General features: G+C 44.7%; 2 protein-coding genes across 2 annotated transcripts in view; both read left to right on the top strand.

Moving 5' to 3' along the window:
* Positions 1 to 6,455, top strand: part of LOC137536860 (gastrula zinc finger protein XlCGF57.1-like) — a 7,164-nt gene extending 709 nt beyond the window's left edge. The window contains exons 3-6 of the mRNA XM_068259045.1: positions 2,694 to 2,772; positions 3,063 to 3,160; positions 3,265 to 3,538; positions 4,930 to 6,455. Coding sequence (XP_068115146.1) covers positions 2,694 to 2,772; positions 3,063 to 3,160; positions 3,265 to 3,538; positions 4,930 to 5,996 — 1,518 coding nt within the window. The 3' untranslated portion in view covers positions 5,997 to 6,455. The remainder of the gene's footprint in view (positions 1 to 2,693; positions 2,773 to 3,062; positions 3,161 to 3,264; positions 3,539 to 4,929) is intronic.
* A 10,406-nt stretch (positions 6,456 to 16,861) lies between these two features.
* LOC137536859 (zinc finger protein 271-like) lies at positions 16,862 to 48,159 on the top strand. The gene is made up of 14 exons (XM_068259044.1): positions 16,862 to 16,903; positions 22,577 to 22,696; positions 22,828 to 22,998; positions 24,161 to 24,239; positions 26,492 to 26,577; positions 26,660 to 26,795; positions 30,238 to 30,822; positions 35,185 to 35,297; positions 42,686 to 42,764; positions 42,894 to 42,991; positions 43,153 to 43,294; positions 43,494 to 43,591; positions 43,692 to 43,794; positions 46,113 to 48,159. Exons 2-14 carry the CDS (start codon positions 22,601 to 22,603, stop codon positions 47,459 to 47,461), a joined length of 3,135 nt encoding a protein of 1,044 aa, XP_068115145.1. The 5' UTR covers positions 16,862 to 16,903; positions 22,577 to 22,600; the 3' UTR covers positions 47,462 to 48,159.
* Positions 48,160 to 72,089: the final 23,930 nt, after the last annotated feature.

Below are 72,089 nucleotides of genomic sequence, written 5' to 3'. Positions count from 1 at the left end.
TGCAACCTGCCATTACAGATTATTGCATTCCTCCAGAATCTCTGCATATTGTGTGTTAGTGCTGCTCTCATTGTAGCTCCCATCATTGCTGCCCTCATTAAAGAGTTTCTTATGGGTGTCATCATTGTTAAGGCACCTCTCATTAGTGTCCCCTCCATTATAACTTCCCTCATTAGTGTCCCTTCATTGTAAGGTTACTCATAACTAGGGATGAGCAAGAATGATTTCACAAAAAGCATAACTGTCCCAAAGTGTGGGTGGGGCCTGGGTTGTGTTTCCAGGATTAATTTACCTAAACCGCCACCTCTCTTCTTATGTGCTCCATGACGCGTTCCATCTTCTTACACTTCCAGCTTCTAAACCGGAACTTCTGCTCTGCAGGTGGAAGTGGAAGAAGATGAAGCGGGCATGAATTGCATCACAAGGGAGGCGACGGCTTAGGGGAGATAATCACCGCATACACAGTCCGTGCCCCCTTCTAAACCATTCTCACTCATCCTTACACATTACTCCTCCCATAATTAAGGCTCATACACACATTAGATTAAACTAAAGCTAATCTATGGCTGCCTCAATACACTTAAACCATGCAGCTATTAATCAATATACGGTAATATATATATATATGCACAAAACTTTATATATATATAGCCACCCAAAGCCTCTCCAATAAACCAGCTATGATTAGAGCACTCTATAATAGTCGTTCATCACCATCCATACATCCACGCACAATGTGACCATCACAAGTCTGCAAGAAAGGATGAAAAGGACATCTCTCTTTACACTAGTGGCCACCGGTCTGACTTCTAGAGATGACAGCAACCAGTAAGGTTGTAGTAGAACCATCAAACAATGGATCTTGACATATAAATTGCAGAATATATATTATTGCTGTAACTTTATCTGGAACGTTCATTATTTATGCTGTCTAGTTGCTCCTTTTTTTTTTTTTTACTTTATCTGGTTTTAATTGCATTGATTTTTGTGTATTTATATGTATTCAGGAGGTGTCGACTCAAGGGGGTGTGGCACCTGCTCCTCTTTTGTCCCCTCTCTTTGGGTGGGTTGCTCTATGCCCCCCCCCCCCCCCCCCTCGATTGCCACTCTCCTTTTAAACCAGATGCTGAGAGCTGTAAGAATTGCTATGATTAAGGACCGACAAGTCCAAAACATGTCAGCGTTGTGCTTCCTAAACTGTACTGGGATATGTCCTGAATAAACTTAGTTCTATTGTGACATCAGTGCGGACTATTTGCTCCTTATTTGTCCTATTTGGGCCTGGCTGCCTGTGATCCAGCACTGTCTCATCCTGTAGATTGAGCGGTATCCATTTGCTTTTTATTGGATCTTGACATATGATGAGCAGAAATGTCCTTTCCTCCTGATCTTCCTGGTGGGGCAGCCCCATAGGCCGTGAACTTGTGGCTATTTGCAGAAAAGTAGTCAGTCGACTGTGTGGCGGCCCACCCGAAAGAAAATGCCCTAACATGAAAATATACCTCATTATGGAGAGAAGTTGAGGCTAATAAATCACTGAACAGTTAACACAGTGGCACGCTAACTGCATCAACTGTGAAAAGCTGTGATTTGCTAATCCCCAATTCTGCTTCCTGAGTGGATATAATTAGTACATTCACCATTTTTTCCCCCTCTGATTATTACTGTTCAGCACTCGAAGTGTGTACACACATCCAATTTCTATTGACCAATTGTACCACTCCCATGTAGTGTGAGAGCTTAGCAACACAATCTATTCATAGTATTACAAATCTGTTTGTCTTCATACTACATGGAAGTGGTACAATTGGCTAATCATTAGCCCACCAAAAATTAGATGTCTGCAACCTAATGTCCAACTAACCAGATTGGATTCATTAGATCCAACTGATTTAAAATGGCCTGCTTTAAAGTGGAACTTAAAGGTGCTTAAAAAAGCTTCAACCCCTGAAGCCGACCTGTGCCCACATCGTTACATACTGATCCTCCGTTCCCCCTCAGCTCACTTTTCTTCTCGTAGTAGAAGCCGACTTCTAAGTTGACCTCCACCGCGCCCTAGCCCCGTGTATCTTCATATGCGTTCCCATGGCCAGGAGTGTCCTGCGCAGTACGAGAACACACTGTATCTACTGCACCTGCACTGTACGCTCCCGGAGACGAGATCGTGAATGAAGACGTGCGCGGCCAGGGCCGCACAGGCGCAGTGGACGTCCACTGCGCGAAATGAAAGTGGGCCACGGCGTGGGAACGGCAAATCAGTATGTCACGTTGTGGGCACAGGTCGGCTGCAGGGGGCTGGCAGAAGCCCCAGGTAAGTGAAACTTTAATTTTTTTTTTGGACCTTTCATTTCCACTGTAACTGGATTCAGCCATGCTTAACCTAAACATAAGTATGTATTACATCACATAGTTCACAAGAACATCTTGACAAGATCAAAGGAAACTCTGGAAGAGCTGAGAAAAAAATTGTAAAAATGGTTATAAAGTCATTACTGGAGCTATAAGACTCCATCAATTCACAGTGAAAGATATTATTTTAAAATGTAAAATACTAGTAGTATCTTACTAGTAGTTTGAAATTCAGGTCAATAAAACACAGACCGGACTAAAGATGTAAGGTGCATTGTGGGAATGTTCTGTACTTGGTGATCATTAGCAATGAGGCCTTTTTTTCTTTTTGGTTCTTCATTTAGGGGTGGCTGAATATAGAAGGACACAAGGTCCTCTACAAGGACGTTATGATGGAGAATCAGCCGATCCTCACATCACCGGGTAAGAGGAGACTTTTGTTTCTTGTAAAGAAGAGAGCAGTATGGAGGGTCCACCTAGATTCCCCAATCATCTGATAAACACATAGAAACTAAGCATTACGTAGAGATAGTCAATGCTAGTTAGTTGATACTAAAAAATTTGGCTTGCATACAGATTTCATGCAAATGATGTGCAGCTTGGAATTCAGCCAGTTAAATGCACTTGCTGGTGATTTAGATTGGCCAAGTAGCAAGCTGTTAGCATCTCATTGAGCATCTGTAGTATTTGCTGAATTTGTGTGTTTCCTACAGGTGGACCCAGTGACAGAAACCCACCAGAAAAACATACAGGTCCTCTTTATTCCCAGGATTGTTCACAGGAAGATCGCACCATCCCCCACCATTATCAGGTAGGTGGAACTGAAGGTCTAGAGCTTATGAGAGGCACCAAGCCCTGTAGTCATGGCTGTTTAAAGTTATGTAGATGTTAATTTTCTATATTGTACTGATTTAGGGTGAAGAACAAAATGATGCTAAAGTTGAGGTTAAAGAGGAAGAAATATATGTGAGAGGTTATCAGCAGTCTACCCAGAAATTAGACATGATTGGGACGATAGAAGAAGAGACAGCTTATATGAGGGGGGATGAACAGTCTATGGAGGAGGGTCCGATGATGAGGACAATTAAGAAAGAAGAAGAGGAGATTTGTCAATGGGATGATAAGAAGTCTATGGAGGAGGATTTCATAATGGTGACAGTCAAAGAAGAAGATTCAGATGTCAGTTCAGGTAAGTAATGCAGTCACCGAGAAAAAAGTGAGATGTCATTTTAGTCCTTAAAATGATCATCAGTGTGCCAAACCCACCTGGTGACCAACAGATGACATGCATCTATTGAACACCATGTGATAGCGTCTGACCTCACTAGAAGAATGTCATCTTTGCGTTCACCACACTGCCCAATGCTGTACATCATATGGAAGGTCAATGAGGAGATGCTGTACACTATGACAGGCCCAACTCCATGCCTCAGTATAACATCATGGTACCAACAAATGAGGAGGAGATACTGTATACCATATGAAAGGCCCATCTCCATTCCTCAGTATAACATCATAGTGCCAACAAATGAGGAGGAGATACTGTATACCATATGAAAGGCCCAACTCCATGCCTCAGTATAACATCATAGTACCAACAAATGAGGAGGAGATACTGTATACCATATGAAAGGTCCATCTCCATTCCTCAGTATAACATCTTAGTACCAACAAATGAGGATGAGATACTGTACTCCATATGAAAGGCCCATCTCCATTCCTCAGTATAACATCATAGTACCAACAAATGAGGAGGAGATACTGTACACCATATGAAAGGTCCATCTCCATTCCTCAGTATAACATCATAGTATCAACAAATGAGGAGGAGATACTGTACACCACATTAAAGGGAACCAGAGAGGAACTAAAAAAAAAGAAAAGAAAAAGCTTTTATACATACCTGGGGCTTCTTCCAGCCCCATAAGCTTGGATTGCTCCCATGCCGCCATCCTCCGCTTCCTGGATCGGCGATACCGGGTCCCGTCACTTCCGGCGGACGCGGCCAATTGTCCGCATCACAGCGTCTCCCTCCATACCCGTACGCATGCGGCTGCGCAGTAGGCAGCCTTATGCGTACTTGTATTAAGGGAGCGCCATGTGATGCGGACAATTGGCCGCGTCCGCCGGCGGACTGGCCGACTGGCGGCCATGACGAGACCCGGTACCGGCGGATCCAGGCAGCAAAGGACGGCGGCGTGGGAGCGATCCGTGCGTATGGGGCTGGAGGAAGCCCCAGGTATGTATAGTATATTTTTCCCGGGGCCTCTGGTTCCCTTTAAAGGTCCATGTCCAGTCCTAAATATAATAATGGGCTTCTTAATGTGTGAGTCTTTTGATGGCCAGGGATAGTCCATATTTCCCCCGTTGCCCCTAAAATTGTCATAACCTGCGCTAGGGTGGGGTCAGCTGGTGTGGGAACCCCTCTGACAGGAAGAGATGTGCACCGCATTATCTCCTGCCCAGCACTCCTGTCACGTATGCCAGAGCTCTGTGAAATCTGTCCCTGCTAGAGCCACATACATGACTGCTGCCTGCACACAGGACAATTAATGTTCTATAACTATATCTTCCCAATAGATGGACAGGATGTGGGGAGCACCTCGGAGGGACGTCTTATCTCACCTCCAGATGATAATGCAGAAGATAATGGCATCACACAATATTCTCCAGGAGGAAACCCCATCACTGAAAATACACATCACAGACTTTACCATGAGGAGAGATCAAGTAATTCTAAGCAATCTTCTACTTGTAAATCTCTTACTGTTACACAGGGAGGTGAGAAGAAATTTCCATGTCCTGAATGTGAGAAATCTTACAGAAAGAAATCACTTCTTATTGAACATCAGAGAGTGCATACTGGGGAGCGGCCATTTTCGTGTTCTGAGTGTGGGAAAAGGTACATTCGTAAGGGAGATCTCCTTGCACATCAGAAATCTCACACAGTTCAGCGTCCTTTTTCATGCTCAGAATGTGGGCAGGGGTTTCTTAATAAAGGAGTCCTACTTAGACACCAGAGGAGACATACAGGTGAGCTTCCATTTTCGTGTTCAGAGTGTGGGAAAGCACTCATTGATAAAAGAGCCTTAGCTATCCATCAAAGAAGTCATACAGGCGAGCGTCCTTTTTCATGTTCTGAGTGTGGGAAAACTTTCAAGCAGACCGGACATCTCATTATACACCAGAGAAGTCACACAGGCGAGCGTCCTTTTCCGTGTTCACAGTGTGAGAAATGCTTCCCCGTGAAAGCGGCTCTTCTTGCACATTTGAGAACTCATACCGGGGAGCGGCCTTTTTCATGTTCAGACTGTGGGAAATGTTTCACTCTGAAAGGCTCCCTCCTTACGCACTTGAGGAGTCACACAGGCGAGCGTCCGTTTCCATGTTCTGAATGTGGGAAATGTTTCAGTCACAAGGGACAACTTGTCACACATCAGACCATTCACACAGGTGAGCGCCCGTTCTCATGCCTGGAGTGTGGAAAACACTTTGTTGTGAAACGAGACCTTCTTAGACACGAGAAAACGCATACAGGCGAGCGACCATTTACATGTCCAGAGTGTGGGAAAGGTTTTATTCAGAAAGCAGAACTACTTAGACACCAAAAAAGGCATAAGGCTGAACAACCTCTGACCTCTTCATAGGAAGCTGCCATATTTATTTCCTTTTACACAATACCAGTTGCCTGGCATCCTGCATATCTTTTTTGCTGCAGCAGTGCCTGAATCACACACCTGAAACAAGCATGCGGCTCATCCTGTCAGACTTCAGTTAGCATGCTTGTTCAAGATGTATGGCTAAAAGTATTAGAGGCAGAGGATCAGCCGGCTGTGTATATAATCTGTATATTGGTGTGTTTGCTCAGGCTATGATGTCATGCAGCTATGGGCCCCAAAGCATTCTGGGAGATCACCTGAAACTACTCACTACACAGGAAAAACAAAATATCCCACAGAGCTTCAAGTTGCCAGGAGTAAAGATGCTTACATCACTGATAAATGTAAGACTGTAAATCTGGGTGAGGTAAGATTTTACAATGGGGTAACACTGACTAAATCATTTATAAAGCAGTTTTATCCTTTCAAAGAAACCTGAGATCGATGAAAAAATATATATTGTATATTCCAGGGTATAAGACGACTAGGCGTATAAGACGACCCCCCAACTTTTCCAGTTAAAATATAGAGTTTGGGATATACTCGCCATATAAGACTACACCTCTTCCAACACACACCAAATTAAAATAAAAAAAAAAATCATGTACTGGTGCTGTGTATGAACAGATACTGGTGCTGTACTGTATGTGTTACCCAGTACATAACAGTATATAGTCAATTGACTTGTTGCATTGGTCAACTCTCCTTAAGTAGACTGGTCAGCTCTCCTTGTCTACCTGTTTATCAGAGCGATATGGAAGAATAGATTGCGCTCCCTCAGCAGGGAGATCTGAGAGGCGGTAACAGGATAGGGTGTATCCCCCGGCATCAATGACACCCGGCGTATAAGACGACCCCCAACTTTTCAGAAGATTTTCAAGGGTTAAAAAGTAGTCTTATACACAGGAATATACAGTACATACTTGGGGCTTCCTCCAGCCCCCTTCAGGCTGATCAGTCCTTTGCTGTCCTCTCTTGCCACCTGGATCCTCTGCTAGGTGGCCCGGTAATTCATCCAGTCGAGCCCAGTTGGCGCAAACGCAGACGCGTGCGCTACCACATTGCGCTTTTATTGCCAGGAACGCTCTGCGCAGGCGCACAACACTCCTGGTGACAGGAACATGATGGGGTAACGTTTTTTTAATTCCCCAAACTTCTATATTTTCTGATGTAGAGGGCTCTCATAATGATTTTAGTATTTCACGGAAATATAATGTAATAAATATTTGACACGATTTGTACAAGCTCAGCAATATCATCTCTAAATTCTATGGATACTGATTTATAAAATAAATGAAAGGGTTGGGGTACATGTGCATGTCAAATAAGTGCTGAATTAATGATTTGAAAAAAGAAGATCAATTTTCTTTAAACTCCTGTGCTAAATATATATCATTTTACATTTAAAAAAAAATAATTTTTGGCATTTAATGAAGAGAAATTGATTTTCAGGTGAAGTGTTCTAATTGCTTAGAAAACTATGTAATTATTTTCCCTGTTTTTACCCGTTTTCTTTTTCTTTTTTTTTAGGATTCAGCAGTTTATCTTTATACATTTTTTTTTCAAAGTTTTTTTTTCCTAGGAGATCATTTTTCATCCTTTGTTTAAAATAACATTTCAGCACTCTGCAATTCAGGGGTGGTTATGGACTTTTTGCTGCCTGAAGCAAGCATTTTGAGGACCCCTACCCCAGCATTAGATAGCCTGTCCCTCCAGTATAGTTAGGTAGGCTGTACCCCCAGTATAGGGAGCCTGTACCCCAGCATTAGGTTACTTGCACCCCTAGTATAGGTAGCCTGTCTTCCCAGCATTAGGTAGCTTGACCCACCAGCAATAGGTAGCTTGTCCCCCCAGCATTAAGTGGCCTGTCCCCCAGTATTAGGTAGTGTGACCCAGCAGTATTAGGTAGCCTGCCCCCCCACAGTATAAGTAGCCAGTCCCCCCACGGTATAGGTAGCCATCCTGTCCCCCAGTATAGGTACCCCTCTCCCCTCCTTCCTTCACTGGCCACTGCTCATTCACCTGCTCTGCCTCAGGCACCCCCCTCCTCCACAGAGTCCAAATCCCCCTCACTGCACTGACTGGCGCATCGGCATACTTGAGACCTCAGATCAGCAGTGACCCACAGTGAAAAGACAGGAGCGGTGCCCCCAGTAGTGACAAGTATACAGGAAGTGACATCACTGGTTACTTCCTGTATACATGCCGTTACTAGAGGCACCGCTCTCCTGTCTCTTTCTGCCTGCGAGTCACCGCTGATCTGAGGTCTGAAGTAAGCATTGCTGCCAGGCAGTGCAGCGAGGGGGGATCCAGACTCTATGGAGGAGGGTGCCTCCCAAGCCAGAGCAAGTGAACAATCGGTGGCCGGGGGAGGAGGTGTGGTTTGCAAGTGAATTGGAATGGCAAGCAGGTGACATGGTGGCACTTCCTGTTCTTCCCCTGGGAAGAATCTGCCTGTACCACGGGGTTCAGGCTGCACCATACAAAGTCCGCCCCTGACGCAAATGAAAAGGTACCATAAAGTAGTGGAGAAGGTACTGTCAATATTATCTGACAGTATTTTCTATTTTACTGGTGGCTTAAAAAAATCATTTCATTGCTAAAATATGAAAATATCACCTAGGAGATAAAAGTGACTTGAATAAGGGCAAATGGGGCTGATGCAGAAAAGGCCGGTAACACATTGCACACTGCGCGGTAATGTTACTGGCCTGTACTGCACTTAGTAACGCTGATTGCGCCGACGGCGTGATGAACATAACCATAGTGCTACACTACTACTGTACTGTGCATACACCATTTACTGGCATTGCTATGGTAACGCTCGTCATTTTATCGGTGCAACGAGCATTATTATGTTCAGTAGACTGGTAACATTGCTGCCCAGTGTGCACAGTTATTGTCATTTTCTGCATCAATCCCATCGTTTGTTTGGATTCCATTAAAGGATTTCTAGTTGTCCAAGACAACAGTCTGCCTTTGAGATTGGCTTGGTAGACAGAAATGCACTTCAGAGATTTAGGAAGCCATTTCTAATGGTCATATTTAGAAGCTGGTGCTCATTAGCATGCATATGCTTGTCATTAAAAGACATCTAAGGTGAAAATAAACTAATGAAATAAACAATTGTAACTACCCACCTTCTCCTAAAAATGACTTTTTAAGATATTCCACAGTTTTATTTTATTTTTAAATCTACTTTTTAAGGTTTTGCTGTTTTATTGTTTTTGCTCAATGACACATTCATTGAAGTATGCCAGAGCTAAAATCTATGAACTGTTGACCTTTTTTATTTGTTTTATTCTCTCAGAAGCCATTTTCTGCTAGGAAAGTGTTGTATAGCTGTCATTTCTTATCAGTGAGAGTCACACTGTAGTCTGACCCAGTCCCGACTCTGACAGGAACTGCCACTTACATACCTGATGTTTAACTCTTTCAGGCAGAGAAAGAAAAAAAAGGAACACAGCTTAGTTATTTGTGTGCTAGGCACTGTACATACACATGTCTATCTCATCATGTCACATGTCACCTCGGGTATCCTTTATTAGCTTCTCATCAGCTGTCAGCTTGTAATTAGGATTTGATGTAGTATGTATGGCAGCCTCGGCTCTTGGCTTTCGGACATTCCCCCCCCCCCCCCCCGCCCCCGCATCCTTCCAGAACCTGTATAAGCCAAATCCAATTTCGGGTACAACCCCAGTTTGTACTTGGCGAAAGAAATGATTTTGATTCTGATGTGTTGGTTGATCAAACTAGCTGTTCTCTACACTCCTGAATCGTGAGAAAATTGTGCTTCCAATGATGATCTTTTGTAAAATATTTGTTTTAATAAGCTGCTGTAAAGATGAATATAAATGCATTTATGCTGACTTCAATACATTATTTTTATTGTTATGGTCTTTGGTCTTTCTTTTTTCCTTTTTGGGTGTTGCATATTCTACATACGTATATTTCTAACAAAGTTCTTGTAAAATCTGTTTTTATTAGATGGTATAAACAGCAATATTGCAACAGTAATATCACACATAACATAATAATAACATACCCCAATGTTGTCAAAGAACGTAAATACTGCATTAAATAGGATATTACAATTAGTACTCCTCTAAAACGAAAGAGAGAAAACAGAAAAAGGACGAAGCGAGAGGGATAGGAAAAAGGTGGAGGGTATGGAGTAAGTACATAGCTCCCAGTCCCAACTGTCCCTCTTTCGGAGGGACAGTCCCTCTTTGGGAGCCCTGTCCCTCTGTCCCTCTTTCTTCCTCATTTGTCCCTCTTTCAGGACTTTGTCCTTCTTTCTATGTAAATATATATATTTCTCTACTAAAAATGTGTTTGATTGACTCTAAACTTTATTCCCATCCTTTAAATTGATATATTATTAATTTTAAAATGTTAATATGAAGGAAAATGAACCAGGATAGAAAGGACCAGTGTGGTTCGAATTATCAAACATATTTTTCTTATGAAATCTTTATGGTAAGCGTGACTGGGGTGTGGCAGGGGCATGTCCCTCTTTCGCATATCAAAAAGTTGAGAGGTATGGGTAAGTAAACCATCTTCAGACCCACCATGAAGTCAGGGTAAAGAGAGATAAAGAATGAAAGAGAAGATAGCAGTGATAAAGAGAAAAGGACAAAGGGGATCTCCATACAATCTATTATTCACAGCAAATAGAGTAGCATCACATCTCAACAAATTTTATGAATCAACGTTAGAACAGTAATTTTAAACCTTGCAGAATTAAAGCCTTGCTACTTTGAAATAGTGAAGGGTTAGACTGGTACAGTATTAAACTTCTAGTGACCTTAGCCCATTTGAAAAGGGCCAGCTCTGTCGCCGAGCGCATGCACGCACCCGCACGTCCGCCGCGCGCGCCCGCCGCACTTGTGCACATGCGCGCACCCTCCACACACCCGTCCGTCCGCTCACACGCCCGCCTGGCTCCCTGGCCCCATCCCTGTCCTGTCTGTGTGAGGCTGGGTCCGTGATGCGCATATGCGCAGTAGCAAAAAGCACGGATCCAGCTACACAGAGACAACTGACCCTGCTGTATGCAGGGACAGTTGCCTATTATTATATAGGATTTAATTAAGAAGGCTATGTCCTGGACCTGAATTACTGACATTAAGCTCATTCTAGCATCCACTAGACTGTAAAGCTTAAACCCCTTGCTTAGGGCCTATTTCCACTACACGCAGATTGGATGCAGAATGGATGCAGAAAAACTGACTCCAATGAATGCCTATGGGAAAATCTGCATCAGAAAAATGCATATGATTTGCATCTGAATTGAATGCGAAGTGTGCAGACAGCTTATTAGAGGTGCTGCACATGTGAGCTGTTTGTCATTTCAGATGCAGCCTTTGTGGTATGCGCTGGCCCTCTCCTTGCTGTCCATTAAAATGTAAGTTACACATTTGTGCTTAGCTGCTCCCAAGGTTATACATATGTTGTTTTTAATTTAGGTTAGGCCACTTGCCCGGAGGTTTTCCTCACCGTGGCGCAAGTGTCCAGTATATTATACTTTGCATGCAAACTATAGTGGAAGCCAAAGTTCCTCCATAGTATAATAAATGTAGCATTTGTTTTGGATGCAGGGCATGCATTGTCAGCCTAATAGAGGTGGTGCATACCTGAGTGATTAACCAGTCAATTGCAGCATGTTTTTAGGGATGCGCAGCCTCCCCCCCCTTTTTCATCAGAAAAATCGCGTTTAGTGGAAACAGGGCCATAGGCTTTCATTGGAGTCAGTTTTTCTGCATCCTTTCTGCATCCAATCTGCGTGTAGTGGAAATAGGCCCTTACTCAATATATCTACATCTTAACATCTTAAGAAAGCCCAATAAGCCTGAGGACCCTTTCACACTGGGGTGCACTGCAACATTTTTACCGCACCCCAGCGCTAGGGCACTGTTAGTCTATGAAGCCTTTCATACCGATGCGGTGTGGCACAATGGAAGTGATGTTTTCACCACATCCCCGATGCAAGGGCAACCCTACATTGCCGTGCGTCTCTGCAGCGACCTGCGGTGGACCGAAAGTCATGTAAGTCTATGGCGACACCTTTGTTTAAATGCCCGCGGCAAGTTTTACTAGTCACGCATGTATATGCATACGTTTCCGTGCACGTGTTTGCTTTGGCAACAGGAAATGAGCATCACTTTCTGTTTGGCCAGCTGCCAGACGGGATTACCGCGTACTAACGCGGTCATCCACGAAGGCCTGTATTTGCTTTTGGGGCCGCACTACTACCGCCAATCTGCAGCAGTAGCTTACCTACTTTTAAAATTTTACTTGCACTGCCACACTAAGCTGCACTGCTTGATCAGTGTAGCGTAGTGAATCAACCCTATGAGCCAGATCTGGCTCCCGAGCCATAGGTTCCCTACCCCTGATCTAGCGCATAGGCATTAGGCAACTCCAGAGTAATGTCAGACTAATGGCTCCAGTTCATTTAAACTCCAAACAATTTTATTCCAACTCAAAATAAAAGCATAAAAAGGCAGACCATAGGGTATTACATAACACCAAGGAACCCTCACACAGCACTAAGATGTACACTTCTGACTCTGTAGGAAATTTAAACATGTAAAACGCATTATAGCGCATGCACACCGACAGATACAAAAACATATATATATATGGATGGCACAACCAATGCATTAAAAATGAACTTTGGATCCACTGTGACCATACAGGTTGCCAACCCAGCAGAGAATGGATATATACCCTAAGTGGAATGATTGTCAAAATATCTTTTGCATGGATTCTAAGGCTTCTACAGTTTTCCTTTTAATTGTGAACTGCAGTTGAAAGGGGGAGGGGGGAGGTGATACAATACAATACAATACAATAACATTTTTATAGCGCTTTTCTCCCATTGGACTCAAAGCGCTTAGGCTCTCTCAGATTCAGTAATTAGTAGGATGAAGTATTCACACAACAAAAGTTATATTTCTGCAAATGCCAGACTGAACAGGTGGGTTTTCAGTCTGGATTTAAACACGTCCAGGGATGGAGCTGTCCTGATCTGTTGAGGTAAGGAGTTCCAAAACGTAGGGGCAGCATGACAGAAGGCTCTGGGACCAAACGTTTCCAAGTGGACTCTGGGTATGACTAGATTATTAGAACCTGTTGATCTGAGAATGCGGGGATTGCTACGTAGCTGCAACATATCTTTCATGTATCCAGGGCCTAGATTATTCAGGGATTTAAATGTCAGTAGGCCGATCTTGAATAGGACCCTCCATTCTATAGGTAGCCAGTGAAGGGAGTGCAGGACTGACGTTATGTGGCAGTGACGGGGTTGGTTGGTTAGCAGTCTGGCAGCAGTATTCTGTATCAGCTGTAGACGGTACAAGGCCTTTTTTGGAAGGCCAGTGTAGAGAGCATTGCAGTAGTCCAGTCGGGATGTGATGAAGGCGTGGACTAAGGTTGGCAGATCTTCTGGGGGGATGAGGTGCTTGATTTTTGCGATGTTCTTCAGGTGAAAATAGGATGATTTCACCACAGCAGAGATTTGAGTTCTGAAGTTTAAATCCCAATCAATTAGAATCAGAGCTGCGTAGATCCGTGCCTCCTATTCCCAGTGGTGAAGACTGCAAGTTAAGTTGTTTTGTTATCATGCTCTGCCCTCCAATCAGGAGGACTTCAGTTTTGTCTGCATTTAGTTTCAGCCAGTTGTCATTCATCCATTTCTGTAGTTCACGTAAGCAGGCGTTTATAGTTAGAGTTGGGTCTGTCACACCGGGCTTGAAGGAAAGATATAGTTGGGTGTCGTCTGCATAGCAGTGGTATGTCAGGCCATGTTTTTGGATTAGTTTTCCCAGCAGTAACATGTAAATAGTGAAAAGCAGGGGAGAGAGGATTGAGCCCTGGGGGACCCCATACTTAAGTGATACAGGGGTGGACAGGAAGGGACCCATAGACACTTTGTGGGTTCTGCCACTCAAGAAGGATTGGAACCACTGAAGAACTATGCCATCAATGCTGCAGTATTCCTGTAGCCTGTTTATCAAGATGTCATGGTCAACTGTATCAAAGGCTGCAGAAAGGTCTAGCAGTATGAGGATCGAGCACTCTCCTCTGTCTCTTGCCATGAGCAGGTGGTTGCATATTTGGATGAGGGCAGTTTCAGTGCTGTGGTGTTTCCTGAAGCCAGACTGGAATGGGTCATAACTGTTATTTTGTAGGAATTTGGCTTCTAGCTGGAGGTAGACAGCTTTTTCAATTAGCTTGCCCAGAAAGGGAGGTTAGAGACAGGTCTGTAGCTGGTCATTGCATCTGGGTCCAGGGAGGGTTTTTTGAGGAGAGGCCTGATGATTGCTTCCTTCAGTAAAGCAGGAAATATCCCTGATTTTAAGGAACAGTTAATAATTTTTAGGAATACGGGTACGAACAGGTCGGGGCAGTTCAACATGAACTGTGTTGGGCCAGGATCCAGGTCACAGGTAGTTAGGCGGACGTGAAGGAGGATGATGATGGGACTAGTGCAATCAATAATTATTATAATCAATAATCATCTTCCAAGATGTAAACTTCATTAAATAAAGCAGCAGGAATGTCTAGTACTGCTGACTCAACTTCACCCTCTCTACCAACAAAAGACCCTTACCTATTGAATTTCTAGATGCAGTCAGGAAGGGACAAGTAGGGCGTTCATACTACAACATCCAGGTAATTACATTATATTTTTCAGTCTGCTCTCTAGCTAGCTCTGGTTTATACCCCAAACTCTATCAGGCTGTTATGGAACCACCACATTGAAACTCTACAGACAATTATCTGGGGAGACAGACTAAATAAAACATGTGGGTTACACAACCCGGACAGATCATCCAATGATAAACACTGCACCTCCTCTTAGTATCCAGTGGTGTATACACTTGAATTTATGGAGACTCCTCCAGCCAGTTGATGAACGTCTTCTTCTCGCAAGGACACAATTTATTTCCAGAATCAAACATTTATTTTTGCGGCAAGTTCCGGTTGGGTACAACAGATGCAGAAGCTGGGCATCGTGGCTGAGAATGGCGTTTGGTATAGAGAGCGAGCAGCACAGTCCCAAGCCAGGCCAGGGGACATACACATGGTACATCTTCTAAAAACTCTTTTTTATCAATTGGTTTTATGTGATTGCACATTATCATTTATACAGTTTTACACTATGGTGACTGAATTTGTTTTATCTGAGTTATACTGGCTCATGAACTACCAGCACAAGTGGAAGCAGACACAAAGAGTCCGGTATTAGGCAGGGGGCGGCCTCAGAGCTGGGACAAGGTCCTCCAGCACCCAAGGCTGAGACACCAAAGTGCGCCCCTCCATCCCTCCACCCCAGCCGTCACACACTGATTGCTATTAGCCTAAGAGGTGCCCCAGGGCCCAAACACCTTTATCTTTAGTTATCTGACTTGCAGTCACTTTCATGTAACCCCTTTTCTTATTTCTCTCTGCTTCAAACACAATCGGGGAATAATAGCTGAGTGAGTTGTGTACCCCCTCCTACACTGCGCCCTGAGGCTGGAGCCTCTCTCGCCTCTGCCTCGGCCTGGCCCTGGGTGGCCTTGATGACCTCGGACGTGCTGCTGGCCTATCTAGCTGAGGGTCATTTGGAAAAGGGGAGGAGCTGGCTTTCTCACTAAAGCTCCTTAGCTCCCAACTGTCCCTCTTTTGGGATAGTCCTTCTTTGGGAACCAAATCCCTCTGTCCCTCTTTCTTTTGTAATTTGCAGGGCTGATGTACAGATATGTAAATATATGTATTTTGCTAATGGAAAAGTGTTTAATTGACTCTAAACGTTATTCCTATCCTTTAACTTGATATATTTCTTATTTTCAAATATTAATATGAAGGAAAATGAACCAGGATAGAAAGACACAGTGGGATTTGAATTATAAAACAGCATATGTTTCTTATGAAATCTTTATGGTATGCATAACTAGGGTTGTGTCGGGGCGTGACTTAAGTGTCCCCCCTTTCTGACCTAAAGGTTGGGAGGTGTGGCTTTGCAAAGTCTGTCCCTGCTTTGTACCCTGGTTTGCTGAGGTGATATTGGAGCAGCACCTTTGCACTGTTTGTGATTGTTTCACTGGAGTGGACTCACAAATTCTCACTTTCTTATTTGGTTTCATCCATTTGTAACCTGTTCACCATCTGCACGCTACTCTGGGTCCAGGTGGATTACCTCAAAAGCAGTGACCAAAGCCCACCAGATGCATCAACTGGTGAGACCTATTCTTCTTGTGTAAGCTGCTGCCTGATTAATGCAAGCCAATTCCCTGCGTATTAAGCACTGTACATTACTGTACTTGATCAAGGCTAGACGTTATCCGTGCACTTACAAGTCACTTGCTGAACTGAGCTTGTGACTTGCTTGTGCATGGCTGCTGTGCATTATCTGGAGCTGCATTGATTGACTTTACTGTACTGTTTTAAAAACTTAAGTGTGTTATACTGTTGGACTATTATGTGCTTACTTCATTTTTCATTTTCAATAAATTGCAATTGAGATGGAAAAAGGACGTCCAATTATTGACTGAATTGAAATTATAGTACTACAGTTGAGCATGACAATTTCTGATATAGTGCTCTTCTGATATAAACTACTTGGCCAGGTCCCTTGGAGTTTACTATAAATGGATCCTACTGTACATGCCTTGAAACACATGTGTAAGGCAGAAAAATGATGAAGAAAGTAGGAGAGATTCTTGTTACAAACGGGGAACAGTTGGGAGCTATTGATATAGCACAAAGCAGTTTAATGATAACTGTAGTTAGTCTATTCTCCACAAGATGGCGATCTCAATTTCAGGAAGTGGAATGAACAGATGGGACGCTATAGAGTGGGAGGAAGTAAAGAGGAGACATTGCTGGGACTGGCAGCAGAGAAGGTAAAGAACACATATTCTATATATGCTTTGCATTGCGCCCATTGGGCATGGCAGAGGTCAGGGTGTGCAATATTGTATTTTCCAGTTTAGCCAATAACAGTTTTCCTTAATTGGATGTAAAATAATTAATCAGGATTCATCTATTATGTAAATAGAATTGAATGTTTTTATCAATCATTCATCATTTAAGTGGATTGCAAAATAATGCAAATTTAATAAAAATCAACCTTTGAATGGTTATCTGTAAACCTGCGCCCCTGTTAGACCTAGTAACCCTTTCTCTGTATGCAGCCCCCTCTTCCCTATTGCCCCCTCCTTTGCATGGGATACTACCTGTCTCCCAGTGCATTCCTTCTGTGGAGATTCCAGTGACTATTGCCTTGGCATGGGGACCAGAAGCAATGGAGATCTACCTTCAGAAAAATAGCTAGATAGACTGTCTAGTCATTGTAACATCATTTAAATGTATATTGCCATTGCTGCTTCTCGTGCTTTTGCTTTATGATTTATGCCTTTCCTTTATCAGTTATATTTGCATTTGAGTTATATTGTTTTTGTTGTCTGAGTCTGAACCATGTTGTTATGTGTCAAACCCAATTCCAGGTATGACTCTTTGTTCTTGGCAAATAAAATGAATTCTGATTCTAAAATCAATTCATTTGATATGTTATTAAAGGAATACTGTAGGGGGGTCGGGGGAAAATGAATTGAACTTACCCGGGGCTTCTAATGGTCCACCGCAGACGTCCTGCGCCCACGCAGCCACTCACTGATGCTCCGGTCCCACCTCCGGTTCACTTCTGGAATTTCTGACTTTAAAATCTTAAAACCACTGCGCCTGTGTTGCCATGTCCTCGCTCCCACTGATGTCACCAGGAGTGTACTGCGCAGTCCCAGTAGGGTCTGTGCCTGCACAGTACGCTCCTGGTGACATCAGAGGGAGCGAGGACACGGCCACGCAGGCGCAGTGGTTTTCAGACTTTAAAGTCAGAAATTCCAGAAATGAACCAGAGGAGGGCCGGGGCACCGGTGAGTGGCTGCGCGGGCACAGTATGTCTGCGGGGGACCATTAGAAGCCCCGGGTAAGTTCAACTCATTTTCCCCCGACTCCCCTACAGTATTCCTTTAAATTTGGGGTTGGTGACTACAAATTAAGTTACACAGTACTATACATATGCACTCCTTGCAGGGCTGTAGTGAATCCACTGAGAATGTTGTGCACATTGAACACAGAAGTGTTGTCTAACACCCCTTAAACCTGCTTCAGTTCGTGCATGAAGAATGTGTAATAGAGGAAGAATATCCTCTTTCTCCTTCAGATTACCTGCCCAGCACTCTTTGGCCTCTTTTCCATGGGCAGTTGAACTTTGTGATCAGCAAGCAGTTGCCAGGTAGCAGTGAGCAGTTACCAGGCAGCAGTGAGCAGTTGCCAGGCAGCAGCAAGCAATTGTAAGAGTTTGAGAGGCATTTCACTGCCTATCAAACTTCCCGTGGAAAAGAGGCCTTACATGTACCCACAGTTTGTTTGCCTAGGGCAAATCAATGCTCTTTGTTACTATCTGCACTCTCTACAAGTACTCTTACCAAGGACTAGTTTTGATTTAGCTTTATCCTAAGTTTAGTTTAATGCATCTCTGGTGTAAATAAAGAAAACAGAGATACGCTAATGCTTAAATGTTACTATTTCCCAACACATTGTCTGTTTAATAAGATTCACTGGAATGCCGTATCAGCTGGGTTCTGGTGCATAGATCTGCCTGCTTGCAGAAAATGGCCCTGGCCTTTTCTATATCCAGTATAGAAAAGGTAGAGGCCTTTTTCTGCAAGGTGGCAGGTCTACAGACTGGAACCCGGCTAATATGGGGCTCCGGTGAAACCCATTATACAGACAATGTAACAGGACATTGACGTTGGCAATGACAGGCCGGGATGGCTGACGGTAGAATGTGAGCATCCTGGTCAGGAGCTATTTGTTACCAAAAGCAGATGCCATCTTAATATAGCTTTAAATTACTAACCTGTGGCAGTGATGAAAGGCATTTTTTATTACATACTTTCAATAAACAAGGTTTTTATATGGGTATTAAGATTACAAAGGTTGAAGAGTGACAGATATATTTTGGACGGGGATGCAAGAGGAGGGGTGAGGCTTGTGAGAAATCTTGTATATGTGAATGTAAGCAATTATTTTGATATCGATCACATCAACATCATTGTGTTTTTCCTACGTGATACGGTCTGTTGAAAACTATATTATTGTTCATTTTGAGGTAATCTATCATAATCACTTTTTTATTTTTAATTTGTTGTGTTGTGTTATGAACAACACAGATAATCTCCATCCACCCCATTGCTTTGGCTTAGAACACTTAACACCTTTCTATTGAGGGAGCTCCATTTATGAGGACCATTAAGAAGCCATAAGCTAAATTTTTCTGACATTCACACATTTTTAAATGGTCAGAATAGAAGACTGGAAGAAGTACAGTGCATCTTACAGGGCAGTATGGTGGAGTAGTGGCTAGTGCTCTCACCTTGCAGCGCTGGGTCCCCAGTACAAATCCCAGCCAGGGCACTATCTGCAAGGAGTGTGTATGTTCTCCCCTTGTATGCGTACGGTTTCCTCCCACATCCCAATAAATATACAGATAAGTTAATTGGCTCCACCCTAAATTGGCCCTAGACTACAATACATACACTACATGATACATACATAGATGCAGGGCTGTGGAGTCGGAGTCGTGGAGTCGGGCAATTTTGGGTGCCTGGAGTTGGAGTCGGGAAAAAATGCACCGCCTCCGATTCCTAATGAATTTGTAACTGTAATTAAAATAGAAAATATGATAAAATGTTCTATTTCTCAGATAATAGTCATTAAAAATAATGTATATATACAGTATATATACAGTAATAGCTGTGCTTAGTCCACAAAAATGAAATAAACCAATCAAAATGAGTTACTTGTGCTGCTTCAATAAAGCAGTCCACCTTTTTTTTAAGGTCAGATATACATATCTGATTGTGACTGTATATATGATGTGTACACAGGAATCTCTTATATATACTAAATAACATCTATGCTGTAAGAATAAAGCCTGATGTGTAGCTGTGTCACTAATAGAGATGGTCAATGAGATGGAAATAATTCTGCACTGATGCTGATTTATGCAAATGTATGCACTCCCTTTGCTGATGAAATCAAATAATTTGATATGTTGTTAAAATTTGGTTTGGTGACTACAAATTAAAGGGTAACTGAGACGGATGAAAAGTAAAGTTTTATACATACCTGGGACTTCCTCCAGCCCCCTTCAGGCTAATCAGTCCCTCGCTGTCCTCCACCACCCGGATCTTCTGCTATGAGTCCTGGTAATTCAGCCAGTCAGCGCTGTCCGGCCGTATGCCGCTCCCACAGCCAGGAACATTCTGCACCTGCGCAATAGTGCTGCACAGGTGTAGTATGTTCCTGGCGGCGGAGTGTGTGCATGCGCACTACGCCCGACTGGCTTAAGTACCTGGACTCATAGCAGAAGATCCAGGTGGTGGAGGAGGACAACAAGGGACTGGTTATCCTGAAGGCGCCTGGAGGAAGCCCCAGGTATGTATAAAACTTTAATTTCATCTGTCTCAGGTTTACTTTGTTACACAGTAGTACTATACTCTACACATGCACTCCCCACAGAGCTGCAGGGAATCCACTGAGAATGCTGTGCACATTGAACACAGAGGTGTTGTCTGTTTACAATCTCCTCATTCCCCTGCAGAGTACCTGCACATCATTCTTACATGTACCCACAGTTACATTGCCTAGGGCCTGATAGATGTTCTTTGTTCCGGTTTGTACCTTTTACAAGTACTCTTACCAAGGACTAGTTTTAGTCTAAAGGGAATAAATATAGTAGTCTACATATCCTTCTCACTTCAGTTGTCTTGTAAAATTCCTAAGCGTTGGCAGTTAAGAGACGAATTTCATGTTACATACTTTTAATCAACAAAATTGTAATATGCAAATTAGAGGAGTCGGAGTCGAGGAGTCGGAGTCGGTGGAATCCTAAACTGAGGAGTCGGAGTCGGTGGATTTTTGGACCGACTCCACAGCCCTGCATAGATGTATGACAATGGTAGGGATTACATTGTAAGCTTCTTTGAGGGACAGTTAGTGACAAGACAATATATATACTGTACAGCGCTGCGTAAGATGTCAGCGCTCTATAAATGCTAAATATTAATAATAATAATCTTAAAGGGGTCCTGAAGTGAGAGGGATATGGAGGCTGCCATATACAGTTAAATATCCTCTTAAACAATACCAGTTGCCTGTCAGTCCCACTGATCTCTTTGGCTGAAGTAGTGTCTGAATCACAGACTTGAAACCAGCATGTGGCTAAGCCAGTCACTCTTCAGTTAGAAATATTTGATCTGCATGCTTGTTCAGGGTCCATGGCTAAATGTATTAGAGGCAGAGGATTCAGCAAGACTGCCAGGCAACTGGTATTGTTTAATAGGAAATAAATATGGCTGCCTCCATATCACTCTCACTTCAGATGTCCTTTAAAATAAGAAGATACACAAAATATAAATATAAATGTAATAATCAGAGGTATAATTTAACCACTTCAGGACTCAGCCTTCCCCCCCCCCCCTTAAGGACCAGCACTGATTTCTAAGATCTGTGCTGGGTGGGCTCTACAGCCCCCAGCACAGATCAAATACCAGGCAGAGCGACCAGATCGCCCCCCTTTTTTCCCCACTAGGGGGATGATGTGCTAGGGGGGTCTGATCGCTCCTGCCTGCGTGTGGGTGGCGGGGGGGCACCTCAAAGCCCCCTCCACCGCAGGATTCCCCCTCTCCTCCCTCCCTTACCCGGAGATCGGAGGCTGCACAGGAACGGATCTGTCCTGTGCAGCCTCTAACAGGCTCCTGCCTGTCATGTGACAGCGATCCCCAGCCGCTGATCTAGTACAACGCTGCTACTGTTAGCAGCGTTGTAAAAATGTAAACAAAGCGGATTATTTCCGCTTGTGTTTACATTTAGCCTGCAAGCTGCGATCGGCAGCCCGCAGGCTATTCACGGAGCCCCCCCGCCGTGAATTGACGCGCGAGCGGCTGTTTCCTGATTAATTAGCCTGCAGCCGGCGACGCAGATGTGCTTCGCTGGTCCTGCAGCTACCACTTTGCCGACGCGCGTTATGAGTGCGCGGTCGGCAAGTGGTTAAACAATCCTCTATAATAATATGCAAGGGTCTCTGCGTCCCTGTGCCTGACTTCCTGTGTGTGTGTGTCCGTGCAGGCAGGGTCAGAGACTGTGTAGAGCGGAGAGAGGACAGGGCCAGAAGTGGCTGGTGTGTGCGTGCACATGCGGCATGCGTGCGGGCACGTGCACGAGCGCCATGCGTGCACCCTGGAGGAGTGCAGGCAGACCTAGCCCATTTTTAAACGGGCTAAGGTTACTAGTTAAATATATTTAAAGAGGAATTTAGTTCACAAATATGCTCTGTGCCTCAAAAGAGTGGCACTTGAACTGATCCCCATTCCTGCCATATATGAGATTCTCATGCAGGATTGCCAGCAGTCTCTGCCAAGCTTAGTGTAGAATATGCACTATATTTGCACCCATTCCTAATATAGCCCAGGCTATGCCCTGATAATCATCAGCTTATATTACTTCTACAGAGAAGAGCTTCCTGAACAGATCACATGACCACACTAGTGAGGATGGAGGAGGACCGGGGTCACATGACTGAGAAGCTACTAAACCTCACCTTGGAGATCATCTACCTGCTGACTGGAGAGGTGAGGAGAATTCTGGGAGGGGCATATGATATCACTCTTATCTATACCAGTAACCTCACACCAGGCGAGAGAGGTGAGGAGGATTCTGGGAATGCACATAGTGATTGTTGTTACTGGCTCTTATTACACAGGATTATGATGTAGTGCAGAAGACATCCGGTGAGCTGTTGACCTCCAGCAGTTATCTCCACAGACCATCCCTCATCACAGTACCTCCACCTCACAGCCTGACACCTGAGAGAAACAATGAGAAGAAGATTCTAGAGGTCATCAACAAGATGGTTCAGCTGCTCACAGGAGAGGTGAGCAGTAAAGGGCTTTAATCCAGTAACAGCAGAGATGTGTGTGAATGACTGTCGTGTGTCTCACATTCAAATGAAATCAAATCAAAGATAGCTTTATTGGCATTACCAAGATTCATACAGGCATTGCCAAAGCAAGGGGAGAAGGGGGACATGGAAGGGGGTGGGGTCCAATGGCTAAGCAGTCTGTGAACATTTTTAGGTTTACAGTTCATTGATGCTCCTCTCAGTCGGTGGCCTGCTGTGACATAGTGTGCAGCGATGGTCACTGTGGATTCCTCTTCTCCCAGTAAGATGTATATTTTTCTCTCATCCTCTAATGTGAGAAAGTCTGGGATTTGTTCCATCAATTTCTTAAAGTAAGTCTCCCTGGTTGCAGTATATTTGCGGCAGTGTAGCATGAAGAGGTTTTCATCCACAAGGGTCTTCTGCTCAAAGTGTTGACATAGTCTCTCCTCCCTGGGTTTGTATGTCTGTCTGTGCCTCTCAGACTCAATTTCCAGGTTGTGAGCACTCAGTCTGTAGATACTCAGGATTTGCCTCTCTTGAGAGTTTTGTAGATTTTACAGGTATGGGTCCATTTTATGTTCTATTTGTAGGAACTGGTATATGGTTAGTTTTTGTGACTGTTTTATTTCACTCCTCCATTTTTCCACATGTCCTCTTTGCTATTGCCTGTGGTGTGTATTATCTTGGCTCTGTTGTGACCTGTGTATCTGGGTTTGAACGGAGCAGAGAGTTGAACACTTCTTTCAGGGCACATGGCTTTTCTTGGTCTTCATTGTGCAACATGGCTTTGTAGTGGGGTGATTCAGGGCTTCTGTTCTGCAGGTGGGCCCAATAGGACAGCACTCTCTTCTGTATCTCAAGCAGTATTGGGAATCTACCGAGGTCAGCTCGGCAGGCATTGTTTGAGATACTCCAAAGAACATGGAGAAGGTGTTTGCAGAATTCCAGGTGGAATATTTCTTTTGGGCTAGATTCCCATTTTGATTGGTCTGGGCAGGTGGTGGGGCCCCATACTTCACTTCCATAGACTAGGATCGGGGTGATGACACTGTCAAAAACTTTTAACCAGATCCTTACCGGTGGTTTGAGGTGGTACAGTTCTTTCCTGATGGCATAGAATGTTTAGGATGTCTCTGTTTATTTCCTTATGCAGGAGTGGCAGTACATAGAAGAACACAAGGACCTCTACAAGGAGGCCATGATGGAGAATCAGCCACCTCTGGCATCACCAGGTAAGAGGAGACTTTCTTGGCTTGTAAAGGAGAGAGCAGTATGGAGAGTCCACCTAGATCCCCCCATCATTATCTGATAAACTCATAGAAACAATGTATGCAGAGTGTGTGTGTTTCCTGTTTGATCCGCTGACAGAAATCCCCTAGAGAGATGTATGGCCTATGGCCAACAGATCGACCATCTGATAGATCCCTCTGTGATCTATTATCTGCCCACACATTGCACACCGATTTTCAATAGATGTCACCAGATAGATTTCACAAGAGGAGGCATGCAGTGGAGATCGGCTGGGGGTCGTCGCTCATTGGAATATCGAATGCTCTCACTGATGCACTCCTGACCAAGATCTTTCCAGCATGCTGGATTCATCGGTTCAATAGTTTCGCACAGAAACTGATCGAAATGGTCAGCCAGCCATGTTGCAGGATCGACCTCTGCCAGATTCGATCATTATAATAGAATTGGCCAAATATCGATGTCTCAGATCAAGTAATGTAAGGGCACCTTAAAGGTCATTTTTATTCCAAGGATTGTACACTGGAAGGTCCCCCCAATTCCAAAAGATTATCAGGTAGTGCTGCTAGTCTTAAACTTAAAGGATAACTGTAGTGAGAGGTATATGGAGGCTGCCATATTTATTTCATTTTAAACAATACCAATTGCCTGCCAGCCCTGCTGATCTATTTGGCTGTAGTAGTGTCTGAATAAAGGTGGGTACTAACGATGCAGTTTGCCGACCACTAATGGACAAAAATCTCCTAACCAATATAATCAGATTGACGGGGTCGATCCGAAAATCGGATCAATTTAATTAACCTGATTGGTTAGGAGATTTTTGTACATTAGTGGTCACAAACGATCATTTCTGATCATTCATACAAAGAATCGTACATAACCAATTGTTCAACAAATTGTTGATAGCCACCTTAACCTCCTTGCCGTTCTAAAAAATCCGGCAAGGAGGCAGCGCTGCACTTTTTTTTTTTTTTTTTTTTTTAAATCATGTGGCGAGCCCAGGGCTCGCTACATGATAGCCGCTGAGCGGCGGCATCCCCCCACCCACTCCGATCGCCTTCGGCGATCAGAGTATGCAGGGAATCCCGTTGAGAACGGGATTTCCTGCAGGGCTTCCCCGGTCGCCATGGCGACCGGGCGGGATGACGTCACCGACGTCATGGACGTCGTGACGTCAGAGGGAATCCCGATCCGCCCCTTAGCGCTGCCTGGCACTGATTGGCCAGGCTGCGCAGGGGTCTGGGGCGGGGCGGCTCGGCGCGGCGGGTAGCGGCGAATCGGCGGCGAGCGGCGGCGATCGCGTACTACACGCAGCTAGCAAAGTGCTAGCTGCGTGTAGGAAAAAAAAAAATTATGCAAATCGGCCCAGCGAGGCCTGAGAAATCCTCCTGCGCAGGTTACCCCGAACTGTGTTCGGGATAACCGGCAAGGAGGTTAAAGGGACTCAGAGATGAAACTAAGACAAGATTTTATACATTTCTGGGGCTTCCTCCAGCCCCATCCGCCTGGCTCACGCCCACGCCGCCGTCCTCCGCTGCTCGCAGCTACAAGAACCGGGTCCCGTCACTGATGTCATCGGAGCCAGGCTACGCAGGAGAAGTGCGCCCTCTACGTATCTCTCCAGTGGAGATACACAAACAGCGCACTTCTCTTACGCTAGACTGGCCCCGACTGACGGCAGTGACGGGACCCGATTCTCGTAGCTGCGGGCAGCGGAGGACGGCGGCATGGGAGTGATCCAGGCGGGTGGGGCTGGAAGAAGCCCCAGTTATGTATAAAATGTTTTTTTTGTTTCATCTCTGGTTCACATTAACACAGGAAACAAGCATACAGCTAACCTTGTCAGATCTGACAATAATGTCAGAAACACCTGGTCTGCTGCATGCTTGTTCAGTGTCTATGGCTAAAAGTATTAGAGGCAGAGGATCGGCACAATTGCCAGGCAACTAGTATTCCTTAAAAGGAAATACATATGGCAACTTCCATATTCCTCTCACTTAAATTGTCCTAGAAAAAAGAACATCAAACTGTATCAGATGAGACACATGTGAGGAATAATCAGCAGTCTAAGCAGTGCAGGGTGAAATGAGGAGGATAATTAAAGTGGAAGAAGAGGAGACATATGTGAGGCGTGTTTATCAGACTGGCAGTGGAGTGAACTAATAGGGGGAATTAAAGAGAAAGAAGAAGAAGAGACGTATGTGAAGAGTGATTGGTTTTCTATTGTTTTCTGTAGATGGCTCCTGTTACAGAAACACACCGGAGAGCTGTACAGGTCCTCTTTATTCCCGGGTAGATCTCACAGTTCCGCAGCATCATCAGGTAGGTGAAACTGAAGATCTAGACTTTTATTAGCACCACCAAGTGATGTCATCTCATTTTTCTGTATATTTTGTTGGTTTAGAGTGAAGAACAAATCCGTGTTAAGAATGAGGTTAAAGAGGAGCAGACGCACGTGAGGGGAGATCAGGGGTCTGCAGAGGAGGATTTCATATTGGTGACAATTAAAGAGGAAGAAAGTTCTCCAGATATCAGCCCAGGTAAGTCATCTCTGTGATGCTGCAGTGATGGTATATAAAATAGGACACTGGCAAAGGTTAATATGGAAAGGCTTCAGGTGCTTTATTATTCCACCAAAACTACTTGGATTTCTGCAACTTTGTTATTCCAACAACATAAAGTTTAAATAACAGCAGCATAAGCAGACCTACCAGCATATTTAGTGTCCACATACAGAGACATCCATACAGCCCAAGAAGTCCAAAGATAAAGTGCAGACAATTAGTCCAGTATTCCACATGCGGGCGATTGGTTGCTTCAGGAAGCTTCTTCACTCCATAACTACTGGTCCAAGGGTTTAGAGAACAAGCACCACAGCTTGCTGTTTCCATCACTAAAGTTGGACATACACTTTTAGATTTGCAGCAATCTGACAGGAATCTATCTGATGTGTGCCACACACTAGTAACAGATTTCCAATCAATTTCAGAACGAAATCTATTGGAAATCTATCTAAATGGACCATTGAATCTTTAGATCCAATGCAACTCTATGGGCCATCAATCTGCTGCCAGTAGCAGATCGACCTAGATTTTCCATCCTGTCAGATAGATCAAATCAATCGAAATCAGCCGCAAATGTATTAAATGGTAAATATGATAGAATCGATTTCCGATCGATCGATGGCTGAAATCGACCAGTGTATGGCCCCTTAACTCACTCCAAAACCCTGCCTTATATAGCAGATACAGGATCCTGTCGACCTGGAGATGCCTTGCTCCTAGACCATTCAATAGATACACACCATTTACCTCCACCAGGTGCTCTGTGGTCCAGCAAAGAGAAGTCAGACCATTGTCTATTGGTAAACATGAGCAGATAAGGACAAGTCTGCTAAAGGTGCGTACACACGCCCGATCTCTTCAAATGACAGGTCTGCAGACCTGCCTGCAGGGCGGGCCGTTCTGCCGGCAATTATGCCGGCAGTTTCCCCATGTGTACAGTCTGTCGGCAGGCTGATAAGGCTGGTTTTGACTGATCCACCGAGAGGATCAGTCAAAACCAGCCTTATCAGCCTACCAACAGACTGTACACACGGGGAAACTGTAGGGAAAACGGGCGCCCTGGGGGCGGGTCTTTAGACCCGTTGTTTGAAGAGATCAGGCGTGTGTACGCACCTTAACAGTCAGTAGAACAATAGAAACTCCACCTGACTCCAGCTAGCTAAAATCATCACAAGACAATATACAGATCACAGCAAGCTCTCTATGCAGGAAAGAAACACATTTTGCAAGAATAATAAATAGCATACATCACAGCTTCATTTGCTTAAGATAAGTTTCATCAATTCTAGGCACACATCATTAAAGATCATAGTTATTGTTTAAAGTAATTGGGTTATTAATGCTGGAGTTTAAGGCTGCTTTTACACTTATGCAGTATTTCCACAGCAGAGAACCATGCCACTGGCTCACTACACCCTACAAATCCAGTCTTCATATGACCCTGCAGCAGAGTGTGCCGACAGGGTCATATGCATAGGGCCACCCGGTACTCATTGCTTGACAGTGAGTTGTTTGGTTCTACTTCGATTGTACATACCCAGTCTATAAAGACTGTGCTACTGAATGTATGAAGCTGTAAAAATTAAAAAGCCATCTCCATTCCTCAGTATAACATCATCTTCCCAACAAATGAGGAGGAGATACTGTACACCATATGAAAGGCCCATCTCCATTCCTCAGTATAACATCACAGCACCAACAAATGAGGAGGAGATACAGTACACCATATGAAAGGCCCATCTCCATTCCTCAGTATAACATCATAGTACCAACAAATGAGGAGGAGATACTGTACACCATATGAAAGGCCCATCTCCATTCCTCAGTATAACATCATAGCACCAACAAATGAGGAGGAGATACTGTAGTGTACACCATATGAAAGGTCCATCTCCATTCCTCAGTATAACATCATAGTACTAACAAATGAGGGGGAGATACTGTACACCATATGAAAGGTCCATCTCCATTCCTCAGTGTAACATCATAGTACCAACAAATGAGGAGGAGATACTGTACACCATATGGATGGCCCATCTCCATTCCTCAGTATAACATCATAATAACAACAAATGAGGAGGAGATACTGTACACCATATGAAAGGCCCATCTCCATTCCTCAGTATAACATCATAGTACCAACAAATGAGGAGGAGATACTGTACACCATATGAAAGGTCCATCTCCATTCCTCAGTATAACATCATAGTAACAACAAATGAGGAGGAGATACTGTACACCATATGAAAGGTCCATCTCCATTCCTCAGTATAACATCATAGTGCCAACAAATGAGGAGGATATACTGTACACCATATGAAAGGCCCATCTCCATTCCTCAGTATAACATCATAGTACCAACAAATGAGGAGGAGATACTGTACACCATATGAAAGATCCATCTCCATTCCTCAGTATAACATTATAGTACCAACAAATGAGGAGGAGATACTGTACACCATATGAAAGGTCCATCTCCATTCCTCAGTATAACATCATAGTACCAACACATGAGGAGGAGATACTGTACACCATATGAAAGGCCCATCCATCTCCATTCCTCAGTATAACATCATAGTGCCAACAAATGAGGGAGAGATACTGTACACCATATGAAAAGTAAATCTCCATTCCTCAGTATAACATGATGCTCCATACAAATGAGGAGGAGATAGTGTACGCAATATAAAAGGCCCCTCTCCATTGCTCAGTATAACATCATAGTACCAGCAAATGAGGAGGAGATACTGTACACCATATGAAAGGCCCATCTCCATTCCTCAGTATAACATCATAGTACCAGCAAATGAGGAGCAGATACTGTACACCATATGAAAGGTCCATCTCCATTCCTCAGTATAATATCATAGTACCAACAAATGAGGAGGCGATACTGTACACCATATGAAAGGCCCATCTCCATTTCTCAGTATAATATCATAGTACCAACAAATGAGGAGGCGATACTGTACACCATATGAAAGGTCCATCTCCATTCCTCAGTATAACATCATAGTAACAACAAATGTGGAGGAGATACTGTACACCATATGAAAGGCCATCTCCATTCCTCAGTACAACATCATAGTGCCAACACGTGAGGAGGAGATACGGTAAACCATATGAAAGGTCCATCTCCATTCCTCAGTACAACATCATAGTGCCAACACATGAGGAGGAGATACGGTAAACCATATGAAAGGTCCATCTCCATTCGGCAGTATAACATCATAGTACCAGCATATATGAGGAGCTGGTAAGTCCATCTTTATCTTTTAACTTAATGTGTCAGTATACAAATGTGGTGATGTTGTGTCCTTTAGTTACTGTGGATTTATTTTACACTTCATTTGATGTCTGATTTCTGTTTTTGTAAAGATAGTTAAATATTCGATAACTATTGTTGTTTCCCCAATAGATGGACACAATGTTGGGAGCACCACAGATAGACGTTTTATTCTACCTCCACATTATAATGCAGAAGATAATGGCGTCACCCAATATTCTCCAGGAGGAAACCCCATTACTGGAAATACACATCACAGACCTTACTATGAGAATAGATCACATCCTGTTACCCCAAATATCCACCCAAGATCTCTTACTGCTGTTAGACCAAAAAATCCATCTAAGCCTGAGGAATCTTCAAATCTGAATACGAGGGAGAGACCTTTCACGTGTTCAGTGTGTGGGAAATGTTTAGCCCATAAAAGAAACCTTCTTGCGCACCAGAGAAGTCATGCAGGTGAACGCCCTTATTCGTGCTCTGTGTGCGGGAAAGCTTTCAGTCGGAGATCGCACCTTTTTTCACACCAGAAAGTTCACACAGGAGAGCGTCCTCATTCGTGTTCAGAGTGTGGGAAACGGTTCATTGAGAAGGGAAATCTTCTCAGACACCAGAGAATACACACAGGTGAAAGACCTTATTCGTGTTCAGAGTGTGGGAAATGCTTCACGCATAAAGTTTCTCTTATTACACATCAGAGAAGTCACACGGGAGAACGCCCTTTTTCTTTTTCATAGTGTCAGAAGTATATTGTCCTGTAAGATGACCCTCTTAGACCCCAGAGACGATATACTGGCGAGTGTCCCTCATTTGCTCCCCATGTGGGAAAGGAACTTGGGCCTGAGTCTCTAAGCCAGAGGCTCACACAATGCAGCCTTTCAGCAGTGAATGCAAGCGCTGGGCAGGATACCAGTGCGGTTTATCAAGGAAAACAGCACATAATGACCTCAGGGTGAGCACCCATTGAAATGAATGGAGAATAGTGTACACGCATGTACTGGTACCTGTTCATTGGTGGGTATAACACTGTCTAAGCTGCAGGTTGCTAAAAAGGGCAATGCCTGGTGTACAATATCCCTTCTTACCTATGTACATGCATGCACATTGTGTAAAATGTGGAGGTTAGGAACACAATTATGAAAATAAGCTATGCACTGATTTTGTCTGTTGTGACACAAAGGGCTCAATTCACTAAAGCGTGATAACATAGTTATCGCCTGTTAAAGCTTTTCACATGCAAACGCGCGTGCAAACCATTGTGCGCGCGTGTTGCACATGAAAAGTTTAGTGATCGCATGATAATTTTATCGTGTGTACGGCGGTGCGCTTCACGTGATAGTTACGGCGCTTTGCGCGTTAAGCAGAACTGGTACTAAAATCAGCAATAGTGCTACGCTGATCACGCTCAAAGTTTCAAGGGGATAGCGTGATGTGCTGTGTGCAGTGATATCACATGATACTGATGTTTATCACGTGATATCCCGCCTTTGCGCGTGAAGTCATTAGTTATTGCGCGTAAAGGTTTGCACGCTTGAAGTTGCGAGCAAAAGCGCTTATCAAAGCCGTGATGAGCGTTACCACACTTAAGTGAATCGAGCCCAAAGTGTGACAGGACCCTCAAAGTCTAGGAATAAAGACCTCTTCCCCATATCGGTTTGCCTTCAGGAAGGAGATATGGATATATAACAATGAGGTGATAATGCTGCTCTTTGGTCACCTGATTAATCAGTGGGTAATCTGATAACTGCCCCATCAAGGTGAATTTGTAAATTCACCTGTTCACTCAAAAAGTTAAAATTAAAAATAAAATAAACAGAATGAATAAATAGTGCCATTTCCCCCAGGCCCTGCAAAGTGTAGGGGCAGCAGAGCTACTCTCAGTCATCCATTGGAAGCTTCCTCCTGTGTCTTCCCTTTACTGCCGGGCTTTTCAATGTCTCTTCACTTCCTGGGAGCTGTGTGTCACCTGACTAAACGCTAGAGGTCAAACACTAGGGGCACAGCGGCACATACCTTACGTGACCACTAGAGGCCTCTAGTGTTTGTGATTGAAGAGACAGGAAGGAGTTCCGGTGGCAGAAAAAAGGCTCGCGAGAAAGCATCGGCATACAGGTGAGAGTAGTAAGCCAGCACAAAATCGAACGCCACACACTCTCGAGACTCGGTCAGTGAAGTAGAATCTTCCATCTTACGCGATCTACCAAATCAGTCAATTTCAGCCAAAATTCTTTTGTGGCATCGATGTCTCGCAGGTGCGATCAAATTAAACATATTGACTAGTGTTTGGCCACCATAAGGTTCCTGGGAACCCTACTGGTATTCCATCATGTAGGAAGCTGATTACTTGCTTCCAGTATGCTAAAATTGTACATACTGTACGTGATAGAAGGTTGGGATTATAGTTGAATGGTTCAACTTTCATTCAATCCGGAGAGATTTGTGCATATGCTGCACTGAATACTCCAGCCTGCCAGGTTATTGTTTTATCTCTTGACTTCAGGAGATAAGGCTAATATACAGCAGGGAGCCACTCTGTTCAAGCTGAACTGACAGAAAGATGTACATTTAGTAAAATTAGCAGTGTGGTGCACAGACTGAGCTGGATTTATGTTATTATGCAAATTGGCTGCTTCCAGTACTAGCTACTTTGACCAGAAAAGGGGTAAATTGTGATTTTTCAAAGAGATGACATTACTTTGGGTCAAAGACAGGTTGTATAACTACAGTTGTGCTCAAAATTATTCAACCCCCAATGCTGTAAAGGGTTTTAGGGAATTTCGTGTACATTTGTAATTGTGTTCAGAATGAAATCTTACAAGAACTTTTTAAAGAACCAAATGCAACTAAAATGACATCAGTTGTTTTTGTAATACAGTATTAAATGTTTTTTTTGTGATTTCTTCATTGACACAATTATTCAACCCCTTAAAGACTACCACTCTTAAGAACAGAGGTTCATTCAAGTGTTTTCGATCAGGTATTGAAAACACCTGTGGGTGTTAACGAGCAGCAATCGAGCATAATAAGAACCAATTAGGCAGATTTAAAATGACTGTGATACTCAGCTCCTTCTAGACATTTACTGGTGTGTTTACAAACATGGTGAAGTCGAGAATGGTCCAGGAAGACAAGAGAAGAGGTGATTTCTCTTCCCAGGAAGGGCAATGGCTATAAGAATATTGCATAGATGTTAAACATACCAAGAGACACCATACGAAGCATCATTCGCAAATTCAAGGCAAAGGGCACTGTTGAAACACTACCTGGTCGTGGCAGAAAGAAGATGTTGACTTCGACTGCTGTGCGCTACCTGAAGCGCATAGTGGAGAAAAGTCCCCATGTGACTGCTGAGAAACTGAAAAAAGATTTGTCAGATGCGGGTACTGAAGTTTCAGCTCAGACAATAAGGCGCACACTGCGTAATGAAGGCCTCCATGCCAGAACTCCCAGGTGCACCTCCTTGCTGTCTCCAAAGAATAAGAAGAGTCGACTGCAGTATGCCAAAAGTCATGTGGACAAACCACAAAAGTTTTGGGATAGTGTTCTGTGGACTGATGAAACAAAATTAGAACTGTTTGGGCCCATGGATCAACGCTATGTTTGGAGGAGGAAGAACAAGGCCTTTGAAGAAAAGAACACTTTGCCTGCTGTGAAGCCAGGGGGGGGGGGGAGGGGTTTGGGTCAATCATGCTTTGGGACTGTTTTGCTTCTGCAGGTACAGGGAAGCTTCAGCATGTGCAAGGTACCATGAATTCTCTTCAGTACCAGGAGATATTGGATGAAAACGTGATGCAGTCCGTCACAAACCTGAGGCTTGGGAGACGTTGGACCTTTCAACAGGACAATGATCCCAAGCATACCTCCAAGTCCACTAGAGCATGGTTGCAGATTAAAGGCTGGAATATTTTGGAGTGGCCATCGCAGTCACCAGACTTAAATCCGATTGAGAACCTCTGGTGGGACTTAAAGAAAGCAGTTATAGCTCGCAAGCCTAAGAATGTGACTGAACTGGAAGCTTTTGCCCATGAAGAATAGGCTAAGATACCCGTAGATCGTTGCAAGACACTTGTGTCAAGCTATGCTTCACGTGTAAAAGCTGTTATAACTGGAAAAGGATGTTGTACTAAGTACTAAGAATGAATATCACTTGGGGGTTGAATAAAACTGATAATGATGTGAGCACAGAAAAGACATTTGTGGTTTGTAATTTTAAAAGCTCTTGATGATGTAATTCTATGTATGTGTTCTCACTCGAACAATGTGATTTTATTAAAAAAAAAAACAACACCTGTAGCATTGCATTAGCAGGAGCTTTTCAAATCACTTGCGCTAAAAAAAGCTCTTGCAGTGTGAACCATAGACCCTGCCTTACAATTGTTCAAGTGTAAAAAACACTTTACATTTTACACTCCTGCATTGACTGGACTATGATTAATATATCTGCACCACAATTAAGATAACTGCCTTTATATTGCCTCAAAACAAAAGTGTTCCTTCTTAAAACAGAAGGTATTTGCAATTATTCAGATTGGAGTGCGCATATCATTTCTCCCACAATGCATCACTGCAGCATATGCAAATCATCCACAAGCAGATCAGCTGTTATCCAGATTAAGGAGGACCTGTCCTGCCAGTTGGTTTTATATTTGGAAGCCCTTATTGGATTGTTATCTAATCAGTGATTGTTTCTCAGCGTGTATTCCACCGCCTCCCTGTACAATACTCTCTGTGTAACCCAACCCATGTCCTACTGTAGGCCCAGATAACAACTTTTGTTCAGTGTTTAACTTGTTCAATAAAGTTTTTATAAAATGCAGACTTCTTCTGTTGTAGAGTTACAGTGAGGCAGAGACTGAGTGGGCCTGCCTGTGGCCTCTCCTGATGATCATCCAGCTTGTGTCCAGGGAGTAATTGGAGAAAGCATCTGTTGGCTGCCCATACACCACATGCCGATTCCTGATTGATTTCAGCCTCGTGATGCCGCTGCCTCCTGCCTTGCCTGGCCATTCTCCAAATCAATCTCCCCATAATGGTGCCAGTGCATTGTAATCTCACCTATCCAGCTGCACTGAATCCCAGTCTTCTTTGCTGTTTCCCCCGAGCACTGCCATCACACAGAGCGCCACCACAAGGTAATGCATGCACCACAAGGGAAGAAGCGGAGGACACCAGGAGTCACCGATGCTGGACGGGTGAGATTTATAATGCACAAACACCGGGGGGGGGGGGGGGGGGGGGTTACAACAGCCGGGTGTCCATCTTGTTTGTTGGTCGTTTCAATATCAGATGTAGTTACTGCCATGGTCGATGATGTTGAGCCTAGATTCCTTAGCTTGCTCGATGGATGCTTGGTGCTTGTCGGATGATCATTTGTGCTGTAATATTGGTAGGTGTATGGACAGCTTACATATGCAAAGTAGTATATCCATATTGTTATCCATCAGGCCAAAGCTAGGCAAGTTCACTTAAAGGATACCCAAACTGACATGTGACATGATGAGATAGACATGTGTATGTGCAGTGCCTAGCACACAAATAACTATGCTGTATTCCTTTTTTTCTTTCTCTGCCTGAAAGAGTTAAATATCAGGTATGCAAGTGGCTGACTCAGTTCTGACTCAGACAGGAAGTGACTACAGTGTGACCATCACTGATAAGAAATTCCAACTATAAAACACTTTCCTAGCAGAAAATGGCTTCTGAGAGCAAGAAAGAGGTAAAAAAAGGGGAATTTCTTATCAGTAAGGGGTCACACTACAGTCACTTCCTGTCTGAGTCAGGACTGAGTCAGCCAATTACATACCTGATATTTAACTCTTTCAGGCAGAGAAAGAAAAAAAGGAACACAACCTAGTTATTTGTGTGCTAGGCATTGTACATACACATGTCTATCTCATCATGTCACATGTCAGTTCGGGTATCCTTTAAACAACCTTCTAGATTCTAGAAGGTTGTTTAAAGGATACCCGAACTGACATGTGACATGATGAGATAGACATGTGTATGTACAATGCCTAGCACACAAATAACTAGAATCTAGAAGATGAAGCGTATATAGCATGCACTGAATAGGAATGATCAATGAGATGCAAATTGTTTCCGAAATTATGCAAATGTAAGCAGTTTGAAAATGGACCCATCAATTTAAACCCAGGTTTAAATTTATTGGTCCATTTTCAAGCTGCATATATTTTCATAAATTTGCATCAACACGGAACAATTTGCATATCTGTGATCATTCCTAGCACTGAGTATTGGTTATTATTAATTATACATTCATATGTTGTTTTGCATATTTATGATGCTTCTGATAATGTAGTGGTTTCATGACAAGGTTGTCCAGAATATGGCCCTATAGCCACAAGCAACCCACAGCCCATTTTCATGTGCCTTTCCCTCTTTTAGGCAGGGCTTGTCCTGATGAGTTAGTGGATTCGGAACACCAGCATTCACCACTCCCCTGTCTGCAGCAAGAGGCATCATGCTGGGGCAGTGATGGTAATGTTGGACAGGATGCTGGTTGTCCTGTTTCAGCAGGTACCTGATGTAAATTCAGGTAACCAAGGAAACAAGGACATGGAGGCGGGGCTGTGGACAGTGCAGGACAAGCACCATGGGGCAGACCATTATGCCAGGGGCTTTTGGCTAAATAGACAAAACGGCCACAAGCCAATATGGACTGATGTGATGTGACAGTAGTCTCTTTGGGAGCTGCTAAACTCTGAACTGAACCTAGCAAGTGCTACACTCTCACGTGATAGATTTGTTTTCTCAAATTAATGTAAATCGGGATCCCACTTTACTTGTAAAATTGTTATGGCATATATTGATGCAGACTTAGTCATTTATTAATGCTACAAAAAAATGTGTTTCCATGTAGTTTAAATAAAACACCAGGTAAAGAAGAATTTTAACCCAGGATTGAACTTCATCCCAGTCTGTGAACCTTGTTGGGAAATAACAGCTTTTTCCAGCTGCCAAGCAAGCAATATCTTCCCCCCCCCCCCCCCCCCCCGTGCATAGAACTCTCAGTAACTAACATATTGATTGAATGGTAGGCTAGATTGCCTCTTACTTGTGACATGACATGGGGGTTTATTCACTAAGCAAAATAGCGCAAGCAATCTCCTGTTGCTCCTGCTCAGTGCGACTTAAAGCGGAACTGAAGATTCACCTGAAACCTGGGTACTGTAAGAATGCAAACTCATATTTAACATGTATTTTTACTAGTTAAACCCTTCCATCCTGATTGCAGCATTATAAATAGACCTTTTTTAAATAACTGTTTATAAGTAGCACCTCTTCTTTTTGTACCCCATTTTCCAGCTGGTTCCCATTATTGCAGGTATAATCTATGGTTTCTACAATCTGCATTTAGAAGGAACCCTTTCTTATTACACTTTCATTACAACTTTACAAATGGCACCTTCCTTAGTGAAGTTTTATAGATAAGGCCTTCTTCACAGTTTTACTTGAAGGACTCCTCCCCCTTTATTGCAAGTTTAGTTAAGAATTCACCCTTATCAGGTGTTTTCTAAACAGTATCCACTTTTTGCAGCTGTGTGTGTACACTCCATTGTGTACAACTTTTATTGCAGTTTTATACCTTGGGGCTCTCTCATGCTATACATGTTTACATTATATATTTTTTTTGCACCTGGTTGTCCACATTTTCACTCCTGGTTTTCTTGGCATTTCCATTTTTGAATTTGTGGGATTTTTTTCCCCTCTGTGTTGCACTTTTTAAAGTACAGGCTGCTGCATTTCCTAAGAAAACAAATGTGCTTTTTTATGCTCACAAAAGAGCACCACCGTGTGTAAAAACTGTTGACACATGAATGTGGATTATGAGTGTGAAAGATCCCTTACTGCAGATCGAGTTCCATTTCTTCATGGCATGTATTGAACAAGGTATTGGAAAAACTCGAGATGACGCCACAAAATTTCTGCATTTATGTATACAAGATTTCTCATGTGCCTCACCCCTCCTCGGAATCCCCTTCCAAAAGACATCCGCCACTCTCCAGCCTTTGAAGTCTTTTAGGTGTTCCCTCAAAACTCACTTTTTCTGACAAGCATACGCTCTAACTTAGGCTATTCCCCTTCAACCTCTGGCCAAGTTGTACTCCTTAAAGGATACCACAACTGAAATGTGACATGAGATAGACATGTGTATGTACAGTGCCTAGCACACAGATAACTATGCTGTGTTTCTTTTTTTCTTTCTCTGCCTGAAAGAGTTAAATATCAGGTATGTAAGTGGCTGACTCAGTCCTGACTCAGACAGGAAGTGACTACAGTGTGACCCTCACTGATAAGAAATTCCAACTATAAAACACTTTCCTAGCAAAAAATGGCTTCTGAGAGCAAGAAAGAGGTAAAAAAGGGGAATTTCTTATCAGTGAGGGTCACACTGTAGTCACTTCCTGTCTGAGTCAGGACTGAGTCAGCCACTCACATACCTGATATTTAACTCTTTCAGGCAGAGAAAGAAAAAAAGGAACACAGCATAGTTATCTGTGTGCTAGGCACTGTACATACACATGTCTATCTCATTATGTCACATTTCAGTTGTGGTATCCTTTAATAAATATAAACTAAAAACACACTGCCTCTAGGTATACATATTGTATACTACTTATTGTATACTATCCCACCTCTGGTTTCCTCCCGATTCCTTCATATTGTAAGCTAGCAAAGGCAGGGCTCTCTCACCCTTTTGTGTCTTGGAATTTTCTACACATTTTGATCATCATGTTAACTTTGTCACTGTAATTGCTATGTCTACCAATTCTGTATTATGTATGTCTGTTTTTTGTATGTGCCATTGTCTGTATTATTATGTACCCCATTTTGTTTCTTACTCTGTATAGCCCCACTGAATATGTTGGCGCTTTTTAAATCAATAATAATAAGGAAGGAAAGAAATGTAAATGCGACTGTAGGGAAAGGTCGAGAGGGAGGATTTCTTCAGTATAGGAAAGACCATTTCACTTTTTGTTGAAGTTAGAAACCATCTGTTTTAATGGGAAAAATGTAAAAACAAAACCCCCAAAAACATGTTTGCCCATCTAGACAGGGAACAGACTAAGCGTGGTAAGCTAGCCCAGAGTGCACAGCATCGGTGAGAGAGGAGGAACGGAGGATAGGTAAATATACCCAGCATGCTCCATTCATGCTAGTCTGTACAGGTGGAACAGGTCTTCACTGAATCACTGGATAGGGGAAACAAGCGAGGATGGGGGTATTTGAATGGACTGTCAAACCATCTATGGATGATTAACAACTATAGTGGATAATAATCAAGTAAGATTGAACAATTCACTCATTATGGGGGTCAAGGTGCAGTGACGGGACTGGGATAAGGATATTTAAAACAGTCCACCGAAAACCTTTTCCGGATAGTGTTATTAAGTCCGTAAGACTCTTTGTGCTGTCCATGATGCCTCTACAGCTTTCCAACAGGGGCATAGCAATAGGGGGTGCAGATGTAGCGACTGCATCGGGGCACTTGGGCCAGAGGGGCCCCGTAGGGGCCACCCTCAACTACAGTATTAGCTCTCTATTGGTCCTGTGCTGGTAATAATCACTTCTATAGATACTTTGAATAGTAGTAATCATTAACAAGCTGTTCCCCATCCCCTTCTTGCACCTCTGACACTGTAGTGGCCATTGACAGGTTTTGGTGCACCGTATCAATTGTTATGTATAGAGTGCTTGGGGGGCCCCACTGTAAAACTTGCATCAGGGCCCACAGCTCCTTAGCTACGCCACTGCTTTCTAATTACCGAGGTCAGCAGAAGAGCATGATAGATCAAGTATCTTTACCACCTCTGGTAACTACCTTGGTGCTAAGTTCTGGCATCTCGGCTCTCTGGACGGCCTCACCTGTCCTGGACCCATCATGTCACATGACTCATTTTACATACCTCCCAACTTTTTGAGATGAGAAAGAGGGACACTTAAACCATGCCCCTACCACACCCCTGATCACACCCTTGCCATGCCCCTAATCACACATACCATAAAGATTTCATAATAAAAATATGTTGTTCTATGATTCGAACCACACTGGTCCTTTCTATCCTGGTTCATTTTCCTTCATATGAACATTCTAAAATTACTAATATATCAATTTAAAGGATAGGAATAAAGTTTAGAGTCAATTGAACACATTTTTAGTAGAGAAATATATACATTTACATAGAAAGAGGGACAAAGCCCTGAAAGAGGGACAAATGAGGAGGAAAGACGGACAGAGGGACAGGGCTCCCAAAGAGGGACTGTCCCGTCCCGAGCTATGCACTTTATCTGTGAAGAGAAAAAAGGTGCAGCAATGCCCTCCACAACATGATAGTTTTTTTTGTTCTTTTTCCAAATTATCAAAAGGAAAATGTGTAGGAACCAGGCCTTCAGTTTTCTTTGTTTACATTTTTTTTAAAAACGTATTCTACATATTCTATTTTGTAGTTCACCCCTTCACAGAACTGAAGCCCTTTTTGATTTAACGAGAGTGAACACAAGGCAGTGTAAAGATAGCTGCAGTTCCTCTATTACCCACAAGATGGCAATCTCACCTATACTAGGTAGAAGGCACAGATGGGAAGCCATAGAGTGGGAGGAAGTAGAGAGGAGAATTGCTGGGACTGGCAGCAGAGGAGGTAATCCATAATAACATAATATTGTATATCAAATTTACACCCTAGTAACCTCAGTGTGTTGCCTCTCCATCTCCATCAGCTGCTGTACACTCACTTGCTATGATATATGAATTATAGCCCTGATGTGCTGCAGAATTATACAAAGAGCCCTGATGATCCATTCACATTAGCTTGTGCACCACTGGAGCTTGCACTCTTATTTTCTTATCCACGCTTAGATACATATCACCAGTGGTAATAGAAGGAGGCGATGTCTTCCACATTTGTATGGCTCTGACATGCTCTGCAGTGGATTATGCAGAATAAGACAAGACACATAACATTTATATTGCGCTTTTCCCCTGGTGGACTCAGACACTTCAGGGCTGCAGCCACTAGGGCGTGCTCCATGAGTGTCGAGGATCCTTAGGGTGCCTTGCCCAAGGAGCTACTATTATCTGTGTGAGCTTACACTTTAAAGAGAATCCGAGGTGTGTTTAAAGAATGTTATCTGCATACAGAGGCTGGATCTGCCTATACAGCCCAGCCTCTGTTGCTATCCCAAACCCCACTAAGGTCCCCCTGCACTCTGCAATCCCTCATAAATCACAGCCGTGCTGTGAGGCTGTGTTTACATCTGTAGTGTCAGTCTCAGCTGCTCCCCTGCCTCCTGCATAGCTCCAGTCCCTGCCCCCGCCCCTTCACTCCAATCAGCAGGGAGGGAAGGGATGCAGGCGGGGACTGGAGCTCTGCAGGAGGCAGGGAGAGCAGCAGACTGACACTATAGAGATAAACACAGCCAGCTCTGACAAGCTGTTTGTCAGCAGCGTGGCTGTGATTTATGAGGGATTGCAGAGTGCAGGGGGACCTTAGGGGGGTTTGGGATAGCAACAGAGGCTGGGCTGTATAGGCAGATCTAGCCTCTGTATGCAGATAATATTCTTCAAACCCACCTCGGGTTCTCTTTAATGGTGACACTAGAGTCACATACAATGATCAGAATGGTTACGATTGGTTGCCTCACTTATAGGCCTGTATGAATAAATGTATACATCTGCTAAAAAGAGCATTTACTGTATATTGTGCTAAACTTTATGTTCGGCCTCAGAATTATCATCTTACTTATTTTCAAATCTGATTATTAAGAGAAGAGCAGTGCTGATAAAAAAGGACTATAGAAGGCTATGACAGCGGACTAATGTGCATTTGCACACACAGGAGTATGAAGACTTTTGACAGACTATTTTAGGAGACATCGCCAAGATATTTGAAGGGTGATAAATGCTAGGAATTATGGGACATTATTTAGTAACGGGACAAAAAGGAAGACCGAAAGCCCCTGATGGTGCCGATTATAACACAATTGAAGGCGACAAATACAATTTAGTAATTATACTCACAAATATGGGTCTAAGGTAACCACTGTAAAGGCATGGGCATGGGGGAGTATACAACTTGACCCCACTTGGGTTAAGAAGTTGCTCTCTGTAGAAAAAAGGTGGAAACACAACCCTCTACCAAAGGGTGGACTAGCAAATGAAGAAACACTGGAACAGAGGTGCCAGAAGAATAAAACAATCCTTTTCAAAATTGATAAAAATGGGAGGTATTGGTGGACTTACCTCCCCCAAAAAACTTAAATTGACAACTCCATAGTGCAACACGTTTCGCAGGATAATTCCTGCTTCATCAGGCAAATAAGGAGTAACTCAGTGAGCTTTAGGGCTAGCTAAGCGCCTCTGTATATTGTCTACGGGAGGTAAGTCCACCTCTACCTCCCCATGTTTATCAATTTTAAGAAGGATTGTTTTATTCTTCTAGCAGCTCTGTTCCAGCATTTCTTCATTATTTAGTAACAACAAGAGATGGTCTGGATGGTGACTGTATCAATGTGTGTTGCTATAAGGTGTCAAAATGTCACCGTCTATTTCTTCATGCAGGAGTGGCTGTATGTAGAAGAGCACAAAGACCTCTACAAGGACTCCATGATGGAGAATCAGCCGCCCCTCACATCACCAGGTAAGAGGAGACCTTCATTTTTTGTTAAGGAGAGAGCAGTATGGAGGGCCTTCCTAGATTCCCCAACCCCTGGTTATCCATTAAACGCATAGAAACAATGTATTCAGGCAGTTAGTGTGTTTCCTGCAGATGGATCCAATAACAGAAACCCATCAGAGAGATGTACAGGTCCTCTTTTGTCCTGGGATTATCCACAGGAAGATCCCACCATCCCTCATCATTATCAGGTAGGTGGAACTAAAGATCTGGAACTCCAGAATGACACCAGACTCTACAAAGCGTTATCTCTACTATTTTCTACAATTTCTTTGAGTCAGTACAATAAAGAAATTAGTAAAGTATTATACAGTGCGAAAGACATTATTTTTTTTATCATTTTTGAGTTTAGGATGAAGAACACATCAATGTAACAGTTGAGGTTAAAGAGGAAGAAGAAGAGATGTTTGTATTGGGTGGTCACCAGTATACGGAGGAGGGTGACACGTTGGAGATCGTTAAGGTGGAGGAATTTTCTCTAGATGAGAATGAAGGTGAGTAATAACAGTCGTACTTTGAACCTACTTCTTTGAACAGAAGACATGTAGAGTTGTACTAATAGACATTTAACCTCTTTAGGGGCGCCGCATATCAGCAGATAAGGAGAGAGAGCAGAACAGAGGGCTAATCTAGATTTTCAATTATCTTATAATTACATGTATTATATGCAGACAGTGTGTGTGTTTCCAACAGAAGGATCCAGTAACAGAAACCCACCTGATAGACATATAGGTCCTCTTTATTCCTGGGATTCTGCAGATGAAGATCAAACCATCCCTGAAGACTACCAGGTAGGTAAAACTGAGGGTTTCACTATATACCACAGTGATTACTTGTCATGCGACTTGTCTTACATGTATAGACATCTCATGTTTTGTGGTCTCATTTTAGGATGAAGATATGATTACTGTTAAAGTAGAAGTTAAAGAGGAGGAAGAAGAGACGTTAGTTTTGGGTGATGAACCATACAGGGGGGAGGAGGAAATCAACAAAGGTAGGTACTCAACACTAAACTGAGAAAATATTCACAAGTTTCATTTCTGTATTCCCCACAACAGTCTCTTCTTTTTACCTCTCAGTCAGTATGAAGGTACTTATTATATTTGGTATAGAAAATACATCCCCAGCTCTCACCAGATAAATATATATTTTTAATTACTACACTGTCCAATTGTATCTACAAATAAGGAGGAGATACTGTACACCATATGAAAGGCCCACCTCCATTCCTCAGTATAACATCATAGTGCCAACAAATGAGGAGGAGATACTGTACACCATATGAAAGGTCCATCTCCATTCCTCAGTATAACACCATAGTACCAACAAATGAGGAGGAGATACTGTACACCATATGAAAGACCCATCTCCATTCCTCAGTATAACATCATAGTCCCAACTAATGAGGAGGAGATACTGTACACCATATGAAAGGCCCATCTCCATTCCTCAGTATAACATCATAGTACCAACAAATGAGACGGAGATACTGTACACCATATGCCTGTCCCATCTCCATTCCTCAGCATAACATCATAGTACCAACAAATGAAGAGGAGATACTGTACACCATATGATAGGCCCATCTCCATTCCTCAGTATAGCATCATAGTACCAACAAATGAGGGGGAGATACTGTACATTATATGAAAGGCCTATCTCCATTCCTTAGTATAACCTCATAGTACCAACAAATGAGGAGGAGATGCTGTACACCATATGAAAGGCCCATCTCCATTCCTCAGTATAACATCATAGTACCAACAAATGAGGAGGAGATACTGTACACTATATGAAAGGCCCATCTCCATTCCTCAGTATAACATCATAGTACCAACAAATGATGATATATTGTACACCATATGAAAGGCTCATCGCCATTCCTCAGTATAACGTACCCACCAAATGCGGAGGAGATACTGTACATTATATGAAAGGCCCATCTCCATTCCTCAGTATAACATCATAGTACCAACAAATGAGGAGGAGATACTGTACACCATATGAAAGGCCCATCTCCATTCCTCAGTATAACATCATAGTACCAACAAATGAGGAGGAGATACTGTACACCATATGAAAGGCCCACCTCCATTCCTCAGTATAACATCATAGTGCCAACAAATGAGGAGGAGATACTGTACACCATATGAAAGGTCCATCTCCATTCCTCAGTATAACATCATAGTACCAACAAATGAGGAGGAGATACTGTACACCATATGAAAGGCCCATCTCCATTCCTCAGTATAACATCATAGTACCAACAAATGAGGAGGAGATACTGTACACCATATGAAAGGTCCACCTCCATTCCTCAGTATAACATCATAGTGCCAACAAATGAGGAGGAGATACTGTACACCATATGAAAGGTCCATCTCCATTCCTCAGTATAACACCATAGTACCAACAAATGAGGAGGAGATACTGTACACCATATGAAAGACCCATCTCCATTCCTCAGTATAACATCATAGTCCCAACTAATGAGGAGGAGATACTGTACACCATATGAAAGGCCCATCTCCATTCCTCAGTATAACATCATAGTACCAACAAATGAGGAGGAGATACTGTACACCATATGAAAGGCCCATCTCCATTCCTCAGTATAGCATCATAGTACCAACAAATGAGGAGGAGATACTGTACATTATATGAAAGGCCTATCTCCATTCCTTAGTATAACCTCATAGTACCAACAAATGAGGAGGAGATGCTGTACACCATATGAAAGGCCCATCTCCATTCCTCAGTATAACATCATAGTACCAACAAATGAGGAGGAGATACTGTACACTATATGAAAGGCCCATCTCCATTTCTCAGTATAACATCATAGTACCAACAAATGATGATATATTGTACACCATATGAAAGGCTCATCGCCATTCCTCAGTATAACGTACCCACCAAATGCGGAGGAGATACTGTACATTATATGAAAGGCCCATCTCCATTCCTCAGTATAACATCATAGTACCAACAAATGAGGAGGAGATACTGTACACCATATGAAAGGCCCATCTCCATTCCTCAGTATAACATCATAGTACCAACAAATGAGGAGGAGACACTGTACACCATATGAAAGGCCCATCTCCATTCCTAAGTATAACATCATAGTACCAACAAATGAGGAGGAGACACTGTACACCATATGAAAGGCCCATCTCCATTCCTAAGTATAACATCATAGTACCAACAAATAAGGAGATACTGTACACCATATGAAATGTGTATAATACAAGTGATTTGTATTGTCATTGGTGTGCTTTTTTGAATTTTCTATTATTGTTTCCCCAATAGATGGACGGGATGTGGGGAACACTTCGGAGGGACGTCTTATCTCACCTCCAGATGATAATGCAGAAGATAATGACGCCGCACAGTATTCTCCAGGAGGAAACCCCATCACTGGAAACACACATCACAGACTTTACCATGAGGAGAGATCACCGGATCCTTCCAATCCTGAGGATTCTGCTGACAGATCTTCCTCTAGTAAATCTCATACTGTTAGACAGGAAAGTGAGAAGAGATTTCCATGCCTTGACTGTGATAAATTCTATAATAAGAAATCACTTCTTATTCTACACCAGAGAAGTCACACGGGCGAGCGGCCATTTTCTTGTTCACAGTGTGGGAAATGTTTCAGTCACAAGGGAAACTATGTTGCACACCTGAGAATTCACAGGAATGAACGTCCCTTTACATGTGCAGAGTGTGGGAAATGCTTCTTTTATAAAGGAGACCTTCGTAAACACCAGAGGAGTCACTCAGGTGAGCGCCCATTTCCATGCTCAGAATGTGGGAAATGTTTCAGTAACAAAGGAGCCCTGCTGACACACCAGAGACGGCACACAGGGGAGCGACCTTTTTCATGCTCAGAGTGTGGGAAATGCTACATTGACAAAGGTGATCTTCTTACACATCAGAGGATTCACACCGGCGAACGTCCTTTTCCATGTTCGGAGTGTGGGAAATGCTTTACTTCAAAAGCATCCCTTGTTTCACATCAGAAAAGCCACACAGGAGAGCGTCCTTACTTATGCTGTGAATGCGGAAAATGTTTCATTAAGAAAGGGCAACTTCTTACCCACCAGAGAAGTCACACAGGTGAGCAGCCTTTTTCTTGCTCTAAGTGTGGGAAATGCTTCAGCCAGAAAGGTGCCCTTCTCACACACCAAAAATACCACCGAGGGGAGCGTCCTTTTTCATGCACAGAGTGCGGGAGAAGTTTTACTGAGAAGGGAAACCTTCTCACTCATCAGAGACGGCACACTGGCGAGCGCTCTTTTCCTTGTCCAGATTGTGGAAAATGTTTCTTTCAAAATGGAGAACTTCTTAGACACCAGAGAAGTCACACAAAGGACCATCCTTTCTCCTGTACAGAGTGTGGGAAATGTTTCCGTGAGAAGGGACACCTCCTTGCCCACTACAGGAGTCACACAGGAGAGCGTCCCTTTTCCTGTTCAGAGTGTGGGAAAAGTTTCAGCTGGAAAGCAAGCCTTCTTAGACACCAGAGAAGTCACACGGGCGAGGGACCTACTCAGAATACAAGTCAGGAAAACAGCCCGGCACATGATGACTCCGATCAGGATGAATTCCTGGCACAGAACTTTATTGGTATGAAAAGTCCTTTTCCTGCCCTGTGACAACCAATGTTCTCATATACACTTGACAAACCCAGAAAACATCTTCAGCAAAAGTGAAAGCTTCCTCTCATTTTTACTGATATTTATCACTGAACAATATCTTTGTATTTATTTTTTACTGTTCTCTGCTGCAGCAGCCCCTGGGATGCTATAGCAGACGTTGATCTTGGTGGGCCGGAGGCTGCTCTTTGCTGTTCACAGACTCTCTAGCTATTTCCTCATTTCGCAGATGAATTAGGAAACCTTGGGATTCCCTTCTTATGTCATTGGTTACATTGCCTCATGTGTTTTAGAGAGCTCATACAGTATATGGGCAATGTAATATGACTGTCACCTTCACTGTCACCACTTCATCCTGACCATCCTTAGTCCTTCCTGAATGGACTGATGATCACCCTGAGATCTGCTGGGGAGGCCAACAATAAAATCAAAAGCCATTTATAGGGCTGATAATGAACAGGCCCCTATGAAGGACATAGAGGCTCTATTTTGTTCTCTGGTCTTCATTGTTGTACCTGAGTTTTCTCTTATAGATAAAAAGAGGGATGTTATTCTATCTTCTGCTGGGGCACAATACCCCCTCCCCCCTTAGCTTTTGTTTGGTCATCAGGTGAACTAAGCATTTGTCCAAAAATCTGGACAGGAAGTCTAGAGATCTGAGTGATCAGATGCACTTCTAGCAGGAGGGAGGCACCAGTATTGGGGTCAGAAGGGGGGAACACCATTATCGGGTAAGGAGGGGGTAGGCACTTATCAGGGGTAAGGAGTGGGGAGGCACCAGTTTTTGGCTCATGAGGGGAGTGGTACCAGAATTGGGGGTTAGGAGGGGATAGGCACCAGTATCAGGGGTCTGGAAGAGTGAGGCACCAGTATCAGCAGTAGGGAGGTGGGATGCACTAGTATTGGGCATCAGGAGGGGGTAGGCAACAGTATTGGGGTCATGAGAAGGAGGTAGGCACAAGTAGAGGAGGCACCAATATCAGGGGTAAGGAGGGCACTAGTAATAAAGGTAAGGAGGGGGGCACACTAGTATTAGGGTTCAGGAGTAGGTAGACACCAGTATCGGGTCATGAGGCAGAGGCACCAGTATTGGGGGTCAGGAGGAGGTAGGCACAAGTATGAGGAGTCATGAGGCGGAGGCACAAGTATTTAAGATAAGGAAGCGGGAGGCACCAGTATCAGGGGTTAATGAGGGGGAGGCACACGTATTGAAGATAAGGAAGCGTGAGACACTAGTATTGGGGGTCAGGAGGAAGTAAGCACAAGTATTGAAGATAAGGAAGCAGGAGGCACCAGTACCAGGGGTCATGAGGGGGAGGCACAAGTATTGAAGATAAGGAAGCAGGAGGCACCAGTACCAGGGGTCATGAGGGAGAGGCACACGTATTGAAGATAAGGAAGTGGGAGGCACCAGTACCAGGGGTCATGAGGGGGAGGCACAGGTATTGAAGATAAGGAAGTGGGAGGCACCAGTACCAGGGGTCATGAGGGGGAGGCACAGGTATTGAAGATAAGGAAGTGGGAGGCACCAGTACCAGGGGTCATGAGGGAGAGGCACACGTATTGAAGATAAGGAAGTGGGAGGCACCAGTACCAGGGGTCATGAGGGAGAGGCACACGTATTGAAGATAAGGAAGTGGGAGGCACCAGTACCAGGGGTCATGAGGGGGAGGCACACGTATTGAAGATAAGGAAGTGGGAGGCACCAGTATCAGGGGTCATGAGGGGGAGGCACACGTATTGAAGATAAGGAAGTGGGAGGCGCCAATATCAGGGGTCATGAGGGAGAGGCACATGTATTGAAGATAAGGAAGTGGGAGGCGCCAGTATCAGGGGTCATGGGGGGTCATGAGGGAGAGGCACATGTATTGAAGATAAGGAAGCGGGAGGCACCAGTATCAGGGGTCATGAGGGGGAGGCACACATATTGAAGATAAGGAAGTGGGAGGCGCCAGTATCAGGGGTCATGGGGGGTCATGAGGGAGAGGCACATGTATTGAAGATAAGGAAGCGGGAGGCACCAGTATCAGGGGTCATGAGGGGGAGGCACACATATTGAAGATAAGGAGGCAGGAGACACTAGTATTGAGGGTCGGGGGAAGAACCAGTATCAGGTAAAAGGGGGGAGGCAATAGTATTGGGGGTCAGGAGGGGGGCTGTAGGATCAGTAAAAGAGGAGGCTTGGTCTTCAGCCATAATTCCCTAACCAAGCTGAAGGACTGTGCGGAACCTTTGCTCACTCTGCTTATTATTTCACATACCATCAGTATTGTTATTCTCCATTTGTAAAGACTGCTTATTTTGCTGTTTTTTGCTAATAAAGTTGTTGCTCTGCATTGCCGTCCTCTCACTTGTGCCTCTTTTATGGTCATCACCATGTCTTGTTCCTCTTCTGCCGTGCCACTTTCTTCCCTCCAGCACTCTGTAGATTACACTCTGTAGAGCAGTTAAATGTTTACCTGCTTCTAGTGCTGGTCAGGCCCTTTTCCCTTCTTTGCATCACTTGCTTGGGAAGGTGGGGTGGTTGTATTGGCCACAGTTACTGTAGTGGTTGGGGAGGTGTGCTATACTGACTACACTTGCTGGGTGGCAACATGTCACATCATCAGGAGCTTGAGGTATACAGCAGAGAGTGTGCAGCTGCCGGGAAGAACTGGGAAGGCCTAACAAGCGCAGGAGCAGGTAAGTATTACACTACTTACTGCTCTGTACAGCTACTTTGCAGAAGTGGCAAAAGAAGATAGCCCCGGCCCACAGGGGTAACAGAAACAGCCGTTAAGGTGGACCTGAACTCAGAACTTCCTCTCCGCTGTAAACGATAAGCATCAGCAGAATAACCTTTAAACAAAAACATTTCTTTGTACATAAAACTCCTGCAATAAATCTGCAGTGTGTCTACTTCATGGTTTCATGGAAGCAGACAAAGGGTTAACATCATGAGTTTACATATTAGCTGAGTTTGCCAAGAACTGACAAATGTATGTGCTGACACAGCTGAAAGATCAAATTATACTTGTGATTACTTACTGATGAGGGAGAATTAGACAGGCTGTTCTCTCTAAAAACACACGGTGCATTACTCTTTGTTTTCCTTGTGTCCTGTGCACTAGATCAGGTCCATTTAAAGGGGAACTGAAGTAAGAGGTATACGGAGTCTGCCATATTTATTTCCTTTTAATCAATACCAGTTGCCTGGCAGCCCTGCTGGTCTATTTCTCTGCAGTAGTATCTGAATAACACCAGAAACAAGCATGCAGCTAGTCTTGTCAGATCTGACATTAATGTCAGAAACACCTGATCTGCTGCATGCTTGTTCAGGGGCTATGGCTGATAGTATTGGAGGCAGAGGTTCAGCAGGGCTGCCAGGCAACTGGTATTGCTTAAAATGAAATAAACATGGCAGCCTCCATATACCTCTCTCTTCAGTTCCCCTTTAAGCCCCTGGTCTATTAAATGCTTTTTGAGGAATTCTCACATACTTTGGATACTCTGACATGGAATGAAGGTATCAGAAATCATTCACTCTGATTAATTTGTTTAAACAAAGAAGCTACAATATGATTGGGGCGGAGAGGGACGGAGGAGATGCGTTAAATTCATTAAAAGTCATAGAAATGTAAGATAATGTCAACTCTGTTTATATTTTCTTCGAGCTTATGTTACACGTCACCTGTGGTATTATTTTGGTTTAGCTGGTTTCTCTGGTCACCTGATGGCTTAGCCGGGGTGGTTATCTGGTATAATGAAGTCGATTGATTCCTTCCTGCATGTAACCCAAAAATGCACAGTGGATTCTACCAGGACTGTGAGTACTGCAGATATTGGGAGGTCCACCCATGAGTAATATGAGACATGTCATGCTGGACAAGCATAAAGTGAACCTGAACTCTTGCACAGGGCAGAAGGAAAACATAGAGAAATGCACCCTGTATGTATTTAGAGAGTTTATCCTCTCTAATTCACCCTCATCTGTGACTAATCACTGATGCCTAAAAGATCAGCAGGACTGCCAGGCAACTGGTCTTGTTTAAAAGGAAATCTATAAATAAATAAATATGACAGCCTCCATGTTGCTCTTGCTTCGTGTCCTTTGACGTTGAATTTACACACTCTAAACCACATGTAAAATTACTTTTCTTTCACAAACAGCAATAAAACTGCTGCTAGTTTAGTTTAAGGGCCCATTTCCACTACGGTGATTTCGCCGCCGATTCTGCAGAGTTTCCCCGCACATGATTCGCACGGGGAAACTCTGCCATAGGGGATGATGGGGCCGCGGCGGAATCGCTTGCGGGAGCGATTCGCCCGGAACACCCCGCAGAATTCGCCGCGGAGGCTGCGAATCCCATAGCCGTGCATGGCACGGCTCATGGGATTCGCCTGCGATCCTGCCCACCCGCTCAGTGCGGTGTGCGTCTGCGAGACGCACGCCGCACTAGTGGAAATGAGCCCTAAAATAGTAAAGATTAGGTTCTCAAAAAACTGTGTTAATTGAATTATGCTGATGAGCTCACATGCTAGCAAAATAACTAAAGTTAAGTCTAAGAAGGAATCAGAAGCTAGAGCTCCCAGCGTCACTTTGCCAGCTAGAGAGGATCTCTCCAGACTTGGGTAGTGGATGGAGGACTGGAGATGAGTAGTTCCTCCCACTGTGCTACTCTACTGGGAAGGTGGGATTCGGGGGGGGGGGGGGGGGGGGGACAGTGAGGACACACACAACGAAGCATGCTCCCTATGAAGGCTCCACAGCTTTCAGCATGTCACCACAACACCCAGCATGCTCCATAGAGGCACAACAGCAGCCAGTATGCCCCATAGAGGTACCACAGTACCAAGCATGGCACCACACAACACCCAGCATGCATTTGTTTTGTATCAATAGAGAGGGGAGCTTCAAACAACATTTTCCTGGGCAGGCCTACTTAGACCGCTGTTAAGTTCATATAAATTAGGCTCCACCCATGACCACACCCACATTCTGGTCCGGTCACACCTATTTTTTTGTCTGGAGTGCCCAAAAGTGCCCTCTTAGGATCCTAGCAGCGCCCCTGGTGGGTACCAGGGGCGTTGCTAAGTTCTTACGGCTTTGTTCACATCTAAAATCGAAATTGCTGACGGGCGCGTTTTGCGCTTTTTTGCATGTTTTTTTAGCGCCTCCCGGAGCTCCACTCCGCACTACAATTTTGTACAAAGCGCTTTTGCAGAGCGGTTCCGGGAAGAACTCTTTCACCCGGAAAATAATAAATACAATGGGCCTGATTCACAAAGCAGTGATAACTCAGTTATCACGCCTAAAGGACTTTAGGCGTGATAACCTTTGCACTGCTGAGTTAGCACCGTTTTGTGCTCTTTATCGCGCGCAAAGTCCGCGCGCAGTGCCCATAGGGTTTAATGGGCACACCACGCGCACTGCACCGTGCGCCGCGCAATTGCGCACGCAAAACTTTGCGCGCGGGAATTTCGCGTTTCAATTTATCACGCCTAAACTGAGTTTAGGCGTGATTAAGGGCTATTTACAGGCGTACAAACACTTTGCACCGCTTTGTGAATCAGGCCCTATATATTTATCCATAAAAGAGCAAACTCAATCGCCGGATAATTACCTGATAAAGCGATTTTGAGCATTTTGCGTTTTTCCTATACCTTTCATTGTAGTAAAATCGCCTTGAAAATGGTACATGCAGCACTTTGCTGAGCGGAAAGCGGACGCAACGTGCTGATATGAGCTGTCCCATAACGAATTATCACCGACGCTCAAAAAAAAACATAAAACGCTCCAGCCAAAAATAGGTGTGACAATGCACCAGAATGTGGGTGTGGTCATGAGTGGATACTAATATACATGAACCTAAACTCTAAGTAGGCCTGCCCAGCAAAATGTTGGATGAAGCCCCTGGTGGGCACAGAAAAAGGACGATTGTGATCCAACAGGTAAACCAATAATTAATAATAATATAATTTCTTGCATAGTGAATTGCCACTCAATCTAGATAATTATTAGCAGGGGTGAAAACTGAAGCTAATATTAATCATTTTGTTCCAAGGTTTTTTTTTCTTTGACAAAGTATAGTTTCTTATAGTTCAGACATGTCAAAACGTTGGAGCCTCATTTCTTTCTCCAGGGCCGGGCCGAAGCATAGGCTGGAGAGGCTCCAGCCTCAGGGCGCAGTGTAGGAGGGGGCGCAGAATTCATTCAGCTGTCATTCCTAATTTTGTTTGAAGCAGAAAGAAATAAGAAAAGGGGATACATAGCAGTGACTGCATGCCAGATAACTAAATATTAAGGTGTTGGGGAGGTTGTGGGCCCTGTGGCGGCTCTTAGTCTAATAGCAATCAGTGTGTGAAAGCTGGGGTGGGAGGGATGGAGGGGTGCACTTTGGTGTCTCAGCCTTGGGTGCTGGAGGACCTTGTCCCGGCTCTGTCTTTCTCAAACATTTTATCAAAGTTTTCAAATATATATGCAACTAGGGACCTTAGCCCGTTTAATAACGGCGCCTAGGTCTGTCACCGCCACCACCTGTCAGCGCGCATGCGCGGCGCACCTGCAGCATGCATGCGCCCCCGCTGTGCACACACGCCCCGCTCGGCCAGCCCACTGGCTGTCCTGCTCCCCTCCCAACAACGGCTTTCCCTGCGGCACATGCGCAGTAGCGCAGACGCAGAGACACGTACACACATGGACATGGGACGCAGAGACACAGGGGTTTTATTAGATAGGATAACAAACAATGAAGTCCATTACAGGAGAAGCCCACTTCTTATGTTATCACTCAGGCAAGTGAAACAGGTGTGACGCAAGATGGAATAACTAATGACGCCTGCACTTCCTCTATCCTCCTCTAGATGGTGATCTCACACACAGGAAGAAGGGAAACAGCCAGGAAGTTCCAGGTAGGAGGAAGTAAAGAGGAGACATTGCTGGGACTGGCAGCAGAGGAGGTAAGAAGGTGCTAGTTTATGTAGTCAACAAGTAATCCCCCCCACCTGCTCCACCCCCATCATCATCAGCTTTTGCAGCACTTACACTTATCCTGTTTATGTCTGCTTCTTCTATTCAGTTATGATACATATAATAACATGGAGCCCCTTGTAGAGTAAGGTGTGCTTGTTCTGTCAGATAAGGGATAGGGGGGATCTATGCTGTATAAAGCAGGGGACCAAGCACTAATCAGACACAGGACCTCTCTAGGGGGTCTGCAGCTTCTTCTAAGCACATTACAGAAATGAATAACCCACAAGCCCCATAGGGGGGTGTGAAGATCTGCAACATCTGCTGGAAGAATTATTATCGCTTGTCCTCACAGAACTCTCCAGTTATGGTATTCCTTCCCCATGTACTGAGATCAGCTGCTGTTGTCTGATCATTGACATGTGTGCTTCGCTCATCCCACCTGTAAGTCTAGTTTAGGGGACCCAGCAGGAAACCTCATAGGGAACAGTTCTCCAATCACAGCACCCTCTTTCAGCACAAAGCGTTTTGATTGGCCAAATAGTTTGGGTGTAGTTTACTACAACCTATTGGAAACCTAGCATTTTGAAGGGGTGCTGTTATTTGGTATTTATATAGTTTCAAAATCTTTTTGGAACTATATAAAGACAAGACTAGTCTTGTTACCAACAATCCAATTCCTACTTTAGTCACATGTCCCGACTCCCAAACATAGGGACCAATTTTGGGGGGAATAAGAATCATCTTTATTCGGCAAGTATGGCGATTGTCGTACCTGGAATTGTTTGTGGTTTACATGGCAGTGGTAATATAAGACATAACAGATTTAGCATTGACAAACATGCATTTAGAGCAAAGGGGGCAAGCATAAACCTCTAAACCAGGGTCAGTGCTGCAAAGGGAAGCTAGGAAGTTCAGAGAGGGTGGCTAGGGAATTATGCCACAGGAGGGAAGGCCTGGCAGGGGGGGCGGAGGAGTTCAGCAGGAGGACTGCTTGCGGTAAGAACGTGCTTCTGCACCTGGTGGCTCTTGTGGAGATTGTTCTGTAACAACGACCTGATGGGAGGAGCTCAAAGAAGTGACTGCCTGGGTGGGAGGGTCGTTGGAATTGTGGCCCTCATCTTCATACTAGCAGAGTGGAGGAGGACTAGAGGTGGGAGGGGTAATCCGATGATCTTTTCGACATCGCTAATAACTCTTTGAAATTTATACTTGTCGCTTGCAGTTACAACTGCATACCAGACGATGACAGAGGAGCAAAAGATGGATTCAGTGGTAGTGGTGTAAAAGCTGGTCAGCAGCTCTCATGGCATTCCAATTTTTTTTCATTTGGTGCAGGAAGAATAACCTTGGTTGTGCCTTCTTCTGAATTTTGGTGGTGTTCTGCTCCCATCTTAGGTCATTAGTTATGGTTGTGCCAAGGAACAGAACACATGGTATCCTGGAGACTTTGGTCTTGCCAGTAAGGACTAGGTGGAGGGTAGAAGGGTGTTTCCTTAAGTCCACAATCAGTTCCATAGTCCTTGTGGACAAAATTGTTGTCCTTGCACCAGTTACAGTTCCTCTCGATTTCCCTGCCATAATCATGCTCTCCATTGCTGGCGATGAGGCTGATGATAGTTGTATCATCTGCGATTGTAATGACCTTAATAGAGTCAGTGGATGAGGTTCAGTTATTGGTGTACAGGAGCAGGGACAGTACGCAAGGTTGTGATGCACCTGTGTTGGGGGTTCTCACACCAAAGGAGCAGTATCCAAGCTCAACCCATTGCTTTCTGTCCTTGACCCACATGCAAAGAGTGTGTTCAATTCCAAGCTGCGTAAGGTTGTCAAGCAGGATGCCCGGACAGATCGTGTTGAAGGCAGAGCTTACGGTATGTTCAGGAATGGGATCTTGGCATAGGCATCAGGTCTGTTAAGGTGTTCCATCATGTACGCCAGGCTGACATTAATAACAACCTCTATAGACCTGTTAGCCCTGTATGTAAATTGATGTAGGTCAAGGAGGGCATTGATGGAGGTCTTCAAGTCAGCGAGGACCAGTCTCTCAAAGATCTTCATGATGGTGGGAGTTAGGGCTACGGGTCTGAAGTTGTTCTGTTCTGTGTTTCCTGGGGACTGGTATAATTGTTTTGGGGACTTGTATAATTGTAGACATTTTAAGACAGGAGAGAACTTTGCCATCCGTTAGGGACCTGTTATATTAGGAGGTGAGCAAGGGTGCTAGCTGGTCCACACAGGTTCTCAGGCAACTTGAGGACACGCCATCCGAGCCTGAGGTGGGACACAATTTAAAGTGTACCTGGGATGAAACCTGCAGCAAAAAACAAACACCTAGGTAAGGGGGTGATTATGGATCCCGCATAGGCTTCCCACATGCTCCTGGCCCTCACTGTTGTGTGCAGAACCCCAAAATAAATCTGACAAGAACTTGTCAGATTTCTGGTTGAGACCATGGTCCTCTTCAACCATGAGCATGACTGTACTGTGCCTGTGCAAGTACGTCCGCACTTGCACAGTAATCAGCAGCAGCTTGTGCATGAGTGGGTACACGCAGCTGTGCTGGCATGGCTATACTTGCGCAGGGGTGCAGCACCAGGGCTGTGGAGTTGGAGTCGAGGAGTCGGGGGAATTTTGGGAACTCAGTGTCGGAGTTGGAGTCGGAGTTGTTGATGTCATAAACTGACGAGTCGGGAGTCGGAGTCGGATGATTTTTGTACAAAATCCACAGCCCTGTCAAGTATTAGACTAAGAAGTCGGAGTCGGGGCCATTTTGGGTACCTGAAGTCGGAGTTGGAGTCGGAGTCATGGTTTCATAAACTGAGGAGTTGGACTCGGAAGATTTTCGTACCGACTCCACAGCCCTGTGCAGCACAGCCGCGCTTGTGCATGAAGAGTGATGGAGTCACAATCTTCAGGAGGTAATGGCGGTAGAGGCAAGGATGACATGGGAAGCCTCTGGTGGATTCAGAGGCTTCCTCCTACCTAGGTAAATATTAATTTGTTTTGGGCCGAAATTCATCTTGGGGTTTTACTTTAATTAACAAGAAAGTAATGGATTATGTGATGGGAATTAATGGATGCCAACAAGTAGCAATATTGGATGTAATTTGATGATGACTATATTATTGTTTTAGGAAAAAAGTAGGAGGCGCCCGGTGGAATGCAACAGTATAATCACTCTATATGGTAGGTATAACATTCAAAAAGAATATGGTGTGATCCTACCTTGTAGGTGTCCCTTTTCGGGAAGTATACAAACTGGATTTTTTTTGACTTTAGAAATTCTGTTTATTTTGCACAAGACAACGCGTTTCACGGTAAAAAAACGCTTCCTCAGGTCAGTAACAGTGCCTCTACTCAGAAGCTGCCGAGTATCCGGGCGCCATCCATCATGGCGCCCGGATACTCGGCAGCTTCTGAGTAGAGGCACTGTTACTGACCTGAGGAAGCGGTTTTTACCGTGAAACGCGTTGTCTTGTGCAAAATAAACAGAATTTCTAAAGTCAAAAAAATCCCGTTTGTATACTTCCCGAAAAGGGACACCTAGAAGGTAGGATCACACCATATTCTTTTTGAATGTTATACCTACCATATAGAGTGATTATACTGTTGCATTCCACCGGGCGCCTCCTACTTTTTTCCTAAAGTTACTTTAACCCCTAGTCTGAGGGGATGATCCACATCGGAGAATCTCCGATAGATAGATTGTTTTTCTGGAGCTGCGACCAAGGATAAAAGGCAGAGTGGGGACGGTACTTCCCCACAAGCGAGTACGAGTGGTTGCCTCAATCAGCAACCCACTCTTGTGAGTATAAACTTTTTGTACTTACCTAATATCCCCATACCGATTAACGTATTGCACCAGATCGGGCTCCCGGACCCCCTGTGCTTTCTCTCCTACTACTTCTATATTATTGTTTGTTGGGTTGCTATAAAGTGCCAATTTTTCTCTGTAGGAGAGTCCATATTTTGAAAGGCAGACAAGAATTTCTACAAAAACATCATGATGGAGAGTCCGCCGCCCCTCAAATCACCGGGTAAGAGGAGACTTTCATGTCTCGTTAAGGAGAGAGAAGTTTGAAGGGTCCACCTAGATCACCCCATCATCTGATAAATACATAGAAACAATTCAGTAATCAGTAAGTGTGTGTGTTTCCTACAGATGGATCCAGAAACAGAAACCCACCAGAGAGATGTACAGGTCCTGCTGACCATTGTCAGGTAGGTGCAGCTGACGGTCTCACCAAAGGTCAAGGTGACTTCACACTGTATAATTATATTCTTCTGTGTAGCCTCAGTTCCTTAATGTTAACATGCTATTTTCTATAATTGTCTTTATTTTAGATTATAGGACAGATTAATGTGGCTGTTGAAGTTCAAGAGGAGAAAGAAGAGAGGTATGCGAGGGGTGATCAGCCACCTACAGAGGAGGGTGACACGATAAGGACAATTAAACAAGAAGAAGAGATGGATGTGAGGGGTGATCAGCAGCCTGTGGAGGGGGTTGTGATGATGGTGGCCATTAAAGAGGAAGAACAGGAGGAAGAGCCACAGTCCATGGAGGAGGATATAGTGATGGTGACCGTTAAAGGGGATTATGAAGAGACATCTGTGAGGGATGAGGGTGAAAAGATGAAGACACTGAGTAGGAACAATGGTAAGTAATAAATGGACCATATAGAAATGGGTCATGTTACCTCTATAATTCATAACCTGGTAAGAGGACACTAGGTATAAATAGCTGTATAGAAGTTTGGGGGAAGTTTAGGAGGTGGGAGGCACCCAAGGGTAATAAGGGTGTATATATAATGTGGTGGAGCATATGGTAAAGTAACCTCACCTCGAGGAAATCAATTTTCTTAGAATCTGTATTTTTCAATAAACAAAATTTATTGTGAACATAGGACAATGCGTTTCGCGGCAAAAGACACTTCATCGGGTCAGGTAAAAGCCAAACTACAGTTATTGACAACTCATGGATTATTCCTACGGAGACAGAGCGTAGAGAAGGAAATGATCTATAGTAAGAGACAGAGAGGGCACACTCAGGCTATAGAATACTGCGACCTTACCTGGTGGTAGTCAGATCTCATCTCTTTTTGTGGCTGGTGTGCTCGTATTAAAGCGGATCTAAACCCAGGACTTCCTCTCTGCTCTAACAGATAAGCATCTACATAATAACCTCAGAAAAACATTTCTTTGTTACAGCCCACAGAACTCCGAATGAGATTATGCGGTGTAGCTACATCCTGGTTCTATGGGAACATAGAAAGGGTTAAACTCCTGTGTTTACATATAGCCAGTCTGAATGGCACAAACCTCGGCACAGATCAGACAAAGCTGACAGGTCAAATTACAATAGCCCATTACTAGGGGATAATGGAGAATTAGACAGACTGTTATCTCTAAATACCAGCAGGATGGGTTTCTCTGTGTTTCCTTCTCTCCTGGGGAAGAGTGTAGGTCCTCTTTAGCCAGCATGCAAGCCTGTAGGACACAAGCCTGTGTGCACTTTCTGTCTTTTGTTCCAGTTCTTTCACTTAGTCCTTTGGAGCAGCACCCCAAGTAATTGATACATCGCTCAATAGACCTACTCTTTCTGATGTTCATTTGGGTCCCCCAAGTGTCCAATACTGATGATCTATAATGAGGTGTAATACCAGGGCTGTCATTACAAATGCTTAGGCCCCATAGCAACATTTTGATGGGGCTCCCTCCTGCTCACTGTGCTTGGCTTTTCTCTGCAACTAACAAACTTACATTTCTTTACAATCCCACTCTCACTATTACATCCCTCTACCTCTCCCAGTGTGGCCCACTCACATGTACTGTATGCTTATCTGCTCCTTCCAAAGACTCGCATTGTCTCCTGGGGAAAGAGACACACAGAATATTTGGCAACAGGCAGAATATAAGTAAGATCCTCTGCTTGTCTAGAGCCAACTACCGTGTTTCATGACTTGCCAAATCCAAACCCAATGGGTATGAACCTTTTGACGAGGATAGTCTAAAATATAACTTTTATTTTAACTTGCTAAAAACTGATTATAGAGTAAGGAGGTTGAACATATATAGTGACTGCAAACTAGCTAGCATGAGTATAGGACCCTATATATCATGGCAACAGTCATATGAACAATTGCCTTTCCTTTCCTCACATGATACAATACAGCATTCACCCAAATGAAACATCCCTGCTAGTTTCACCCATCTTCATCAGGGTAGAGTAAAGTGCAAGGTGCATAAGTGAAAGTGCATATATACTGTATATATGCTTCAGTCACACATTAAAGCTGAATTTTGGGCAGAGAAGCAGTCAATGTCTCTGGCCAAAATGTTGTTTAAATGTGTTCAATCTCCTTGCTTCACAGTCTGATTTTAGCAAGTTAAACATTATATTTGAAAAGGTTCCTACAAGGGATGATCAATAAGATGCACCTTTTTCCAAAATTATGCAAAATTTTATGCGAATGTATGCAGTTTGAAAACGGACCAATCATTTTAAACCCAGGTTTAAATTAATTGGGCCATTTTCAAGCTGCATATATTTGCATAAAAATTTGCATCAATTTGCATCAACTCAGAACAATTCCAGCTAACAGGATAAGGCTCAGTGCTGGGGGGCAGCTGGTGGGGGAACTCCTGACAGAAAGAGATGTGCACCCCATTATCTCTTCCCCAGCACCTCTGTGACACATGCCAGAGCTCTGTGACATCAGTCACTGCTAGAGCCACATACATGACTACTGTCTGCACACAGGAGAATAAATGTTCTATAACTATTATTATAATTATTTCCCCAATAGATGGACAGGATGTGGGGAACCCCTCTGACAGGAAGAGATGTGCACCCTATTAACTCTTCCCCAGCACTCCTGTCACACATGCCAGAGCTCTGTGATATCAGTTGCTGTGAGAGCCACATACATGACTACTGTCTGCACACATGAGAATGCATGTTCTATAACTAGTATTATTATTTCTTAATAGATGGACAGGATGCCAGGAACACTTTGTCAGGACGAGGAAACGCTGTTACTGGACATGTACATCACAGACTCTTCCATGAGGTTAGCTCACCAGAGGAATCTTATGATAGATCACATCCTGTTACCCCAAATATTCATCCAAGTTCAAATAGACCATCTGATCAATCTAATGATAAGGAATTCTCTTCTGGTAAAGCTCATCCTGTCAGACAGGAAGGTAAGAAGAGTTTCCCATGTCCTGACTGTGATAAATGTTATTACAAGAAATCCCATTTTGTGCTACACCAGAGGAGTCACACCGGAGAGCGTCCGTATACATGTTCAAAGTGTGGGAAAGGATTCCTCCAAAGAGGAGCCCTTCTCACACACCAGAAATACCACCGAGGGGAGCGTCCTTTTTCATGCACAGAGTGCGGGAGAAGTTTTACTGAGAAGGGAAACCTTCTCACTCATCAGAGACGGCACACCGGTGAGCGGTCTTTCCCGTGTTCAGAGTGTGGGAAATGTTTCTTTCGAAATGGAGATCTTCTACGACACCAAAGAAGTCACACAAAGGACCATCCTTTCTCCTGTACAGAGTGTGGGAAATGTTTCCGTGAGAAGGGACACCTCCTTGCCCACTACAGGAGTCACACGGGAGAGCGTCCTTTTTCATGTTCAGAGTGTGGGAAAAGTTTCAGCTGGAAAGCAAGCCTTCATAGACACCAGAGAAGTCACACGGGCGAGGGCCCTGCTCAGAGTGCCAGTCAGGACAACAGCCCGGCACATGATGACTCCGATCAGGAGGAATTACTGGCACAGAACTTTATTGGTATGAAAAGTCCCTTTCCTGCCCTGTGACAACCAGGGAATTATAATGGACAAAAAGGAATATTTGCAATGAATTTAAACATTAAATATGAACAAAATTCACACGATTTTGAGCATAATTATTGATGTGCTTCAGAAGTGCCTATTCAAAGAGAACCTGGCAAAATTGAGCGAAAGCCGAAGTAAAATGTGCAGCTTTTCTTGTCTAATCACCTGCAAATATCCGCCCACTTAGCTCAGCATAGGTCACAACTCATCACCAACATATGAAAATATGTGAAAATGAACCTTTCCACAAGGGACATTCGTAAGAGTGTGTGCCATTGGGGGAAGGGGGGGGGGGGGGTCGGCATGATCATCATTACTTACGGTAGGCTGCCCCTCTGGCCCCCTGTCCATATGGGATTCTTCATCTTCCCCAGGGAGAGACGGCAGATTCAGGCTACTGGCAGTTTTGTACTCCTCAGTGCATGCTGGGAGATGTAGTCCATGTATGTATGTACATCTCCCAGCATGTATTGCAGCAGTCGGAAGCAAGTGAGGCTGCAGGGAATTTCACAATGCTGCCAGAGGAGCAGCCCCACCCCCTCTGCCCGTAGGTAAGTAATACCAATCACTCCAAACCAACCCCCACCCCCAAAATGGCACTCTCCCATTACAAACCTCCCTTTTTCTTTTTATGTATTTTCATATTCAGGTGCATGTGTCCCTTTAATCCAATAATTAAGGAAGGGAGCTGTAAGAATCTGTGATGTTTTGGGAGGGGAGTTTGCAGTGAACAGGTTCCTGCTTCAGGTCTCCATGGCCACAGGGCTTCATCTGACACATCACATAACATGCCGCCAGGTCATGCCAGCATGTATTACACGGGCATGTCTTGACGGCGTCTCACGTGACACCCTGTGGCCATGGAGACCTGCTGTAGGAAGCGGCAAGTAGGTGAGTGTTAACCCTCTGTTTTCTTCTGTTTGCGACTGCAGGGAGGGAGGGAGCAGAAGAGTCCAGCTGCCTGCTGGCGGGCTGTTTACAGTGCACATATGCCAGATATGGCATGCGGCCATAGTTTGCCCAGCGATGGTCTAGTGGCTACACAGCTCCTGTGGGTCCCAGCCCTGAGGCTTATTGATTTACCTCTCGGTGCCAACGCTTAACATGTGATGAACATGGACCAACCCACAACTCTGCACCAATTAGGCCTTGTTCACATTGCGTTCGGCTTGCGTGTCCATCTGCGGTGGGCTTTTTTTCACATTTTTTAAACCGGTTTCCGGCGATTTTTTTGCTTGTTCACTTGTTTTTGTGGGCGTTTCTTTAGACGCTTTTGCAGAACGCTTTCGTCTTTTGATCAGGAAAAAAATCTGGATAAAATAAATACAATGTATTTTTTTTTTTAAACGCTCACGCAATTGCTAGCCAAAGCAATTTTGTGAGTGTGTTGCATTTTTCCTATACCTTCCGTTGAGGCAAATCGCCTCAAAAATGGCCCAAGCACCGCTTTTGTAAGCAGATCGCAAACGAACCACTCAGATATGAACTCTCTCATAGAGAATCATTGCACAAGTGCTTTCAGGGCGATTTTGAAAAGTGCTTAAAATTTTACAAAAACGCCTATAATGTGAACAAGGCCTTAAGACAGCAATACTTTCATTCTGATCATGAGAGCTGTGACTTACTTTCCTGTTGCTCCTTCCCATGGCCCGCACAAGCTCTCATTATATATCCATCTATATCCAGCCCCCTCAGTGTGCCTACAGCATAACGTGAGACCTCTTGCTCCGCCCCCCATTAGCAATTCAGTACTGATGTACGCTTACTGTCTCCTGTCAAGACTCCCCATCACTGCATGCTGCTTCTTTCCATCACCCCTCGCCAATATTTTAGGATTCCCAAAATAAATGTAGCACCAGGGCTTTAAAAAAAAAAAAAAAAAACCCTCCCCAGAAACTGTTCATAATGCACTGCTCCTCCGGCCCCTTGCCTGAACGGAATGCTCTGTCTTCTCCACCCAACCGGCAGCTTCCCGATGGTATCATGCAAGTGCACTGCAATGCATGCAGGAAGATGTAGTCTGTGGATATGAGTACAGAGCTGCAATCGTGTCCATGTACTATATATCCCAGCATGCATTGAGGCGGGCATGCGTGACATTGCCGGGAAATACAAGAGCCAGCTGGAGGTTTGTTTAAAGTGGACCCGAGCTCTTGCTCAGGACAGAAGAAAAACAGAGATAAATGCACCCTGTATGTCAGGGATCACCAAACTTTTTCGGTCAAGGGGGTCAACTACTTCAGACTGCTGGGGGGCCGAAGTATAAATAAAATGATGTAGAAAAACATAACATTGACTGAGCCTTGGTATTGTAGACAGCGCCTATTAACATGGGCAGTCCTCATGTCTCCCATTTAACCAGAGCAGATGTTATGCCCCCAACACAGCTTGTTCAGATAGTATCCCCCCCCCCAACACAACATGTGCAGATAGTATCCCCCCTACACAGCATGTGCAGATAGTATCCCCCCCCCCTAACACAACATGTGCAGATAGTATCCCCCCAACACAACATGTGCAGTTAGTATTTCCTCCAACACAGCATGTGCAGCTATTATGCCACCAACACAGTGCAGATATCATGACCCTAACATAGCAAGTCATACATGAGCCATAATGTCACCCAGTGGTCTGCAAAAGCCAGCAGCACAATCTCACCCATACACACATGGGGCTTGATTCACTAAGACAAATAACACGCCTTATCAAAGTTAACATGTCTTATCAGAGTAGCATATTGACCGCTACAAACTCGCATGGGCTTAGGGCAGGACGAGTGAAGCTCTTGTCATTGCCAATTAGCAGGTATAAGTTTACTATGCTACTCTGATAAGGTGTGTTAACTTTAATAAGGTGTGTTACCTCTGATAAGGCATGCTATTTGTCTTAGTCAATCAAGCCCACAATCTCTGTAGAAACATATGCAGTACAACCCTCTATTTCCCCTTCGCAAAGGAACCATAACATTCCTGCACAGCACTGACCAAAATATACATGATTATGCTTGTTACAAGTCATCCCCTCCATCCAGTAACCCAGAAGCCAGCAAATGACTGCTTTCTGGCTTCCATGTGGAAGGGTGGTGCAAGACATGCTATTCTGTATGCGGGCCACCAGGGATGCTCGGATGTGCCTCATCCACGAATTCGGCAATCTGCGTGGTTGCAAAAAAAAATCCGCATTCGGCCCCGCCGCATGCGGATTTTCGTCCGCGTCCACGCAACCACGCGGATTTTCTGCCGTGAATGGCGTAATCACGCGTGGATTCCCGCCCGGAGGCGGATTTACTTTTAACATTAATAACAAAGCCCCCATACATGCTACAATCCCCCAAATTGCATTGATTATCGAGGTGATAAGGGGCAACATAACTTCAACATAAAAAATACCCCAAAATTTTTTTTTCTAGAGAAAATGGATTTTAAAGTAAAATCAACACTTTAAATGGGGCTATTAATTGGTAATAAGTGGTTTTAAAAAGGGATATACGCGTTAAGCAATCAAAGAGGTGAAGGCGAGTTCCAATGGCACTTGGCGGCGAAGGTACCGCTGGAGGAGGATGAGTGGCTGACGCCAAAAAGGCCCCAAAGAGGTTTTTGTAATTTTTTTTTTTTTTTGCAGCAATTAGCAATGACATCGCAGCAGAGTTGTCAGTGGACACGGGCAGTGTGAACGCAGAGTGCAGTGGTGGTAGCGACTGAGTCAGGAGAAGGACTATGCGGGCGGTCAGTTCAGCAGCACAGAAGGACCACGGCAACATACTGGTAGTAGTAGTAGCAGCACAGCGTCATAGTGCTGGCCAAAAAATTAAATGCACCCGGTGACCCGGGCAGTGTGAACGCAGACAGAGTACATTGGTGGAAGCGACTGAATCAGGAGGAGGAGGACAATGCGGGCGGTCAGTTCAGCAGCAGCAGCACAGAAGGACCATGGCAACATACTGGTGGTAGTAGTAGCAGCACAGCGTCATAGTGCTGGCCAAAAAATTAAATGCACCCGGTGACCCGGGCAGTGTGAACGCAGACAGAGTACATTGGTGGAAGCGACTGAGTCAGGAGGAGGAGGACAATGCGGGCGGTCAGTTCAGCAGCACAGAAGGACCATGGCAACATACTGGTGGTAGTAGTAGCAGCACAGCGTCATAGTGCTGGCCAAAAAATTAAATGCACCCGGTGACCCGGGCAGTGATAACGCAGACAGAGTGCATTGGCGCGAAACCCTGCCAGACATGTTGCTAGTAATGAATCACTGGATGCAGTGGGCACAGTACAAGGTCACTGAAGGATGCACCAGGCACAGTACAACGGCACTGAAGGATGCAGTGGGCACAGTACAAGGTCACTGAAGGATGCAGTGGGCACAGCAGTGGGCACTGGATATACAACTAGGTCACTGAAGGATGCAGTGGGCACAGTACAAGGTCACTGAAGGATGCAGTGGGCACAGTACAAGGTCACTGAAGGATGCAGTGGGAACAGTACAAGGTCACTGAAGGATGCAGTGGGCACAACAGTGGGCACTGGATATACAACTAGGTCACTGAAGGATGCAGTGGGCACAGTACAAGGTCACTGAAGGATGCAGTGGGCACAGCAGTGGGCACTGGATATACAACTAGGTCACTGAAGGATGCAGTGGGCACAGCAGTGGGCACTGGATATACAACTAGGTCACTGAAGGATGCAGTGGGCACAGTACAAGGTCACTGAAGGATGCAGTGGGCACAGCAGTGGGCACTGGATATACAACTAGGTCACTGAAGGATGCAGTGGGCACAGTACAAGGTCACTGAAGGATGCAGTGGGCACAGCAGTGGGCACTGGATATACAACTAGGTCACTGAAGGATGCAGTGGGCACACAAGGATGTCACACTGTGTAATGAGATGCTTATATGCCAGCGAGCGAGCACTGGGCACGGCACAAGGTCACTGACAGAATGAATGAACAGCGCTGGCAGAGTGGCGGCGCCGGCGGTGTGACTGGCTGCCTGCAAATAGTACAAGTGTATAACGGTCACTGGAATATACAAGTGAACACTGCAGCTGCACTAACCTGGCTGCCTGCACTACACACAGATAATCCCCACTCCCACTACACTGACTACACTGCAGCACTGAACCTGCCTGCACTACACACAGTTAAATAATCACTAGACTCCCACACTCCCACTACACTACACTGACTACAACTAACTACAGCAATCACTCACTGACTAGCTAACTGTGTACAGTATAAGAGCAGTGCTAGCAAAAAAAACGCTTTGTTTTTATCACAATAAATGCACTTGCTTAAACAACAATGGCCTGGAGATAATCCTCTCAGCACTACAGTCTAGCAAGGACAGAGCTTTTCCATCATGGCCGCCGCTTTATATTCAGGAGGGGAGGGCATAGCTCCCCTCCTGTGATTGGTTGCTAGGGCCTGGCTGGGGCCCTCTGATTGGCCTGCAATGTGTCACTTCCGCATAGTTTGACGCATTTCCGCTAACCACGACTTCAGTGCCGGGTTCACGAGCGTGAATGCGGATTTCTGTCTGCATTCACGCGAAGCCGAAGCAGATTTTCGTGGTTGAAAATCTATTCACGGCTTAGCGTGTCCGAGGCGAAATGCGTCAAAATGGTCGTGAATCCACGTGTAAGCGTGATCACGACCTGGCGGTGAGCACCACTGCGGGCCACCAATATGTAAAGATGCAGGGGACTGCCTCTATAAGTAATACATTTTGTGTGTGTGGGGCCGGTAAAATAGCCTCGGGGGCCGCATTCGGCCCGCGGGCCTTAGTTTGAGGACCACTGCTGTATGTATTTAGAGAGTTTAGCCTGTCTAAAGGCTCATACACACATCAGACTATAGTCTTTGGAAAATGAAAGATCACAGACCAAAATTACCACCCTTCATGTAGTATGAGAGCTATACCTTCACAGTCTTTTCTATGGAGCTGAACTCCCCATCAGAAAAAAATCTTTGCAAGATGCTACACACACAGATGCTGTACAGACACAGATCATCATACACACCTTGTTTAACTGACATTCATCTGCAGATCAGACAATCATCTGCAGGTCTGAAAATCCATCCTGGTGGATCTGATCTGCAGATGAATTTCTGTTAAACAAGGTGTGTATGAGGATCTGCAGATCTCATAGACTATGAATTCATTTTGCAGGAACGGATCTTTTGCAGGAACAGATCTTTTGCAGATACTGATCTTTTGAATGTCTACAGCATATTTGTGTGCAGCATCTTGCAAAGATTTCTGTCTGATGGGGAGTTCAGCTCCATAGAATAGACTGTGTAGGTATGGCTCTCATACTACATGGAAGGGGGTAAAATTGGTCTGTGATCTTTCATTTTCAAAAGACTATGGTCTGATGTGTGTATGACCCCTGCTGTAGAGGCTTCCCATTCTGTCCTCTGATCCACCCATTGCAGATTGCAGACCCTCCAATGGAATCTGACAAGATCTTGTCGGATTCCAGGCTCGCGACCGCACTCCTCTTCAAAAAGGAACGCGACTGTACTGCGCCTGCGCGATCACGGCTGCACCTGCGTAGTAAGCCAGAGCTGCTTGTGCACGAGAGGATTTGTGCTGCTGCGTTCTCATTTATGCTGAAGAGGAGTGTGGTCGCCATGTGCAGAAGGGTCCTGAGCAGTAGCAGAGGACGGCTTCCCTCTCCTTAGCTAAGTATGTGGTTTTTGACCCGAGGTTCACCTCCGGTTCTCTTTAAAGGGTACCTTAGCCCTTTTAAAAATGCAAAAATGGGGGAGCAGGCATGTGTAGGAGGCTCTCGTCATGCTTACCGCTGCCCCCCCCCCCCTCCTCCGTTAAGGCCTATTGTCTCTCCGAACCTACTTCCGGGTTGAAAGGGTTGGTTCACACTGTGCAGGCGCAGCCTGGCAACGCGTGTCCTTGATAGAGTTGGGCCGAACGGTTCGCCTGCGAACGGTTCCATGCGAACTTCAGTGGTTCGCGTTCGCGTCCCGCAGGCGAACCTTTGCGGAAGTTCGGTTCGCCCCATAATGCACATGGAGGGTCAACTTTGACCCTCTACATCACAGTCAGCAGGCCCAGTGTAGCCAATTAGGCTACACTAGCCCCTGGAGCCCCACCCCCCCTTATATAAGGCAGGCAGCGGCGGCCATTACGGTCACTCGTGTGCTGCCTGCGTTAGTGAGAGTAGGGCGAGCTGCTGCAGACTGTCTCTCAGGGAAAGATTAGTTAGGCTTAACTTGTTCCTGTCTGGCTGCATACCTGTTCTGTGAACCCACCACTGCAAACCTGTGCTGTGAACCCACCACTGCATACCTGTGCTGTGAACCCACCACTGCATACCTGTGCTGTGAACCCACCACTGCATACCTGTGCTGTGAACCCACCACTGCATACCTGTGCTGTGAACCCACCACTGCATACCTGTTCAGTGAACCTGCCACTGCATACCTGTTCTGTTCAGTGGACCCGCCACTGTATACCTGTTCATTGAACCCACCACTGCATACCTGTGCTGTGAACCCACCACTGCATACCTGTTCTGTGAACCCACCACTGCATACCTGTGCTGTGATCCCACCACTGCATACCTGTTCAGTGAACCTGCCACTGCATACCTGTTCTGTTCAGTGGACCCGCCACTGTATACCTGTTCATTGAACCCACTACTGCATACCTGTGCTGTGAACCCACCACTGCATACCTGTTCTGTGAACCCACCACTGCATACCTGTGCTGTGAACCCACCACTGCATACCTGTTCAGTGAACCTGCCACTGCATACCTGTTCTGTTCAGTGGACCCGCCACTGTATACCTGTTCATTGAACCCACCACTGCATACCTGTGCTGTGAACCCACCACTGCATACCTGTGCTGTGAACCCACCACTGCATACCTGTTCTGTGAACCCACCACTGCATACCTGTTCAGTGAACCCGCCACTGCATACCTGTTCTGTTCAGTGGACCCGCCACTGTATACCTGTTCAGTGAACCCGCCACTGCATACCTGTTCTGTTCAGTGGACCCGCCACTGTATACCTGTTCAGTGAACCCGCCACTGCATACCTGTTGTGTTCAGTGAACATGCCACTGCATACCTGTTCTGTGAACCCGCCACTGTATACCTGTTCTGTTTAGTGAACCCGCCACTGTATACCTGTTCTGTTTAGTGAACCCGCCACTGCATACCTGTTCTGTTCAGTGGACCCGCCACTGTATACCTGTTCAGTGAACCCGCCACTGCATACCTGTTGTGTTCAGTGAACCTGCCACTGCATACCTGTTCTGTGAACCCGCCACTGTATACCTGTTCTGTTTAGTGAACCCGCCACTGCATACCTGTTCTGTTCAGTGGACCCGCCACTGTATACCTGTTCAGTGAACCCGCCACTGCATACCTGTTGTGTTCAGTGAACCTGACACTGCATACCTGTTCTGTGAACCCGCCACTGTATACCTGTTCTGTTTAGTGAACCTGCCACTGTATACCTGTTCTGTTTAGTGAACCCGCCACTGCATACCTGTTCTGTTCAGTGGACCCGCCACTGTATACCTGTTCAGTGAACCCGCCACTGCATACCTGTTGTGTTCAGTGAACCTGCCACTGCATACCTGTTCTGTGAACCCGCCACTGTATACCTGTTCTGTTTAGTGAACCCGCCACTGTATACCTGTTCTGTTTAGTGAACCCGCCACTGCATACCTGTTCTGTTCAGTGGACCCGCCACTGTATACCTGTTCAGTGAACCCGCCACTGCATACCTGTTCTGTTCAGTGGACCCGCCACTGTATACCTGTTCAGTGAACCCGCCACTGCATACCTGTTGTGTTCAGTGAACCTGCCACTGCATACCTGTTCTGTGAACCCGCCACTGTATACCTGTTCTGTTTAGTGAACCCGCCACTGTATACCTGTTCTGTTTAGTGAACCCGCCACTGCATACCTGTTCTGTTCAGTGGACCCGCCACTGTATACCTGTTCAGTGAACCCGCCACTGCATACCTGTTGTGTTCAGTGAACCTGCCACTGCATACCTGTTCTGCGAACCCGCCACTGTATACCTGTTCTGTTTAGTGAACCCGCCACTGTATACCTGTTCTGTTTAGTGAACCCGCCACTGTATACCTGTTCAGTGAACCCGCCACTGCATACCTGTTGTGTTCAGTGAACCTGCCACTGCATACCTGTTGTGTTCAGTGAACCTGCCACTGCATACCTGTTCTGTGAACCCGCCACTGTATACCTGTTCTGTTCAGTGAACCCACCACATCAGTGCGCATACCTGTGCAGTTAAGTGAACCCACCTACCTACGTGAGTGCACGCAGTGTGATATACCACTCCGTGCATACCCGATATGGACAAAACAGGTAGAGGAAGAGGTAGTGCCAGAGCCAGAGGAAGGCCACCCGGCAGGTCTGCGCGAGGTCGTGTAAATGTAATTTCGTGTGGACCTGGCCCACAGTACAGTGCTCGGAAGAAGGCACGTCCCATCACCTCCCAAGATTGTCAGGACGTGGTTGAGTATTTAGCGACACAGAACACCTCATCTTGCTCAGCCACCAGCGCTACTACAAGCACCACTTCCGCTGCATTTGACACTTCGGAAGAATTATTTAGTGTTGAAATCACTGATGCACAGCCATTGTTGTTACAGCCAGATGAATTTTCACCAGCTCATATGTCTGAGTTACGCGGCAACACTATGGATGTAACGTGTCAGGAGGATGAAGGACCTACTGATGGTGCAAGTTTGGATTTGTCTGAGGCAAGCGAAGCTGGGCAGGATGACTACGATGATGACGGTAATAGGGATCCTCTGTATGTTCCCAAT

This window comes from Hyperolius riggenbachi, chromosome 10, assembly GCF_040937935.1.
Source record: "Hyperolius riggenbachi isolate aHypRig1 chromosome 10, aHypRig1.pri, whole genome shotgun sequence".
NCBI lineage: Eukaryota > Metazoa > Chordata > Amphibia > Anura > Hyperoliidae > Hyperolius > Hyperolius riggenbachi.
Note: the sequence above shows the minus strand (reverse complement) of the source record. Positions and strands in the feature narration are given on the sequence as shown.

Coding starts and splice junctions, on each gene's coding strand:
- LOC137536859 (XM_068259044.1), top strand. CDS start 22,601: ATGACCACACTAGTGAGGATGGAGGAGGACCGGGGTCACATGACTGAG. Junction 22,999..24,160: donor TTCAGCTGCTCACAGGAGAG/GTGAGCAGTAAA, acceptor TTCCTTATGCAG/GAGTGGCAGTACATAGAAGA. Junction 35,298..42,685: donor GAGTCACCGATGCTGGACGG/GTGAGATTTATA, acceptor TTCTTCATGCAG/GAGTGGCTGTATGTAGAAGA.